Source organism: Lolium perenne, chromosome 1 (genome assembly GCF_019359855.2).
Source record: "Lolium perenne isolate Kyuss_39 chromosome 1, Kyuss_2.0, whole genome shotgun sequence".
Lineage (NCBI taxonomy): Eukaryota > Viridiplantae > Streptophyta > Magnoliopsida > Poales > Poaceae > Lolium > Lolium perenne.
In genome coordinates this window covers 119,666,372-119,724,211 of record NC_067244.2, presented here as the reverse complement: position 1 = coordinate 119,724,211, position 57,840 = coordinate 119,666,372, and the positions used below count along the sequence as shown (strand labels likewise).

At 47.4% G+C, this 57,840-nt stretch overlaps 2 protein-coding genes across 4 annotated transcripts; one reads left to right on the top strand and one right to left on the bottom strand.

Annotated features, from left to right (window-relative positions):
* Positions 1 to 10,892: 10,892 nt before the first annotated feature.
* Positions 10,893 to 13,848, bottom strand: LOC127300256 (uncharacterized). Of its 3 annotated transcripts, none has more exons than XM_051330358.1 (8): positions 13,634 to 13,848; positions 13,434 to 13,532; positions 13,231 to 13,317; positions 13,097 to 13,141; positions 12,940 to 13,017; positions 12,694 to 12,826; positions 11,590 to 12,302; positions 10,893 to 11,509 (listed from the first exon to the last, which is right to left on the bottom strand). In XM_051330358.1, exons 2-8 carry the CDS (start codon positions 13,510 to 13,512, stop codon positions 11,430 to 11,432), a joined length of 1,215 nt encoding a protein of 404 aa, XP_051186318.1. In that variant the 5' UTR covers positions 13,513 to 13,532; positions 13,634 to 13,848; the 3' UTR covers positions 10,893 to 11,429. The 3 variants fall into 3 exon arrangements, with proteins under 3 accessions (XP_051186318.1, XP_051186314.1, XP_051186326.1); XM_051330354.1 differs by having other exon boundaries at positions 13,642 to 13,848; XM_051330366.1 differs by lacking the exons at positions 12,940 to 13,017; positions 13,097 to 13,141 and having other exon boundaries at positions 13,642 to 13,848.
* Positions 13,849 to 18,993: 5,145 nt separating this feature from the next.
* LOC139832946 (uncharacterized) lies at positions 18,994 to 20,159 on the top strand. The gene is made up of 2 exons (XM_071822957.1): positions 18,994 to 19,880; positions 19,976 to 20,159. Exons 1-2 carry the CDS (start codon positions 18,994 to 18,996, stop codon positions 20,157 to 20,159), a joined length of 1,071 nt encoding a protein of 356 aa, XP_071679058.1.
* The last annotated feature ends 37,681 nt before the right edge of the window (positions 20,160 to 57,840 follow it).

Genomic DNA, 57,840 nt, shown 5'->3' with positions numbered 1-57,840 from the left:
CCATGAGCACATGGCTCTCGCCGCCAAGAAGTTTTGGGATGGAAACATGTCCCAAAACACAAGACCAAGAAGATCACGTGATTCTCCAAGAAGACCCTCCAAGAGCCCAAGAGAAAGGACAAGGGGAAGAACATGCTACAATTGCGGTGACAAGAATCATTTTGTCGCGGATTGTACGTTTGAGAGAAGAGAAGATCATGGTGGAAAGCTTATCCCAAAGGATAGGTACAAGCCACTCTCCAAGGGATTCTCCAAGTTCTCCCCAAGGTCCGATGACGACAAGGTCTCCTCCAACAAGAAGCCTAGAGCCTTCATCATCCGTGAAGAGTACACCTCCGATGAAGATGGGGAGCATGAGGACAAGCGCTCCAACAAGGAAGGTGAGGGAGTGGCCGCCATCGCCATTTCCACTCCCTCTACCTCCCTCTTCGACTCTCCAAATGAGAACCTCGTCACCAACAATGCACGGTGCCTCATGGCAAAGGTATCTACGGAGTCCATGTTGGGGCTCTCTTAGCCCAACTTGGTGCGGCACAAGATCTTATCGAGAAGAGGGAGAAGTTGGAAAGGGAAACGGCCTTTGAGCTTGCCAATCTCAAGGAGGAGCTTGATATGAAAGGAATCTTCGCATGTCTCTTGAAGCTAGTGTCATTGTGCTTGAAGACAAGAATGAAGCTATCGTTTCACGCCTCACAATGATCGAGACCATGCTCTTGAGTTGGCTGGTGACCTCAAGAAGAAGATGCTCTCGCTCGAGGAAGCCAACAAAGCAAAAGACGATGAAGACCCCGATTCTTCCCATGATGAGCTTGTGGATCAAGTTACTTCCTTGAGGAGGCATAATGCTCTCATCTTGGAAGTCAATGCTCTTCAAGAAGAAGCCTTGGATGAGTACTATCGCTTGTTCAAAGAGAAGACCTCATGTTGCAACCATGAAGAAGAAATTTCCGCTGTTGAGATCACCAAGGCCAAGCTATTGAGTTTGAGTAGCAAGCAATAAGAGTCGTTGGTGGAGTGTCTCCGCATGAGCAAGGAAAGGATACGTGTTGTGATCATGAGGAGCAAATTGCCGCCTTGAAGAGAAGGGAAGCCAAGCTCATGGAGATCAACTCCATGCAAGAAGAAACATTGAAGGAGTACTTTCCCTTGAGCAAGGACCATGCATGTTGCACTCATGAGAGCGACATTGCCAAGATGGAAAATGACAAGCGCTTGCTCATGAAGTTGAACGCTCTCCAAGAAGAAGCATTGATGGAACACTTCCGGGTGAACAAGGCAAAGGAGGTCCAAGTGTTTGATATTTGCCATCCACACCCGGAGCATGAAGATGAAGTAAATCGCTTGAAGGCCAAGGTGGAGAGACTCCAAGTTCAAGCCAAGTACTTGGAAGGAATCATTGAAGCCAAAGATGGAGCCAAAGAGGGCTCTTGCAATGAAGGAGGAGTGGCTACCAAGCCAAAGAGAAAGAGGAAGAGGAGGACCAAGAAGAAGATGGACAAGAAGAACATGGAGACCAACCGTGAAGGGAGCAATGCTAGCTCAAGAAGGGATGGAGTATCCAACTCCGCCTCGACGGGTTTCACCGGCTCTAACAACCCTTCTCATGTTCTTTTTGTCGATTACTATGGACATATTCGTGCTCGCTTTATTGGTCCTCCAAAGGACAATGTTGATTGGACTATTTGGGTTCCCAAACCCCTTGTTACTAACATGCTAGGACCCATTGAAAAATGGGTACCTAAATCCAAGACTTGATTCCTTGTAGGACTATGCTTCCGGTGGCGCTAAATGGGTGGTTGATAGTGGAGCCACAAGTCATATGACCGAAAGCAAGGATATTGTTGTCGACCTCGTGCCTTCTCTCTCTACCATTTCATATGGCGACAACACGTGCTCTAAGGTATTGGGTCTTGGCAAGGTGGTGGTAACACCCGACATCTCACTTGTGAATGTCCTTCTTGTCTAGACCCTTGGTTACAACTTACTCCCCGTTCATCAAATTGCTCGTATGGGACTATGCACATTCTTTGATGAACATATGGTGGTCCTCTTGTGGAGCAAGACACTCAATGTAGCTTTTGTTGGATATGTAGAGAACGGTTTGTATGTTGTCGACTTCTCCGGAAAGACAACATCTTCCGCTCTTTGCTTATTCGCCAAGGGTGACAAGGGTTGGTTATGGCACCGCCGACTAGCCCATGCCAACATGAGGACTTTGCAAAGTCTCCACAAGGGTGGCCACATTCTCGGACTAAAAGAAGATGTCTCTTTTTGCAAGGATCGTGTTTGTAGGGCTTGCGTACAAGGAAAAATGCATGGAGCTCCTCACAAGGCCAAGACCATCATCTCTACCACAAGATGCTTGGAGCTCCTACATGTTGATCTCTTTGGTCCACCTTCTCATGAAAGTCTTGGAGGAAAGAAGTATTGCCTCGTCATCGTTGATGACTATTCACGCTATTGTTGGGTATTCTTCTTCAAGTACAAGAGTGAGACTCAACGGACCATGATGGAGTTTGCCAACAAAGTTCAACGCAAGTACGACAACAAGATTCTCGCAATAAGGAGCGACAATGGAACGGAGTTCAAGAACTACACGTTGGATGACTTTCTCGGCGAGGAAGGAATCGAACACCAATATTCCACGCCATATACTCCCCAACAAAATGGGGTCGCCGAAAGGAAGAATCGAACCTTGATCGAAGCCGCTCGAACCATGATGATGGAATACAAGTCCAACTACAATTTTTGGGCGGAAGCTATCTCTACCGCTTGCCATGCTACTAATCGCCTCTACCTTCGCAAAGGTCTTGAGAAGACACCATATGAGATCCTCACCGGCAACAAGCCTAATGTGTCATACTTCAAGGTCTTCGGATGCAAATGCTACATACTTATCAAGGACACGCGCCTATCCAAGTTAGATTCAAGAGCTCAAGAAAGAATTTTCGTTGGCTATGCTACGGACTCTCACGCCTATAGAGTCTTCAACAAGTCAAGTGGACGTGTTGTAGAATCTTGTGATGTGATGTTCGATGAAGATGATAGATCTTTGGAGGAGCGAAGTGCTTCTTGTGAGAAAGGAGATGCAATTCCCCCGGATACCATAGGAAGGATGGGTGTAGGCATTCGCCTACCTCAAACGCTACCTTCTATGAGTACCGGGGAAGGACCAAGTTCCACCCAAGTGGAGCCATCTACACCACAAGGCCAAGCTTCTTCCGTTGATCTAACAAATGCAAGTCAACCTCTACAACAACCTCAAGTTCAACCTCAACCTCAAGATCAACCTCGACATCTACAACAACAATCAAGTCCAAGTTCACCTCAACAAGCTCAAGAACAACACACACCGCAAGCTCGTCTACCTCAAACCCAACATCAAGTGACCAAGGTCAAGCTTGAAGTTCTTCTCCGAGTGGTTCGGGGACAATCTTCATGGACAATGATATTCCATATACCCCCGAGCCGTCCGGATCTCATGACCATGTTTCCTCTTTCAACGACAATGGAGGTCAAGGCGAGGACCTAAACCGTGATGAAGGCCAAGAGGGCTCACAAGAACCATCTCCTCAAGCCGACACTCGCCGTGAAGATTCTACTCCAAGACACTTGCGTCTCAAGTCTCATTCCTTGCAAAACATCATTGGTGATCTAAAGAGAAATGTCACCACTCGGAGGCAACTTGCAAACTTTTGTGCGCACCATGCCTTTGTCTCTAGGGTGGAACCACTCAAAGTTGATGATGCTCTCAACGATCCCGATTGGTTGAATGCAATGCAAGAGGAACTCAACAACTTCAAGAGGAATGATGTATGTCTCTCATGAAGCGACCCGATCATTGCCGCAATGTTATCGGCACCAAGTGGATCTTCAAGAACAAGCAAGATGAAAGTGGCACGGTCATCCGCAACAAAGCAAGATTGGTGGCACAAGGCTATTCTCAAGTTGAAGGCGTGGACTTTGGTGAAACCTTTGCACCCGTTGCAAGGCTCGAGTCCATCCGTATCCTTTTGGCCTTTCCTCACATCATGGCTTTAAGTTGCAACAAATGGATGTTAAGAGTGCTTTTCTTAATGGTCCTCTACATGAGGAAGTATATGTGAAGCAACCCCCGGGTTTCGAGGACCCCCATTTTCCGGACCATGTCTTCAAGCTCAAAAAGGCCCTATATGGTCTCAAACAAGCTCCTAGAGCTTGGTATGAGCATCTCAAGGAGTTGCTTGAAGACCGTGGTTTCCAAGTGGGGAAAATCGATCCCACTCTTTTTACTAAGAAGGTCAATGGGGAGCTTTTCGTATGCCAACTCTATGTAGATGACATCATATTTGGCTCTACTAACACAAAATTCAATGATGAGTTTGCTATGTTGATGACAAATAGGTTTGAGATGTCAATGATGGGTGAACTCAAGTACTTTCTCGGGTTCGAGATCAAGCAAATGCGACAAGGCACCTTCATCAATCAAGCGAAGTACCTCCAAGACATGCTCAAGCGCTTTGATATGAAGGACGCCAAGGGGATCGGAACTCCGATGCAACTCAAGTGTCAACTCACTCTTGACGAGGGCGGCAAGGCGGTGGATACCAAGCTCTACCGTTCGATGATAGGTTCGCTTCTCTACCTTTGTGCCTCTCGCCCGGATATCATGTTGAGCGTTGGTATGTGTGCACGGTTTCAAGCAAGTCCGAAGGAAAGCCACCTTGTGGCGGTCAAGAGGATCTTTCGATATTTAGTTGATACCCCACACTTCGGACTATGGTACCCAAGGGACACGGACTTTGCTTTGGTTGATTTCACCGACTCCGATTGGGCGGGCTACAAGATTGATAGGAAGTCTACCTCCGGAGCATGTCACTTTCTTGGAAGATCTTTGGTGTGTTGGTCCTCGAAGAAGCAAAATTGTGTCTCCGTCTCCACCGCGGAAGCCGAGTATATTGCCGCGGCGAGTAGTTGTGCTCAAATCTTATGGATGAGGCAAACCTTGCGGTATTATGGACTCGAGTATAGCAAGGTGCCTCTTTTGTGCGACAATGAGAGCGCAATCAAGATCACCTACAATCCGGTTCTTCATGGCAAGACGAAGCACATTGAGATACGGAACCACTTCATCCGGGACCACATTGCTCGCGGAGATATTGTACTATCCTATATTGGCACCAAGGAGCAATTGGCGGACATCTTCACGAAGCCCTTGGATGAGAAGCGCTTTATTGAGCTGAGGCATGAGCTAAATATCATTGATCCGTCGAACTTTGCTTAACAGTCGTGCGCACATACCGATCTTACCGTCATATCTAGATGAAAGGCACGCATGGACATAGGGGGAGTGCGGTTTAAATCCATTGAGCTATCACTCCCCCATAATGCATAAAGAAATCCAAAACATTTGCTATTTGTCAATTAAGTGACTTATGAGCTTCATGCTGAGTTGTAGTCCGTGAGTCCTAGATACATCTACGCGACCTCACAACTACTATACTCTTACACGGTGGCTTCGGCCACCAACACCCCCTCTTTGCGGGTTTTTCGGTTCTTCATGACCTTGTTTTGTCTTTCTTCTTTGCTTTCTTCTTCTTCTTGTTTTTGAGAACCTCCTCCAAGCTTGTTTACTCATGATTTTTGCAAGCTTGGTTGTATGTTCTTTTTCTCCATCTCTCTAGTTTCGTTACCCTCCTTTTTGGTGTTCCGATGCCAAAGGGGGAGAAGTTCCTAGGTGGATGGAGACCTTTGTTGTTTGTAGCCGTTTGGTTCTAGTTGCTTATCTTGTCTCTCGGCTACATCAACAACCCCATGGAGGCATCCTATTGTGAGTTTGGGTATTCTCAAGGCTATGGTATGATAACTTCACCCAAATCTCCGTATATGATCTTATGTTGCCTCCATATTGTACATATGCCTCTTGAACATGTCATCTATCTATGTTGCATATGTGCTTGGTTTGTAAAAACTAGGGGGAGTGATGTCTCTATAACATGTGCATTTGTATTCAAATACATATTCATGATATGCACATGTGTAGGGGGAGCTCCGTCTAGTTTTTGCAAATCTAATGTTCTCATCATAATATCATATGTTGTTGTCAACTCTTGTGTTGTCATCAAACACCAAAAAGGGGGAGATTGTAAGAGCAAAATTCATACCCCAAGTTTTGTGTGTTTGATGACAACACTTGAGCAATATCACCGTGTGCCTTGAGTATCATTGTTAGATTTGCAAGTACACGGTGACCTCGCCGGACGCGTCAAGATCGGAAGACTGAAGCGTAGTTGATAGGTTTTCCGGTTTTGTGTGTGTTTAGCGAGGTAACAAAGTTGGAGAGAAAAAGGGAGGAAAACCAGATTTAGCCAGGCCGGTACTACCGGTACCTGTAGCGGTAGTACCGCTACCCCTATAGGTACCGCCCTCGGTACCGCTCTGAGTCTGCGCTGAATTCGTCCCCCAGAACAAGTTGCGGTACCCCTGCGGTGCACAGGGCGGTAGTACCGCTCACGAGCGGTAGTACCGCTCAAGGTACCGCTTGAGGTACCGTAACGCGTTACGGTCGTACCGCTCCGTACCGCCCTGGTACCGCTCTGGATCCAGTAAGGTCTGGACCCTATTGCGGTACCACGAGCGGTACCTCGGGCGGTAGTACCACTCTGTGTCCTTTGACCAGATCTGGATCGAATTTGAACCCAGAGCGGTAGTACCGCTTACCCCAAAGCGGTAGTACCGCTTAGGCCAAATCTGGACATAACGGTTGGATTTGGAGGAGCCTATTTAAGGGCCCCTTCTTCCCCACCCGATTTTATCTCTTCCCCTTCTCTCTCCTCCATTGTTGCTGAGCTTAATCCTTGAGGATCTCCTTCCCCCTCCAACCAATCTTGCCCTAATTTTGAGGATAGGTGGAGGAGATCCCGATCTATAGTTCTACCAAGAGAGATTTCACAAATACTAGCTATTCCTTAGTGGATCTTGGTGGTAGGGTTCCTTTGGTGGATCTTGGAGAAGAGTTCCTTTGGTGGAGCATTGGGGAGTTCCTTTGGTGGAGCCTTGGAGAGTTTCTTGGTGGAGCATTGGAAGAGTTCCTATGGTGGAGCATTGGTGATGGGTTCCTATGGTGGAGCATTGGAGATGTGCAGCTATGGAGTCTAGCTTGGTGATGTACTAGCTCCATAGGGTGTTGGGAGCATCATTGTGTGTGTGGAGCTCGCCCCAACCTTGTGATGGAATCACCGCCTCGACCGGTGCCTTAGTGGAAGAGGGAGAGCACCTCCGTGGAGCTCTCTCGAGGAAGAGGGTGAGGCCTTCCTTCGTGGTGTGGCCGCCTAGTCTCTTGTGTGAGACTAGCACCTCCTCAACGCAGACGTACTTCCTTTAGTGGAAGGAACTGCGGGAAACAAACCTCAACTCGCCTCGCGCCCCCCCGGTTGTCTCGCTCCTTACTTTTGTTATCTTGTTGATTCCTTTACTTGTTGCATATGCTCTAGCTTCATTGTAGGATCACCCCCATTGCTAAAAGTCACATCTTTACCTTCTGTTGCATAAAACTTGAAAAATACTAAAACTTGCCGTAGCGCCATTCACCCCCCTCTTGTTCGCTACGATCCGTTCAGCAGTGTGCCACCCCGAGATCGGGGCAACCTGCCGAGTCTTTTTCCTTTGTTAGCAGGAGGGAGGAGGTCTTGTTCTGTAGCCTCAATATATGAAAAATATAAACAAACAGAGGAGGCATGAAGCGTGTGGTCATCGTGCAACAAGAGCTAACTTAAATGAATGACTTTACAATACAACAGTCTAAGTGCAGTGAGCACCATGCACTACAACTTACCTTCAGTAAGTGAACGATTCTGACGACGTGATATGTTTGGCTCAGGGCTAGGTTTTGTTATACGACACTTCCATGAAGGCGTAGCTCTTCTAGGTGCTTCATCTAAATCATCAAGTGATTCCCGCAATAATCTATAGCTTGACCTGTTAGGTCTAGAAGTTCGGAGGTATGACAATGATTTTTTTGTGCCCGGGAAGTTTATGGCTCCATCCAGAGGCCCATGGTTAAGCCTCTTAGTTTTACCCTAGTAAAAAACGAAACATGGTCATTTAGTAAAGCATGTCGCGAGCAGCTCGCTAGCATTGCCTCCACGGGAAATGCATACAGTGCCAGCACTACCAGTAAACATGCTCACACTGTCTCATGAAAGATGTCACAAAATATGTCCAGATAAATACAAATTTTGACAAAATTAAAACATCATTTAAGGAACAAAGAGAATACAAAAATTAAGGTCCAAAACTAGAACAGTATATTCATAAAGTGAAAATCACGTGAGATGACTCGTCTGTATGATAAGATGCAACGACATGGAGGAACTAAGACCTTAGATGTCAACATATATGGTGAGGCCTGAAGCTTCTCGTCATATGAGTGATCCAGAACATCATCTTCATCATGGGGCACATATGCCGATATCCTTTTGTGGCCCAGCGAAATCTTGGTGCCACCTGTTGGTGTGCTTTCAAGCCTCGAACCCTTCAAAGAAACACACCAATGTATTGGTCAAATAAGTTAGCATTATAATAGTTAAATTGCAATCGGAATCAAACGAAATATTTTTAAGGCACGTCAATATGGACTTATGGAGTACTCCACATGTATGTTTCTTGGAAGGCATGTTGTAATGTTTGGTACCTTTGGGTTAAACTGATCGTTTCCGATCAGTTCTATCATCGAGAACCAACATGTGGTTGATGGTGAGGAGGGCAGTGGCACCCCAGCTCACTGAGTTTAAATTCCAGATTTGATACTTTGATGTCTCGTTAAAATGCGGAATATTTTTCAATGGGAGGCGACGTTCCTATCGACAGCGAGGCATCCGTGGTGACCTCGTCAAATTCGAGACCCGTCGGATCAGTTTCTTGGACCTAGTATCGTGTTCATATGGGTGAGTGTATGTACGTATGCGTGAGCGTCTACGTCTGTACTAAGTTTCGCAAAAAAATGATCAGTTATACCATCTTGTGTACTACCTAATGATGTCTGAACTTTATCAAAATATGCATGAATCTATACGTGTTTTATGGTGTAGATACAACAAATTTTAACATAGTTAAAACATATTTTTTTTTCGATAAAGAGCATATATTAATATCTCGAGATTACAAGACATATTCTTATGGACGGAGGGAGTAGTAACAATTTGTTTCTCTTATTTTAAAAATATGGTACGCGTTGTGCGTGCTCTGAAAAAAAAGAAATTATGTTTTCTGGTTTTAAGGTTCCCTATTACCGGGCACAAGGCATTGGTTCACTTTTTTTTTAGAGATGGAACACAGGATTCTGAAATACACTTTTGATCCCAGGTGTAGATGCTCCCTTTATTCAAAAATCAAATTTAAAAATGTTAGAAAAATTTGAAAACCAAATTTGGCTCATATATCTCCACATTCTATGTGCTCACTTGCAGTTTCATAATAAACCGACATTTTTCCTGGCCTGTGCAAAAAAGACAAACAAATGCCTCTCAAAATGCCTTATTTTAGCACCGAATTTTGTCTTTTTTGCACAAGCCACGTAACAATTCGGTTTTTCATGAAACAACTTTGTGAACACGTACGATGTAGAGATGTATGCTCAACATTTTCTTTTAAAATATTTTAACATTATTTAATATGTTTAAAATGCCTTTTGAATATAGGCAGCATATGCACCCAGGTGCAAAAACACCCTGTCCCACAGGATTCCATTAACCACTAGGCTCAGTAGAAGCATTGGTTCACTTTTGGTGAGCGGTGGATCAGTAAGCGTGTTCGGGCACGTGCCCCCGAGATAGCGTGCGGCCGATCCTGGAAATGTCGTGCACGTGTCTCCTCTTTTCCCCCTCTCTTTGTTCTTCGCTTTTCACCTCGTGCATAGCAGTTAATCTTCGTCCCCCATTCTATCCTTCAATCGCGCAGATCGCCGATGCCTCCATGTCACCGCGATGGCGTAGCGCGGCGAGCCACCGTCATACCTAAATCAGGCAGGCAATGCATCTACTACAGTACTACTCCAGCGGCATGGATCAATTTCTTGCAGTCTCCAGAGAGAAACGTCGAGGCAATGGCCGAACGACAGATCGAACTCACCAAGCAACCAAGCTACGCTTCGCGCGCGTGGCAAGGCGTGAACACGGCGCGGCAGCAAGCAAGTGCCAGTCGGAGGCGGCTGAGCGTGCGACTTCTCTGCTGGTGCCAGGCCAGGTGCTGGAATCGCATCCGCCTGAACCAAGCAGCACATTGGCAGTATGACCCTATGGCTGCATGGTGCATGCAATGCACTGAATTTATTTGTTTACTATGGTTTGTAATAATGTGGAATAATGACCACTAGATTTATTTGCTTCCTATGATTTGTAATATTGTCAAACGCATGATGAAGCCCAGATTGTTTGATTCCTATCGTTTGTAACACTACCAAATATGCAATCAACGTTTTGGCAGACATGAATTGAACTTGAGGAATTCAATTAGACTCGACTACATTACACTAACTTGAAGCTACAAGTAGCATGAAAGGACGAACAACATAGATAGGACTGCTGCCAAGTGACACTCTGTAGATTGTCATCCCGTCATCTTGCAGATAACTCAGATCACAGGTGCCAGAACACCACACTATTAAAACCGCAACCAATTTGAACTCACAATGCTGATCTGATTACGACTACATCGAACCTGAACAAACAAGACAAAAGTTCAGAACAAAGAAGAATTTCCACCCAAATTCCAAGTGCTTAGGTGGTCAGGTAATGTCACAGGATGAGGCAGGATAGCATTGCTAAATTTCTAATGCTGATCTCAGCTGAATATTGCTTTAATGTGTTTACCACTGTAATCTGCGATATATTGCTGGACAGAGGCAAGTGAGCATGAAGGAAACAGTCCTGAAAATTTTGAGTATACAGAATTGGTACCTTTGTGTTGCAGTTCAGATACTACCTAGCATCACAATGATACATATTAAATCTGTCAGAACATGTTTGTTTTTGCACATATTGGCATCATAATCGTTTTACAGGAAGCTCCAGCACCAACATATCAGCTAAGTACGAGTACCACAAGATGATAAAAGCAAGTACCACAGCGAAGGACAAGCGTCAGGGAATATCCAAGAATCCTAAACCCGATGATCCGCTAGAGAGTGCCATATCTCAAAGGATAAGCACCTGTTGATGCCAGTGCGGCATTCCTTCATGGCTGACACATGGCCGTCCTCGACGTCCATGGAGAACACCTGCACTCCGCACCTGAAAATTACTAGCCCACTCTCCGAATGCCCAATGATCTCACATGTATTCAGGTGTTGGGGGATATTGTCAGGAATCCGCCGCCTCCATCTTGGAACCCAATCTGAACCAGTGTGGACAAAAAAGATAGCAGAGCTACCATCCAAGAAAACCCAGGTTAACTCACCACGTCGTGCAAGCCAGGGTGTTGTTCTTGAGACTGATCGGGCTATTAATCTCATCCACAGGCAGAGAAATTTTATCTGCAGAAATTAAGTGCTGTGTAAACAGAAGTACCAAATTTGAATAATGTAAGCAACAGAAAGAAAGGATAATACTTTACCAAGGAGATCACTGTTGAAAATCAGTATTTTGTTGCTTGAGTGATCAAGCACATGGAAACTGCCTCCTGAATACACAGCAACTGCGCTTATTTTTTGACTTGGGGATAATGAGAAGGGGCAGATAAGCTCTTTTAGCTCCCAACTTTTAGTGGTGGAGTCGAATATTTTGATGACCATGCGCTTGTTCATCCCTCTGAAAAGCATCACCAGTCTGAATTCGTCATCTGAAACTGGCTCGATTCCAACACTCACCAAATCAGCTGCTTCAGCTTGACTTGCTGGTACTAACTGCTTGATGGTTATTCTGTCAAATGGCTTCATTATCTTCACCTCTGTTGCTCCATGGTCCCTAATAACCACAATTGCCCCGCCTCTACAGGCTACAGCTCTGACCCAGCCAGACTCGCAAGCTAAACACAGATATCTTTGCAGCATCAGCGCAGCAGATTCCAGCCATGGAGACCTCGCCTGGGCTGGCGCTGCTACCCTAAGATAGCCTCCTTTATTTGACTCTATCAGTGTAGCGACTAATGTTCCAATTCTTCTTGGCCCTATTTCTTCACAGCAGCATGTCGACAATGATGCTCTCAGAAAGACAAAGGCTGTGTCAATAGCTTTGCGGTAGGTCGTCTGGTCCAGATGCTCCAATATCACACGAACAAGATCCAGTGGCAGCTTCTGAGAAATGGATGCTGATCTCTTGCGCCGTTTGGCTGTCATTTCACACAATTACAGACAAAAAAAATCAAAATGTGAGGATAATGGATAATAAATACCCTTGTTGGTAAATTGCTATTGATGGTCACACCATGTGTGCTGGAAGTTCCGAAGTTCAGCAAATCAACACTAATAACTAAAATCTAGTTGACACTTGACAGAAACTGAAGCCAATCAATATTGAAACCCCAATCTAGGTAACAGGGATGGGTCACTGTTTGAACTAATTCACGACCCAAGATAACAACAGAACAGGGAAGGGCCATTGTATGAACTAAATCACGACCCAAGATAACAACATAACAGGGAAGCGTCATTGTATGAACTAAATCACGGTGCAATATGATAAACAGAACAGGCACTTCTGTTGTACACGTACCTGAGAGGCTGAGACATGGTGGAAGGCCTGGCTGGGGCCCGTCGAACAGAGGGAGCTCGCATCGCTCTGCTTTGAGAGCCATCTGTTGTCCCCTCCTGGCGGCATTTGCACGATCTGCGAGCTCCTGGGGCCGCTCTTGTCTGCAAGAATCCCAGGTTTCTTGAAACTAAATCTCATCGCATCCGGCGAAATTAATTGTATCAAGCGAACAACTCAAGAATTCTGAAGGGCTGAACAATTTCAGGAAAATCACCTGCAGGTGGCAGGAAGGTGTCCATGGTCAGGCCAGGTCGCATCTGCACTATCGCTGAACTACCTGGGCCGCCCTTGCCTGCAAGAACCAAAGAATGTTGAAATTAATCCCAATTGCAAGACAGGAACCATAACTCGAGCTTCTGTTGTCCACGGACCTGGTAACTCGATGCGCGGGTACTGCCCCTTGCCGTCCTCAAGGCCTGCAAGAACCCAGGAATGTCCAAACTTATCCCCATTGCATCACAATGCAAGACAGGATACATAACTAAAGAGTCTGCTGTACACGGACCTGGTAACTGGATGCGCAGGTCCTGCCCCTGGGACGACGTAGCCGCGGCAGGAATATCCTTACTCATGTTGTCGCCGTCCTCAAAGCCTGCAAGAACCCAAGAATGTCTCTAAACTAATCCCCATTGCATCATAATGCAAGACAAGAACCCAAGAATGTTGCATCATGATGCAAGACAAGAAACAGCCTTTGCTGACACGTACCTGGTAACTCGATGCGAGGGCTCTGTCCCTGGGACGACGTATCCCAGGTGCTCGCCGCGGAAAGCAGATCCTTGTCCATGTTGTCGCCGTCCTAACGGCCTGCAAGAAACCGAGCAGTAATCGTATCGCGCGAACCCAAGAACCCAACAGTTCAATTTCATCGGGAGACGGCGTCAAAAGAACTGCAAGATCATGCGCACTTGGTTACCTCCCTCGTGCAGGAGGATGTAGCCGGTCTGACAAGCGCTGGATTGGCCCGTCCTCGGGCGAACAGCACGCAGGGGGAACAGTTTTCGAGGACTCGAAGAAGAAATTGGGAGGTGAGACGGGAAGGAGAGGGAGCAATTTGGCCTAAAGGAGGAGACGGGCGGCTGGGAGGAAGATTATATAGAGCTCTAAGAGCTGCCGTTGTTCCTTTTTTTTTTTTTGACTACGTACGCCCGAAGGCATACGTTACTTGTATTCATACGAGTAGGAAAACATTACAAGGACGAGTACACATACAAGTAGTAACATACGGAAAGAATACTGACGATGTCGCTGTTGCCACCTTTTAGCACAAAGGACCCTTACTAAAAAGAGAATAACAACCAAGACCTTGGAGTCCATCGTCTTCCTCGTGACCACCAAGCGCCCGTAACCTCCGACTCTGCCACCACCGGAGGAGAAACCAGCGCCTGTGCGGTCGAGCCTTGGGGCAGGATGAGCCCCTAGCCAAAAGGCGTTAGTGAGCCGCAGTTGCCACCAACTCCATGGAATTGGATTTGAGAGCACATCTTGCATCGGCCGGGGGCTAAATCCCTCCTGGATTTGCTCCCCGAGCTCCATCCGCCCCGGATCTGGGCTCAACGGCACCCCACCTCGCATGAGGTGGCCAGATCCCTCACCTTCAAGCCGCCGTCGCCCACAGAGACAGCCAGCATCCTCACCGCGCAGCATGCCGACACCACCGCACAAGGCCGAAGCGTCGGACCACCACCGCGCCAAAAACTCCACAAACTCCTCGTCGGCGCTCCTCCGAGCACCTCCGCAGCGGGGATGGAGCAGGGAGACCTTATTCCTACGCCAGGACGCCGCCGCCGCCTCGCCATCCTGACCAAGAAACCCTAAACTACAGAAAGCAGACCTAATCCCCACCCACCGGCGATGATCCGTGGTCTGCACCTCCTCAGAGAGCCATGAGGGCCCTCCGATTCGGAGCTGACCGCCGGACTCGCCGGTGAGAGGGCACTCTCCCGCGGTCGCCTCCCTCTCGCCTCTGTGCACTGTAGCAGGGGAAAGGGCACGAGAAGGGGAGAAGATTTTTTAGCATAAGACGGGGATTAGCTAGGGTTCGCTGCCGTTGTTCCTGGTTTGAAGGGGAGAGCAGAGGGAGGGAAGAAGAGGAGGCACCGCTTTTTTGGGGGGTGGTAGAAATTTTGAGCAGGCCGGCCCATGGCGGCCTATTTGATTCAAGACTGGATATTGGATGATGGGAGCCTAGTGGCGGATCTGGCGATGGGCGAGGGGAATTTTGCTTTGCTGGAGCAGTGGCGGCGGGGCGTTCGAGTCTTTGAGAGAGAGGGGAGGGGAGGGGATTTTTTGAGTAGTGGCGGCGGGGCGTCAGCAGCAAAGCGGAGGGGATTTTGGGTGTCCTCCTCCTCTCCGATGCTGGCCAGTGGATTTTCGATTCCAGGACATGTTCCTTTCTGTGAGTTCTTACTTCCCTTCTAATGTTGGGGTGATTCTTCAATTCAAGTTCCTGTGACTGTGTTTCACACACGTTCTGGTGCCCTGCAACCTCGCGGCCTTCACGCCTGCGAGGTGTTCGACACTGGTGCTACCCATCGGCACCGGCACGCAGCTGTCTGTCGACATTCACCCAGAAAGAACGATGGTGACGCACGATGCCGAATCATTCTCCAATGTGGATGACAATGGGGTGTTGACTCATGTTGGTTTCTGGAAGTTGGTTTCACATCTGCAAGTGAGATGTTTGCTGAAAGGCCTAAACAGGACATGGCGTCGGATAAGGAACTTGATGACACTGCGCTCACTCGTGTTAGTGGCTGGTCTCTGTCCATAGAACATTATATGGCTACTCACAGACAGTTCCAAGGAAGTATTGGTATAGACAACAAGGACTTGGTGTGAGCAAGTTATTGCCATCCATAGGGTGCACACAAGGTGCAATGTCAGTTTGCAGCTCTAATCCAACGCAAGCTACTTCTTTCTTTCATGTGGAGCACCTGTTGGTGGAACAAGGCAATCAGGAGCGAGCGGTCCAAGTTACCCGCCGTGTCAGAAATCAGGGCGAGGTTTTTTCCGGAATGAGAATGGCCTCGAGGTGAGGACGCGAAAAAACCCCAATCCCGCCGCCGCCGTGCCGGCGACGGCGTCCACCCAACCCGCCCCCACGGCCATGGCCTCTCCCACACACTCCCCCAACCCCTCCCTGTCCCCCTCCCCCTCCCCGGCGGCAGGCCCACGCGGACGTGAGGACCGGTGGCGCGGCGGAAGGGGCTCGGACTCGGAGGACACCCCGGGCTCTACCGCGACGCGCTGGTCGGCGGGCGAGCGGCGGCGGGCCAACGAGCCGGAGTCCTCTCGCGCAAGGAGGGAGGTGAGGTCGGTAGTTTCCCGGGAGGTGGAACAGGAGGCTTTTGACAAGCTCGACGACCTGGAGGATCCGCTCGAAGACGACGACGGCGTGCCATGGGAGGAGCCCGCCCACGTCGTCCGCAAGCATGCCAGGGGCCGCGGCGGCGGCAAGAAGGTGGCGGCAAGGGCGGCGGCGCGACAAGGGCGTGAAGCTGGTGCCTTTGCGGAGGGGACGACGAGGGAGGCGCGACAAGGACGCGACACTGGCGCGTACGCGGAGTTCCAGCGACTGTGCCTGCTCTGCACCGCGCCTGGCCACCGCGCCGCCAACTGCACGGTTGGGCCGGTGTGCCTCAGGTGCGGGGAGGTTGGGCACCTGCCCCGTCCCCCGTGGCCACGGTCGCCCACAGGCGTTGATGACGGACCGGCGAGGAAGCGCGTGAACGACGACGGTCGAGGTCGACGCGTGGATGAAGGCGCCAACGACCACCGTGCGCTTGCGTCGGGGGAGCGCCGTCCGCCGGAGGCTCGCCAGGCTGTCAGAGGTGGCGATGGCGCTCGAGGACATCCATAGGCTGCCGTCGGGAAGCTTCTTAGTTCACTGCCATCGTGCCGAAGATTTCTTGTTCTTCTTTGCCACCAAGGAGGATCGGGACATGGTGCTGCGTGACGAGGTCATGGCGTCTCCATTCTTCCGGCTTCTGCTCAGGCCGTGGGCGCGCCGCACACATGCTGCATCCGGCGGCCTCTGCGTCCACGCTGAGATTGAGGTGGAGGGCATCCTAGCCAATGCGTGGAATCTAGCGATGGCGGACGCGATCTTGGCCCCGACGGCATGGGTCGAGCGGCTGCACCCTCTCACTCGCAGTCGCGCGGACATGGGGACTTTCCGGCTATCGGCGTGGTGCTTGGACCCGGTGCTGATCCCGCGCGAGATGGACCTCCACATCGTCAAGCCCGACGAGCCGCTGTCACTCGAAGACATGGCGGCGCCGGCGCAGGCGGTCATGCCACCGCACATCAACACGTTGGCCTATACCCTCCTCATCTACGTGACATCGACCGTCGACTTCCGCCGCAACACGCCACGCCATGGTGCTGGTGATCGCACGGTGGATGGTGACGGGAGAACGCCGGCGTGGCCGACGCGGCGGCATTACTCCTACACCAGGGGTGTCCCCGATGTCCTGCCAGGAAGCGCTGAGGGTGGTAGTGGTGGAGCGCCGTCTTCCTCCGCTGGCCAAGGTGTTGGAGGTCATGGTGGGAGCGTGTGGGTGCTGGCATCCGGGGCGATCGTCGGCGAGACGGTGGCTGATCCGCCGCAGCGTGCCAAGAGGAGGAAGCGTGGAGGGCGCAAGATAAGGGAGATGCGAGCTCGTGCCGCGGCCGAGGCCGCCGGCGGAGATGTTGGGGACGTGTTGGCTGTCGTTGGCGCCGAAGGTGAGCGGGAGGCTGCTACGAGCGCCACCGCCACGCCGATCCTTGCAATGGTGGACACGCCGGTCCATGCCGAGGTGGACTCGCTGACCCACGGGCCGGTGCATCGCTCGGTGGAGGCCGCCGGCGGGGACGCCGGGGAGGTCTTGGCTGCCGTGGGCGTCGGGGATGGTCGGGAGGCTGATGCGAGCACCACCGCCACGGGAGCAGCAGTCCATGCACCGGTCCATGCAGTGGTGGACCCGCTGGTCCACGGGCCGGTGCACCGCTCGGTGGACCGAGTCCAGGTCATTGAACGGCCGGTCGTAGGTGACGCCTGCGCCAGGGTGGGGTCCGCGGTGGGCCGGCCTGTTTTGGAACGTTCTGGTTCAAACATGGCGGCGGGAGGTGGGGACAGGGAACGAAGCTTCCGCGTTGGAGCGTTGGCGATCCCGTTTCCCGCCTTTGCGTGCGAATCGGTGGCAGTGGAGCCCCCTTCCCTCCAAACCCTAACGCTGGATGATGTGGCGGGCCCTTTTGTGCCCCGGCCGCTGTTGGGCCTGGAAGCCTTTGCCAGCCCAGCGCCCCCAGATGCTGCTCACGGTTGGGCCAGGCGAGGCTGACAGGCCGTTGGGCTAGGATGGTGACGGGCCGAACTCCCTGGCTGTGCTGCAGGGACAGGATTTCTTCCTCTCCACTCCTTCAACGCCATTGGGTGCTAGGGTTTAGGAGATGAGCGACGATGAGGTGATGGATGACGAGATCGTGGCAGACCCGCCCCCATCTCGGGATGGCAATGACAACGGCACAGTGGTGCCCCTAGTGTCGCCCCCCTGTCAGTATGCCATTTCGCCTCACCACCTCTGGTGTTTCAGAGAGCGCGACAAACACCGGTACCCAGGGCGCCGGTTTCTTTGGCGCGACCAAGGACGCTGGGGGAGTTCCTCGAAGCAGCAAAGTCGCGCTCGGATGCTCTCCTGCAAACTCCAGCTGTCAGAAGGAGGTTGGTGGAACTAAACTTCCAACCACGTCGTAGCTCGAGGGTCGTAAAGCAGCCGGGAGGGATGAACGCTGAGATGAAGGCGGTGCAGAATCTGATGTGCAAGCTTGGCCTGCTCTCCGGGGATGAGGCGCCGTCAGTGGCTGCCCTTGAAGCTTATCACAAGATGTACGAGCTTCCATTGACGGATGACATGATTGAGGCGATCGCGGAGTTCTACGGATGGACGCTCTCCTCGATCAGAGGCTGCTCCCCGCCGCTGCTGGGGATGTCGGGTGGTCGCGTCGTGGAGGCATGACCCTGACAAGTGTTGCTCGGGTGTTGTTTGATCGCTCTAATGTTATACGAACCTAAGGTGATGGTGGCCAACGTGCGAGGCCTTGATGAGCAGGGTGGTGCAGCTCGACAGCGCCCACATAGGTGCTAATAGTATCACTGCTAGGGTGGCACCCTTAGGAGGGGAACCATGGTGGTGGTTGACCTGTGTTTACGGGCCACAGGCGGAGGCTGACAAGATCGCCTTCCTGGATGAGCTTCGCGATATTCGCGAACCCACCAAGGCCCATGGGCGCTTTGTGGGGACTTCAACACCGGGTTGAGGACAAGAACAACGGTAATCTAGACCGTAGGATGGTGGGCAGATTTCGTCGCTTCTTAAACGACTGCGAGCTGAAGGAGATCTACCTGCATGGTCGACGTTACACATGGTCGAACGAACGTGAAACCCCTACTCTAGTTCGGCTTGACCGGGTGTTTGTCACGGTGGCTTGGGAGGAGCTCCACTGTAGCTGCAGCTTGCGCTGCTTGGCGACGGTTGTGGCAGATCATTGCCCCGTCCTCTTTGACTGTACCACACTGTCGGCGGGGTGGAAGAGGTTCCAGTTCGAACGTTTCTGGCTGCGGCTTGACGGGTTCGACGAGGTGGTCCAGAGCGCCTGGGATGTGGTCCACGGGGACACTGACCCCTTCCGGCGGCTCACTGCTAAGTTGAAACTCACAGCGTGCCGTCTCATGAGCTGGAGCGACAAAAAGGTTGGATGCATCAAACTGCAGCTTATGATAGCGCGGGAGGTGGTGCTGCGATTGGACATCGCCATGGAATCCCGACTGCTCACCCCCGATGAGCGTCGACTCCGGGCGCACCTCAAGCAAGCCTACCTAGGGCTGGCCTCACTCGAGCGGACGATGGCTCGCCAGCGGGCAAAAATCGCATGGCTAAGGGAGGGGCACGCCAACACGGCCTTCTTCCACCAGCATGCGGCCTACAGGCGCCAGAAGAATGTGATTCATAGCTTAAGGGCGGATAACGCAGTTGTCTCCGACCACGCGGCCATGGCTGAAGCTACCTTCGCGCACTTTGAGGGCCTGCTCGGCACTTCGGTGGCGAGGGCGCACTCGCTGGATTTGGACTTGACCTCTCCGAGCTCGAGATGGCATTCACAGAGGAGGAGGTTTGGGAAGTGATCAGACACTTGCCGCCAGGCAAGACTCCCGGCCCCGACGGGTTCACGGCTAAGTTCCTTCAGAAATGCTGGGGGGTGGTCAGGGCTGACTTCATGGCGGCCTTTGACAAGCTTTACACGATGTGTGGGCATGGATTCCAAGGCCTTAACCAGGCCCTGCTGGTCCTGCTGCCCAAGCGCCCGGACGCCATGGCGCTAGGTGATTACAGGCCGATAAGTCTAATTCATATCTTTGCCAAGTTGGTGGCGAAAAACTTTGGCTACTAGGCTGGCACCTCGGATGGAGTCGCTGGTGGATCGCTACCAATGCGCCTTCATTCGCAAAAGGTGCATCCACGACAACTTCATGTTGGTCCAGCAGACAGCTCGTTTCCTGCACAGAGGGAAGGAGCCGAGGGTGATGCTGAAGCTAGATATTGCTCGGGCTTTCGACTCGGTATCCTGGGGTTTCCTCATGGAGGTTCTCCAGAAGATAGGGTTTGGGCCGAGGTTCCGAGAGATTGTCTCTCTGTTGCTGGCCACGGCCAGTACTCGGGTGATGCTCAACGGCGAGCCAGGCCCCCTGATCTGGCATCGGAGGGGACTGAGACAGGGGCCCCCTGTCGCCATCGTTGTTTGTCCTAGTGATGAACTCGCTCAACAAGGTGCTCGCCAAGGCAGCCGAGTTGGGTATGCTGCGACGGTTGGCGCGGCGAGATCTGGTGACCTCTGTGTTGCTATATGCGGATGATGTGGTGATCTTCTGTCACCCGGACGAGGTAGAGTTGAGTGCGGTCCGCGGCATCCTGGAGCTTTTTGGACAGGCTTCTCCGCGGCATCCTGGAGCTTTTTGGACAGGCTTCTGGCCTACGCACCAACTTCGCTAAGTGCTCGGTGTCCCCTATTGCCTGTTCGGATGAGGAAGTTGTGGCTGCTGCGGAGCACATGGAGTGCCAGCTAGCGCCTTTTCCGGTGAAGTACCTGGGTATTCCCCTGTCTACTAGGTCGCTTTTGGACAGGCTAGCTGACAAACTGCCGACATGGCGGGAATCCATGATGCCGCAAGCCGGATGTTTGGCGCTGATCCGAGCTGTGCTCGCGGCGATCCCGCTGCACCAGCTAATGGTACTGGCCCTGAACAAAAAGACCCTCAAACAGATCAACAAGATCCTGGGAGGGTTCCTTTGGGTGGGCCGGGCAGAGGCCAATGGAGGTCACTGCCACGTGAACTGGGCAAGGGTATGCCGGCCGCTTAACCTAGGGGGGCTGCGGATCCCCGACCTTGCACGGATGGCCATAAGCCTTAGGGTGCGTTGGCTATGGAGGATGCGCACGGACCCCCTACGACCATGGCGCGGGCTGGACATGCAGTTCTCAAAGGCGGAGCTGGAGATCTTTGCGGCCTCCACCTCGATGATAGTGGGTAACGGAGAGTCCGCTCTCTTCTGTGAGGACCGATGGCTGGTCGGCATGTCCATCAAGGAGATGGCGCCAGAGGTGTTCGCGCTGGTTCCTAAACGGCGCAGGAAGGTGCGTACGGTGCGTCAGGCACTGGTAGACCGCACTTGGATTCCCGACATAGCTGGAGCACCGAGTCCCCTTGCACTATGGCAATATGTGCAACTATGGGGCAGACTGAGGGAAGTCCAGCTTTCGGAGGAACAGGACACGATGACCTGGTTGTGGACGACGGACGGCCAGTACACCTCCCATTCTTGCTATGAGGCCCTCTTCCGGGGGGATCACCTTAGCATCATGGGAGTTGAACTGGAGATCCTGGGCGCCTCCTAGGGTGAAATTCTTTATCTGGCTGGCCTGTCTGGACATGTGTTGGACGGGTGAGAGGCTGGCGCGTCGTGGTCAACCACATGCGCCTAGATGCCTATTGTGTGACCAATCCGAGGAGACTATGACGCATCTACTCAGTGGATGCTCATTCTCCGGGACGATCTGGTTCGAGGTCCTCTCGTGGATTCGATCCACCTCAGGGCCTCCGGATTCGGAGGGGGACTTCGTGAAGTGGTGGTCGCAGGCGGTGCGGACCGCTCCTCGCCAGTTGCGCAAAGGTACATCATCGATAATCATGCTCACGACGTGGTGGATCCGGAAGCACCGGAATGCTGCGATCTTTGACAACGCTCAGCCTTCGGTGCCTTCCCTGCTCAATGACATCAAGACCGAGGCGCAACAGTGGGCGAGCGCGGGAGCCCAGGGTGTCCGCCAGATCCTCCCCTAGACTAGGTCTCCTTTCTTGGGTCGAGTTGTAGTGCGGGGTGTTTGTCCCTTTGTGGACATGTACATATAACCTTTTCTATCTATCAATGCATCGAAACGCAAGTCTTTTGCGTTTTCGCGAAAAAATGTGGAGCACCTGTTGGTTATCTGGTTAAGACTTGGGATCCTAGAGGTTCAAGGTTCCCATGTGGGGTGCTGCAAACCAAAAATTCTGCTGCAAACATAAAACTGTTTCTTTTCTGAACCTGCTGATTCATCTACGTGTTTGGGAAGATGGCAAGTCAACAGCTCTTGAAATGGAGCTCTATGGTTAGTGGGACCCATGAATTATGAATTTATGGATGCAATTCCATGTGTTGGTAAACTGTCAGATACACAAGGTGCAGTTTCCTGTGTTGTTGGGGTGCCTTTCTGGAAGGCATGCTCAGTTCTTTTGGGTAAACTGTCAACCAAATGGGATGCTCTATGGTTCTGCTGAGGTTCTGCTTTTTGCACCAATAAGTATCCAGCTTGAGGTTTTGCTCCAATTGGAACCTGATGATCATGTACTTGTGGGTAGACCATTCAATAACGGTGGTGATTGTATGGGCCATAGTGTATTGATCTACTGGCCAGCTCACACTCAATATTTTGTTCCCAGTATGCTCCTATCCTGCTCATGCTTAACATCTACAGAAATGGGGCTCACTTTGTTGCAGCACCTTCTGGTAATACGCCTTGATATGTCCAGCATGGGTAAATTTCAGGTATTGTGAGGGCTCTTAGCATAGATGGGGTTCACTGCTATTTGGTACAACTGTGCAAATGCTTAAATTATGATCAATTGCTGCGACCAAGTCAGGTGTTGGATCAATCTACGAGAATATCCTTTTATCACTGTTCTACCAAGAAAGCAACGATGATATTCAAAGCCGGTGATGTTGCTTTTGCTGTTTAGGGAGTCGCTCGTGATGTCGAGCTCGTGAGCGAGCTGGTATTTTGTCTTGTAAAGCCGGTGATCCCTCAGACGGTGTATGCAAGTTTATTGACAAATTCCAGATTATTGACTCATTGCCCTACTGAGTAGTACATTCTATAATAGTGCGGACACATAAAAAAAATCTGTCCAGCTTTTTTATTTAGGTCACTGTTTTTCATTGCTCCCCTTGCATTATGTCTAGCACATTTGTTTGTTCTTAGGGAAGGCAAAGTAAAAGATGAGATCTATTTTCTGAGTTTTTTTTCAGTTGGAAGGCATTAGTTATGCCGACATGTCTGCCGTAGGAGAAACAAACATTCGCGTATTCAGTTACTGAATTCTGATAAGAGGATTATTGTTTTGCGCATTTGTCATTTACAGTGACATTGATGCAATGACTTATCAATTGATTGCAAAGAAGAGAGCGAAATACGTTTTACATAACCTGTTTTCGACATTATATGTAGATATCAAATCAATGACTACAATTTCTAAAATTCGATGGTCAATGTTCTAATCAGCTCATGATATTCAGTTTTGACTAGCTAATTGCATAATTATTATGATACAGTCTGGCGCTCAAACTTATCCTTCCCTATTGTCTGATTCCTGTTGCATTCAGAATGTTTCTTTTGATTGGTTCTCTTCTTTGAGAGAGGTTGGATTCAGCTAGGCAATATACCTGTAAAAGGACATCTCAGGTGCTGAGACAAATATATGAGTAAATCTCCCCCTCCTCGCCCTTCCTCCCCTTTGATTTGGATGCAAAACATGGGGTAGATTCTTCCATATGTGTACATTTTGAACCATGTAACCTCACTACTATATTGCTACATCAGACTAATTCTCCTATGCAAGAATCCTCTCATCTTACAGTTCAAAACTTGGTTGCAAATCATGATGTTCTAAGGTTTGAAGTTATATGGTGCATAGGAGATAAAATGATCTTGTACCTGGGTTTGGTGTGCATGTAGAGTATCTGAGGCGTGCAAAGGATTTACGAGCCAATGATTGCTACAGATCCTGTATATAGATGAGAATTGTGGCCTCTTATTGGAGGAAGAATCATGCATGAAGATTCGAGACTCCACTTCAAAGCGGTGCATTAAGCAGACCATTGACCAACTTGAAGCTTGTGCATCCAATGCCGACTTGGACAATGGTAATTTCCTAGGTCGAATTATCAGCTGCTGTGCAATTGCATACTGTTTTTCTTCATATCATTTTGACCATTAACTCATTCCTCTGTTCCCATTAACAGCAAGCTTCCTTGTGTTATGGATTGTGCGTTGATTTATTAGTTATGCACTTAATAGATAGCATCCTAACTCCTAAGACTACAGGTTTTCTTATGACTACTTGTGAGTTTCCTATAACTAACATAATTTTGCATACTATTCTGGAACATATTAAGGATACATCATAGTACATTACCACATTTACCCTCTTTGTGCGGTATATTCACTTAGCATGCTGGAGTATGGGCTTGCTTCTTCTCCACAGTACTTTTGATCCTTCAATTTAGCTATTAACTTCTGTCTCATGGCACTGGCACACCTTGAGCTAGTATTCTTAGTGAAGCTGGATACTTTGAGCTTCTTAGTTCGGACAATCAAAGGAGTTTAAACTTCTCCATGGAGTGCCTCTAGCTGAACCATTTTTCAGAAGATTTAGGAACTCTGCTGTACACATAACTATAAGTAACAAACTAACAATGCTTTTAGGATGGGATGCATCCTGGCATGTGGATCTCTCTCGGTAACCACAGGTCTCTCTGCCTACAGTTGATACCAAGCCCCAGCTCAGAACAACCGAGACCACATCTCTCTCTCTCTCTCTCTCTCTCTCACCAACAAGTTGACTCGCTTGGTTCCTGTTGCTGCAATGCATCCAATCCGTGATTGATAAGGCAAACAGTAGTGCTGGATATGTTTGACAACTATCTAGGTCAGTTTGAGCAGGAAATCCAGGAAATGGTTTCGTCTGCAATCACTCCTGGCTCCCCACTGCCACACCCAATTCTACTCTGTTAAGACCTACTCTCACAGGGTGTCCGTGCTTGTTGAGCTCTAGATCTTCCTGAGGCACCAATGCCGCTGTGCTCTAGTCACTCGTTGCCACCGCTCCCCGCAGGTGCTTTGATTCAACTTCACTTTCTGCTTCATTAACAGTAGCTGATCCTTCTTGGCTTGGCGTGTCCAGGTGCACATGGCATTTGTCGAATCGGTGTACGCATGAGGCAACAGGACGCGGATGCACAGAGCAGCGCATGACACCATGGACATATGTTAAACTGACTGGCAGTTAGTTTGCAGTGATCCCTTGAGCGTCCAACATCAGTGGAATTGACTTTTTTCCCATATGTAGCAGAAGCCGGAAGAGGAGAGTAGGAGGAGGAGCTATCTTGTCTAGTGAAAGACAAGTAAGATTGCAACGACCATTGTTCTTTAAACACCCTGTGTGAAGCAATTTCTAAGATTTAAACCTCTTCACATCTTTAAATCTATGCTCAAGCCTTGCACCATTGTCAATTTCTTTTTTGTTAGCAACACCTTGAGACCCTTTCTAACTTCACTAGTCAGTGTCTTGACGATTAGTATAGGCAATTAATCCACAATTAAATTTTATTTGCTTCCATACAACTGAACATCACTCAGTTTAGACAATCTTGACTCACATAATCATACTATATTTGGGATTTTGTGTGGTTTACACATTTTATGTTGTTATAACTGCCCTGCACCAAAAGGCTAACATGCTAGATGCCTGATCTATAGCCTTTGAGATCTTTGTTGTTTTAATTTTTTGTTGTGAATGAAATATTATTTTAATCGACTCCGATATAATGGGGCCTTTATTCTAGCCAAAGTTCAATATAATTGGACATTGGATGTTTGTTTCTTTTGTATTCATTATACCCTACACTATATAAAAGCCAAACAAGTTAGTGACCCCCATGGTGATTTTGAAACTGTAGATGTGCTATTTTCCTTCTATCGTGGAGTGACATCTGTCCCTTTTCCAGTTTGCTGGTGGCCTCTATCTTTTTCGACTGATTTATTTTGGGCATTTTTCTTCCGGTTACTACCTGTGTCCTCCATTTGCCCCGCTCGATTCTGATTTCTTTCTCTCTCTTTCATGTACCAGAAGTTCAAACCGTCAATATGTAGGTCCCACTTTCCACCGCTTTGTGCTACTTTCCTCCTTCCTTTTCTCATTGCCCGCCGCGTCCCTCCAGGCCTCCACAGCCCAAATTCCTATTCACCACCGAAGCTGAATCCACCGGTGCCGCCTTCATCGATCTCTATCTCCGGCAGGTCGTCCTCCTCCTCTTCGTTCCCCATCTCCACGGCCACCCTCCGGAGACACCTACTGGCACACCCCACCTCCCCAGACCTCCCAAGGCTGCCGCCCCCCGCCGGACCTGATGTGTATGACGTCCACCGCTTTGTCCTGATCGGATGCCACAGGAGGCTCAGCCCTGCTCGCCTTAGAGACGGAGAAGACTGCGGTGGCTCTCCACGACTGCGCTGGCGACCATGCGCTGTGACGATGGCGTGCTCCCCCCTCGCCTTCCCTGCTTCCGGACCACGTCCTCGACCCTCAGGTACTGCCCTGTATGCTCCTCATTGTCACATACGTCCTCTCCTTGTGGCTTTATTTTTCTGCTGCTCCTCATTGTCACATATGTACGAGGAGCCCCAATACCTACGGCAGCACCACGGACCGTTGTCAACTCCCAGCGTTGTCCGCACCTCCTCACTCTCCCGTCGTCAACTCCCAGTGTTGTCCGCACCTCCTCACTCTCCCGTCATCTCCCGCAGCAGTGATCTTGCACCCTCTCTACAGCTTCCAAGATACAAGATTGAGAGGATAAGAGTTTTGTGAAGCCTGCCAAAAGCGTACAACACGGACTCTAGGTTTGGTTGCCTCTCCCTTCTCATCATTACATCAGAGAGAGAGAGAGAGAGAGAGAGAGAGAGAGAGAGAGAGATGAGAGAGAGAGATGATTTTATTTTCAATCAGAATGCATAACTGGGAAGGGGAGCCTTGGCGCAGTGGTAAAAGCTGCTGCCTTGTGGAAAGTCGTGGAAACAGCCTCTTGCAAAAATTGCAAGGAAAGGCTGCGTACAATGACCCAATGTGGTCCGACCCCTCCCCGGACCCCGCGCAAAGCGGGAGCTTCATGCACCGGGCTGCCCTTTTTTTAATGCACAACTGGAACATGTGGATCTTCTTATGAAAACGTAATTAGGACACCCCAAGGTAATCTGAGGTTACATTTATTCGTTTCAAAACCTCTTTTTTTGGATCTATTGATCTTTCAAGTTGTGACTACTTCCAATTTTCCCACACCGTTTTTGTCGCTCTCTTTGAAAATACTCCCTCCATCCTTATTTAGTCTACATTCTAGAAAAAGTAAGACAAACTAGTGTTGCATTTATTAGTACTACTTAGATATGTGAACAACCAATCCAGGCTACATTGAAAATAACAACGTCCAATAAAGAGAGAAAAATCAATTCGTTTTCAGTGTTATTGTTGACTAAAAGCTAGAATGCAGACTATTTCAGAACAAATTTTGGGGCTAGAATGTAGAACGGAGGGAGTACTGCACTATTGCTATGTAGGAACAATGTTTGTCCGATTTGATGCAGGACTTCAGACCCTCAGCAGATCACCATGAAAGGTCTGAATCAGGTAAAGCAAATCCTCCATGTGTATTTAGGTGAGGGGTCAATCTTAGAAAGTAAAATGGAGATTATTTGTATTCAGCATACCTGCACATTTCTTTTTTGTTGCTGTGTCTAGTGTCATTGCTTGGCTAAGGAAGGGATCGGGTGGCGTTTATCTTTATGTAATTGTTGGTTCATTTGGCTTTGATAGTATTTTTCTTGATATTTATTCCTTCAGTTATGCCTTGCCCCTAGAGTCATTAAAAAATATTTGTATCTTTTAGTTTCTGCGTTTATGCTACATAAGCGCAGCAATGAGCAATACATGTTTGTTCTGCATTGATGGTTGATTATATTTTCAGTTAGCGGCCACAAAATTTTCTGCTTTGATATCTTCTAATTCCTCTTATAACCAGGTTGTGGGATATGATATTTTATATTGGCACCCAACATCATTTACTTGAGGTTCAGCAGCATTTTTGGGTGCATGGTGACTTTAGTAAGCATATTATTTTACATCTCGATCAGCTGCTTTAAAAGACAAAAAAATATCCACCTATATCGTCTTGCAAGTTCCGAACCAAAAGGTCATTTGTGTAGGTTTTCATTATGTTACCTGCAACACTGCAGATATGTTCCATTTTCAGTTGGTGGAAGCGTCATTTTTTCTGTTGTGATTTCAGTAGCACTTACAACGTCCAAGCAAGAAATGAAAGATTAATTGGCTGGATTCTTGTGCTTCCATTTTTTGCATGTATTCTGGGTCTCTGGGTCTTTTGTGCCCCGCAACGTGTGGACCTTATCACTTCCAGGCTTGGATTGACGGCGTGACTTAGCTCCTCCCCGTTTGTTGTCTCCTCACTCTTCTTCCCCCGTGTTAAAAAGCCCTGGGGCCTTCCCTTTCTATGAATGAAAAATGAGACCGCATTCAGGTCGATCACCCCCGTTTCTTTGTTTTCTGAGTATGCTTCATATGGCACTTCCGTATTGTTATGTGAGTATATGAAAAGCTATATTCCTTCTCCTTTCTGCTCTCAGCTTTTCGATCTGTCTAAAATGAAAACAGGGAAAATAAATCCTTTGTGTTGATTTTATCCTCTTAGCATTTTCTAAACTGGAAATTTATAGGAGGTTCTTTGTATCTATGAAGCGTAATTATCTCGCAACTCCTGTATGGTTAAGTCTATAGTTAGGAGGCTATTGTGGAGAGGTGACATTAGCATGGTTCATGCTTCTCCTTACCTCTTGATAGCTTCTTTTCTCTAGATGTGAATATTGTTAGACAAACAGCAAGTATTACCAGAGGGCCAAAGGCCACAAGACTGGCGTCAACGGAATCAATCTGGGCACTAGCAGCGCTCGATCTGGAGCATGCATATGGACAAGGCGGCGCTGACCACAATACGGAAAAGGATTGGTAACTAGAATCCTGAGCCTAAAATATTTCTAATTGCCCTACTGATTTTATCTTTTCAACGGTCTAAGTGTCATACTGACTTTATTTTCTCGATGGTTTTGAACTCTAGTGTATTAGGTTCTATGAGAAGGATAGCTTCTGTTTATTCATATCTTTTAGTTGTCCATAACCACCTATTCATGTGATCCTTAATCTTTGGTTGTTCTAAAGGATAGCTTCTGTTTATTCACAGCTTTTAGTTGCCCATAACCCCTATTCCTATGATCCTGAATCTTTGGTTGTCCTAAGTTTTTTTTAATCATACGTAGTTACATGAACAAGAGAATGTTTAGATTGGGTCCAATGGTTCTTTTCAGCAATCTTCATTATTGCTAACTCGGGTTTTGTTTGGATAACCTAACCCGCAACATCTGTCTTTCTCCAGTAATTGGCGCAATTTTGCAGGAGGTGGATTCGCACTGAAGTTTTGTGTGGGATAAGTAAGATTCTGATGGAGATGGATTCGTGTAGATCTGTCAGGTTCAGACATGTACCATTGTTTCTTGCTTTTCGTGCAGCATGTAATTAATGCCAAATCTTATATATTTGTCTAGTCATGGCTCATGGACAAGCAGTTTGATGGCAGCATATTTTCTGTTTTTATTTTCCTAACACTGAAGAAACTGATGGAAAAGAATATTAGTGTTATTAAGGTTTAGCCCTTCTCTCTCTGTATGAAAGGTTCTTTGCAACGACCCAAACTGTTAGTACACGTGTGCAAAGAAATATCTTTTGCCTCAGCCTCACGATTACCCTACGGGCGTGGCATGCCGCCGTGCAACCTGCCGCGTGCTTGCTGGTTTGTTCTTGTGCTCATGTTCCTCTTTTTATGTTTGGTACACCTTGCTCTGCGCTTGATTTGTGTTATTGTTGAGCTTGTGTGATTTGTTAATATAGTGCATGGCACTGTTTTTGATCCTTCTGTAAGCCGCTGGAGGAGCTCATTAAGAAGCCTTGTCACTCTAAAATAAGTATGTTTGTGCTTTGCCCTTTTCGGATCTTATCTTTTCATATTTGTGTCATTTGTTTCTTTGTTTTCCCGTTTTTCTTGTTATTTTCCGTTTTCCTTCTCTTTATCGACTGTTTTCATGTTATCAGCTGTTTGGCGTGGCCCGACCAGATTATGATGGAACTCATCATGTTTGTCCATGCTGCAAGGCCTGTTTCCGTATCGAGGAACGATGTTACCGCTAGATGTATCTGGGATTCTCGGCAAGAATTTTATTAGTTTAACGCCAAATTCCTCCTAACCAACCCATTGGCATGTGCTCTAGACTAAAGCTTTTTGTAATGAATGTAACTGTTTATAACCTTTGCTAATTTGCAGTTATTCTGCAACCAACCGGTTTTGGTTTTACTGTTTGATCTACGGTTTATTCTGCTATTTGTTTGGCAGACTATGCATCATGTGCTTCACAGGCAAGCTAATTCTTGGTTACTTAATGTTGAGACGCTGCTACACTCTGTTCTCGTATCTAATAATAAACCGTTACTTATTTCAGGCTCTCGGACTTCCCAGCGTGGCACTATGAGAGGAGACACTAGGAGGGGAACACCATTTTTTCTTTCAAGAATGTGTTTATCGTCTTGCATGGAGAACATCTGAGTTGGGCAGAGTGGGGCGATCTTCTAGCACCAGCCCTGATGGAGAGCGGAATTTATGGAGCACAAGTTGACAAATAGACGTACTACAACCTAAGATAGGCATGTTTGTGTGGATGTTAGCTCATGTCAGGTTGGCCACCTGGAGGCTGGAGGAGCAAGTGTAGAATGAGTATTGAAACAGCCAGCGATTGCCCTGTGTGTGGTCCGCATGCTGAAGATGGACACCATACTACTGTCGACTGCACAGAGGCAAGAGCATTGAGATCTGCTTTGAGAGAAGTGTGGGATTTTCCATCGGAATAAATACCTAGGAAAGCAGGCCTGGATTGGCTACCCGTGCTCTTTGATGCCATTCCCAAAGTAACAGAGAGCGCAAGTTTTGTCAACTCTTTGGCTATCATGGCATCTCCAAAATGATAAGGTGCAAGGCAAGGGAAAGCAACAATTGCAGATTCAATCGGGTTTTTGGTCAGTTATGGCGAAAAACTTGCCCTCTCTGGCGTACAAATTAGTGATGATACAGGAACAAGTCTGATGTTTGAAGATCAGCTAGCTTTGGGTGAAGAAATTGTGCCGGACAGAAAGAATGTTCAGTCCAAGTGGGAGCACCACCGGAAGACTGGGCACAACTGAATATTGATGCGGCCTTTAGAGCATCTCCAACAGGCGCACTAAAAATCGGCTGCGAGCGCGCTGTAAACGTTTACCGCGCGCTGCTCTAATTTTTTTCCCGCTGAACGCGTGCTCTGGCGCGTAAAACGTTCCTCCACCGGACGCTGTGTTATGCAACGCGCAGCGCGGCGCAAACAACTATTTCGATCGTTTTTGGTACGAAATAGATCAAACAAAACACGAAAATTAATTGATAATATGAAATATATTAAGAAAGTTCAACGGTACAACGACATTTATTTGAACCACCCTAATCTACTCCGAGTCCCAGTCGAAGTCTGACGAGTGGGGGGTGTCGGACACCGAGTGGATGTCCACTCGAAGTAGGAGGACAGGACGATCGTCGACGGCTCGGCGCCGTTTTTCTTCTCCTCCGCCTTCCTCGCGGCCTTCTCCGCTCTCTCCGCCTTCCTCGTCGCCGACGCCGCCCGGCGCTGGTCGCGGTTCGCCTTCTTCTTCGCCGACGCCGCCTTCTCCTCCTCCTTCTGCGTGTAGAACGCCTCCATCGCGGCGACGTCCTCCGGGAACTGCCGCGCCCACTCGAGGCGGAGGCGCTTGTCGCGCTCCGCAATGACGAGCCGCTGCTCGAGCTCGCGCTGGCGCAGCTACTGCTCGCGCGTGACGGCTCCCGTGTCCACACATCGTGGAAATTCATTGTGCGGCGGGAGCGGCCGAGGCGCTAGGCGACGGTGTCGTAGGCGCGCGCCGCCTCGTGCGCCGTCTCGAACGTGCCGAGGCGGATGCGCTCCTCGAACGCCGCGGTAGCCGGAGGAGGAGCCACGGCGGGAGGCATCGTGTCGGCGGAGCGGCGGCGCGGGCGCGACGTGGAAGGCAGAGCGGCGAGACAGTAGAGCGACACGCGGGCGGTGATGTTTCCGGGGCGGTTGGCGTGCGCGCGGCAGCCGAAGTGGCAAGTTTCCCGCGCGAGATAGCGTAAAAGCGCAGACGCGGCAATTTTTTTAGCGCGCCCTGCGTTTTCGGCGCCCAGAGGTTCGCGGGGGCTCCCGCACACGCCAAACTGGCGGTTTTTTAGCGCCCGGGAGATGTTCTTAGAGCAAGCACGGGCGAGGCAAGTTGCAAGAATAATCAGAGGGCTGGTGCTGCTAATTTCTCATAGAGAGATCCCTGCATTCTCGGATGCCGTTGAAGCTGAGGCACTGGCTTGCTTGGAAGGTATCAAAGCAGCCGTGCAATGGGTGCACATGCGGATCATTTTAGAAACAGACACATCAGAAAAGCCAGTCGCACTCTTCCTGGGCTAGTGTTGTTTCAGAGTCTTCAGAATGTACAAGCGCACAAAGTTACTAGAGAGTTGAATAGGGTAGCTCATGTTTTAGCTCAGATGGGAATGACCTCAAGGACTTGCGTGGAGTGGCGTTTGCATGCCCTCCCGATATCCACAGCTTATTACACCAAGAACAAGAATATAATCAGTATTTTGCAAATCAATAAAGCTCTTTTATGTCTTAACGTCAAAAGGAAATTAACTGCAACTGGCCATTTGCTTCGTAATCCACTGCCCACAGCTAGGCACGTAATGGATTGGCAAATGAATTGTCTTCCATACCCGTAATTGCAGGAGATAAAAATAAGTGTTCTGCACATTTGATTCTGGCGGCGTCCTAACTACAAGGTATATACAAAACTGCCAGCATCAGGGTCACACCCTAACTTCCTAGTAAGTAGCAATGGTGGTTATGAACAAAGGCCCACAGGACTAATCGGATCCCTTTCATCTACATTGGTAGCGCGGTAGCTCGCATAGTGCTAGGTAGAGTGTGAGGTATAAGAAATATAATTTTTTCGTGCACAATCAAACAACGGGGTTCAAAAAGTTTTGGTCAGCACGAACCTCAAAGAAAATTAAAAAGCCTTCGGACTCGGCTCCACGCCTAGTGCCGAATCGGCCGGATTCGCCGGAACCTGACTCGTTTGGGGCGAAAACGCCTGAAGATTTCACTTGTTTTCATCTCCTAACAGTTTCTACCTTAAACTATTAATTTGGCAACACGGATTTTGTGATGAGTTGATAAACCATGCTTTGTCCGAGGTATATAAGAGTCACATGCTGACATGCTACGCCTTCCTCGATGCATCAAGTAATTTCAGTCGTCAAGATCTTTTGGCTTGTAGACCCTAACCGGTGCTGGGTTTCTTAAAGCATCTCCATCGATGAGCCTAATAGCGTTTCAATAGCTATTTTGAGGGTTTACTAGACTCACACCCGACGCGTCTAATAAAGCGTCGACGCTGTTTCGAGAATAAAATCGTCGGCAACCCCGTGCCGGCAGGCTTGTCCACATAGAAAAATGCCCATGGGGCCCTTCTGCTAGCCAAACGCGTGTGTTCCCCACCTCCTATCTCCGCCCAGTCCGCCTCCCACCCTTCTGGATCGCCATCGTCACCATCGCCTCCCCCGTGCTGGCCTTTCACCCCGCATGTCCAGAAGCCACCGGCCATCGAAATCGTCGATGCCTAATCTCAGCGTCTGGCCGACTCGCCGACAATAGGAGACTGCCACCACGATCGTCCGTCCCACCCGCAAGGTGTTCGGCGCATTTCCGCGATGGACAACGACGACAAGATGTTGACGTAGTTGTTATATGGAGGAAGAGAACACTGCCACCGTTCGGCGGCACTAGCAGCAGCTGATGCTGGCGAGCCTCCTCCGCCTCCGCCTCGGCCAACCCATTGTGCCTTGGCCGTGCCTCGGAGAAACGAGGCTGTAGACATGCAAATGTGTGAGCCTCGTGATATAATCGCCACCATCCCTGCCATCGTTGGCAGCTGCCGCAGCACGTACAAATGATTTCCAAGGGGAGTGGCTAATTAGGATAAGCGTGGTGGCAAGTAAACCAAATCTAAATGATCTATCGAACGGTAGCTATCAGGGTTATTGCCACCGGGTGGCAACACCATATTTTGCAATATGAGTTATATAACATAAAAATTATATCATTAGAAAGTTAGAACATATAATTTTTCTAATGATATAGATTGTGTACTGCATACCTTGTATTAAGTTAGTCAAATTTATGACCTAAAAATACGTGCAAGACCTATAAACTAGGATGAAGGGAGTAATTATATCCTCAATCCCAATTAATAAAGCATATCAATTTAGTCACAAGTCAACACACTCAAGTATGGCAATGCTATAGAAAAAACTACGAAAAGATACACATTTGCAATACCAAATCAATATTAGTAGACTCGCCATACAATATATTTTATAATATATTTGTTTCATGGTGTGGATAGATGTTTATATTTCCTTCTTGATATTTGATCAACTTAGTACGTAGTCGTGGGCAGGCTCGCTCATCCAGTAGAGTTTCCCATCGACATGTGCTGGTGGCATATCGGTCACCGGCCTCGGTGGTTTGCCGATGCAGCTCCAATGCTTTTCGCTGCTCGTCTTGATCATGCATGCCAGAGCCCCACAGATGTAGCCTATCTCGACCGCGACGTGATCTCCAGTCGACTTGTCGAAGCCGAACCCAATGGTTCTGCCAACCGAGAAGGCGTGCCGACGATGGTGACGATGTATAGGAGGTGGTGGTGTAAAATGTGATTTGCCAAGCCTTCCAAGACACTGGATGGCGCCAGTGGATGGGTTGCACAGGAAGTCATCGTTGATGGTGCTAATCAGGTTGAGCCCCTGGCATGGCTTGGAGCAGATGAGCATGTTGTTCACAAGAGTGCCGGCAAGAGCGGGAGACTGAAGCCAGTCCTCCACCTGGGCAAAGTGGAAGAAAGCATGCCGAGCGCGGCCGTTATTGGCCATCAAGATTTTCTTTGGCCTCTCCGGTGACGACATGTGTGATTTAACAAAGCTCTCACTCTCGATGAGTGAGCACCACTGCCTGCATACCAGCATGGACTGAGTGATTGACTTGACAGGAAGCCGCACTAGGATCTCAGTCACCGCCGATAAAACCTCCTTGTCCTGGTGGCTTTCGCAACCTATCTGGACTAGACTGTCCTCATAGAGACCAAGCCAAAGCGCGGCGGGCGTCTCCTTTCTGCCAATCCAGGTATCAGTCTGATGAGCAGAGAGAACTAGCTGGACATCCCCTTTGTCGGGGTCGTAAGTATACGCCTGGTGTTGTGAGGTAGCAACCAGTATCTTCTTCTTCTTGTTGTCCTGCATATTTGCCGCCGTGATGCCACCGCCGCTGCAGCAGCCGAGGACAGTGATGAAGCGGGGGCTAACTTGTACATCCCGTGTCAGGAGAGGTGCCACATGGATGCGATAATCCAGTGACCACTCACTGGAAGCATGGTCCTTGAGCATCCATACATCCAGCCAACAGCTGCTGCCCTGCCCTCGACGGCGGAGATCATGGACCAGGCAGAGGGAGCCTTCCAACTCCGCTAGGTGCATCGGGACTGCCGGCAAGTCCTCGTCCAACTCTCTGTACTCTGCAGCCACATGCACGCTTGCAGGTGCGTTGAGCCGTGTGAAGGTCTCCGTGGTGACGGAGAAACAAAGAATGGCGTCCAGGCCTGGATCCTTGTCCAAGCTGTCCGGGTAGGCCAGCCAATGCAAACATCCTTTTGCAAATACCGGCGGTACCTTGGTCACCAGGTCTTCAGTCGCGAGGACGAGTTTCAGTATGGCCGCACCTAGAAGCTGTACGTCCTGCTTGGCCGGCCTCCACTGCCGGCTTGGGTCGCGCAGCGTGTAAACCTCACACCCGCCGAAATACCTCTTGTCCTTGAAGAGATGGACCACCTTGTGTTGTTTGGTCCGGTCGTCGTAGGCTAGGCCGGCGCTTGATTCCTTCAGGCCGCGGTGCTGCTTCGGCAGGGGGATGCACTCCCCAGTGCTGGGGTTACACACCCAATAGGTACCGGAGCGGGTGTCCGAGAATAGCATGGCGCCATGGCACGGCTTGCCCGACAAGCACAGGAAGTCGGCGCGCACGTGGTCGACGGTGAAGAGGGGCTCGGCGGCGACGGCGCCTCGACCGCAGGTGTAGGCGACCACGGAGCAGCAGTCTGGTGACGGCGCGAAGAAGACGAACCTGTCCGCGCGGCGAGCACGGGCGTTGGCCTTGGCGGCGTAGGCGTCCGTGAATCCGGCGGAGGAGAGCAGGGCGGCCCACGAGCGGCAGACGACGCGAAACCGGAGGATGGATCTAGCCGGTAGCAGCAGCAAGATCTCGGACATGATCTCCTCTGGCAGATTCGACGCGGTGCATGCCGCCAAATTCCTTCTCTTCGACATGTCTACCAGGCCACGCCCTCGACTATCTGCTATAGATATCCCCTAAACCTAACTCTGAGCCCTGAGTCGAACGAGCAAACAAGTAGGGACTTTTTGTGTTCATATAAATAGGCCGACGTAGGTGCTCTGCTAGCGACCTCTACTCCCTCTCCGGTTCGATTTACGTACTGGGCTCAGCAGGGGACCTAGTCACCTAGACAACAATCCAAGTTCAGGCCTTGTTTACTTCTCTCGTGTTTTTCTTTCCAATGGGTATAGAGATGGGAGGGGATTTGGTGTTCACCCAATCCCCTCAAATACCCTTCCTCAAAAATATACTAGTATGATGGAGAGTTTTTGATTTAGACAAAAAAATGTGGGGTTGAAAGGGGATGGGAGGGGATATCTCGGATTATTTGGTTCAAAACCGGAGAAGTAAACGGACTAGTGGAGATTTTCCGGGATACGAAATAATCTCCTCCCATCCCCATAAATACCCTAGAAGTAAACAAGGCCTCATGGATACGGGATACAGCTGAGCGCAGCTCACTTCCCAATAAACAAGCGTAAAAACTGCACCTAAATCCACGCCAACCCTGTCCATATAATCCATCCATGGTGCTGTCATCTCTCCCATCTCTCATGTGTTCTTCAAGGTTTCCGCTTGTTCAAACCCGTCAACACCAAAACTGTTGGACATATCTTAAACCACGAAAATAATTTGCTAAACCATGTGAATATATTTTGAAATCGGTGAACATTTTTTTGACTCCATGAATATACTTTTTTGAGCCTCGTATTTTTTCTTCTTTTTCAACCCCGTCAACATTTTTGTATCTCCGAACATATTTTCTTTAAAACACATGAACAATTTTCTAAACTCCGTTAATATATTTGAAAACATGTGAATATTTTTCAAACATGCCTAGGAACAGTTTCAGCTATTCCAGTTGTTTCAAAATCCAAACAAATAGAAAATCTGAACAATTGGAAAATTTGAACAAAAATAAAAATATATTAATTTCAAACTCTGAACAAATTAAAAAATATAAACAAATTCAAAATCCAAACAAAAATTTAAAACCTGAACAATCCAAAATTTCAACATTTTTTAAACATGTACTTATATGTGAACTTTTTTGGGATGGTGTGGCTATTTTAAATTATTTTTTGAACCTCCTGAACATTTATTCAAACAACATGAAAAAATATTAAATATAAAAGAAGCATTTTTTGAACACCGTGAACAAATTTTCAAACAACCATGACCAATTTTTGAATAACATAAACACTTTTTCTAAACATCGTGAACATTGTTTTGAATTAGTGAACATATTTAATACCCTTAACACATTTTGAACTCATGTACATATTTTGGACATTCTGAACATTATCCCAAATAGATATGAATATTTTTTGAAATCTTGTGAACATTTTTTGAACCACCATAAATAATTTATCTAACCAATGCAAAAAATTGAAACGCTTTAACATTGCGCCTCATGAACAGTTTTTCATATCCATGAATGTATATTTTTCTTAAATTTGTGAACATTTTTTACAAATCCTCGAACATATATTTCTTTAAATCCATGAACAAATCAAAAGGAAGAAAAATAAACAAAAACACTCCATCCGTTTCTTTTTATAGTGCCTATAAATTTTTGGCATTTGTTTCAGAATATAAGGGTGTAGCTTAGCTTTTTTCAATTACCCCCTCCCCGTTCAGCTTCCAAATTTGTTATGGTAAGTTAGGAAGATATGGATTTCCTAAATTTTACGTTGATCTCAAATCGTTCAGCTAGAAGTCTTGTGTATAAAATACTCTTGCGCTAATTTCCGTGCTAAAAAACTATAGGCACTATAGAATGGACAGGGGGAGTAAATAAGAAGAAACCAAACAATGAAAAAGATAAAAAGAAAGAAAAAATGGGAAGAAACGATAAAACAAAGCATAAAAGATAAACCGGGAGGAAAACCAACTACATGTCCACATGATCAAGAAAACCAGATACACAAGGCGATAACAAAACCAGCGATGACGTGTACCTGAGGAGATTGGATCCGTAAAAAGCCCGGCTACAAGCTCGTACTACCTGTTAACTAAACCTTGTAATCTCGTCACTTTCGTCAGTTACAGTTTGTTAGCTGAATTTCGTTTTTCAGTAGATAGGCACGAGCGGAGCCGCGCCTGTGCGTGCTAGTGCAGCCACGATGTGCACGATCGCATCGTGGATCCTTTTCCGTTTTCGTAGCATCGTGACCCAGCACGATTGGCCTCGTGGGATGGCGCGAGTCAACTGCATTGAGCACCTAGATAGGGTCACCGTTTCCTTTCTCTTATGAATAAGAGGAATACAACGAGAGAAAAGCCGTAAGGTTTTACGCGGCACAAATCCTGTGTTGATCTTCTTCCTCTAGCCATTCTCTGCAGCTTTGGTTCCCAGGCGAGAAAGCTGACAAGTGGTATCAGAGCCTCGTTCGCGAGGTTCCTTGATCGCCATGACCGGGAGCAGCAATGACGGGGATGAAGCCGGGAAGAAGAAGGGAGTGAGCAGGTCGCCCGCACGAGCAACCTCACGCCCGCCCGCAGACGCTTCAGCATCGCGGGAACGGGGACGTAGCATCGCCAGGCGTGGCGGCAACGACATCGTCGTCCACGAGCGGGTGATCCAGCCCGTTGGCGGTGGTGGCGGCGTCGTCTACCCCATGCTGACGGCGACCAACTACATCGAGTGGGCCCTGGTGATGAAAATCAACCTACGGGCCCAAGGTCTCTGGGAGGCCATATCCGGCATGGGCGAGCCGGGTGAGCGCGAGGACATGGCGGCGCTGGCCGCGCTCATCCGAGCGGCGCCTCCGGAGATGGTGCCGGTCCTTGCTGTCAAGGAATCGGCAAACGAGGCATGGGAGGCGATCAAGATGATGCGCATGGGCGTCGATCGCGTGCGCGAGGCGACGACGCAGCGCCTGCGGAAGGAGTTTGAACAGATCTCCTTCAAGAACGGCGAGTCCCTTGACACATTCGGCATGCACATCACGGGCATCGTCAACAACCTCCGCACCCTCAGTGACAACGTGGACGAGGTACGTGTCGTGCAGAAAATTCTGCGGGAGGTGCCGGGCGACTACGCGCAGATCGTCTGCTCGATCGAGACGATGCTCGACATCACCAAGATGTCCGTCGAGGAGCTCATCGGGCGGCTGCGGTCGGCAACGGAGCGATGCGGCATCGAAACCACGCACGCCGCCGGTGGTCAAGTGCTTCTCACGGAGGAGGAGTGGATCGCCCGATCCAAGCGGCGTGAGCACGGACAGGGCTCTGGCTCCAACGGCGGCGGAAAGGGCAAGAACCGCGGCAAGCAGAGCGGGAAGGGCGGTGGCGAGCGTGACATGTCGCACGTTAAGTGCTACAACTGCAACAAGTACGCCGACCATTTCTCCAGGGACTGCAAGGAGCCTCTCCGCGAGCGCAAGGGGCGCGTTAATCTTGCGCAAGGTGAGGAGAAGGAGGAGGAGGCGTTGCTAATGGCACGTCTTGGTGAAATCACGTTGGTTCACCAGGAAGCCACGCACGTGGAGCACGTCCTCCTCAACGAGAAGCGGTCGCAGGCCACGGCCACGACGCAGGCCGGCCGCTGCGACACCGCGTGGTTCCTGGACTCCGGCGCCAGTAACCACATGTGCGGGAGACGTGAAGTCTTCTCCGAGCTCGACACAAGCGTGCATGGATTCGTCAAGCTCGGCGACGACAGCTCGGTGCAGATCGAAGGGCGAGGGACGATCCTCTTCACCTGCAAGAACGGTGAGCACCTTACCCTGTCCGAGGTGTATTACACCCCAAGACTCTGCAGCAGCATCGTCTCACTGGGACAACTGGACGAGGTGGGATACGACACCCACATCCGGCATGGATGGCTTTGATGGGATTCGTAGCATAGAAAACAAAAATTTTCCTACCGCGAGAACGCAATCCAAGCCAAGATGCAATCTAGAAGATGGGAGCAACGAGGAGATGAACGAGACTAACCATTGAAGAATTCCAAAGCCTACAAGAGGAGGCTCTCGTTGCTGCGGTAGACGATCACTTGCCGCTTTCAAAAGCGCGTAGAAGATCTTGACGGTGCCACAATCGGGCAGCACCTCCGTACTCGGTCACACGTTCAGTGTTGATGACGACGTCCTTCTCCCCGTTCCAGCGGGCAGCGGAAGTAGTAGATCCTCCTCGGAATCCCGGCAGCACGACGGCGTGGTGGCGGTGTCGATGGAGAACTCCGGCAGGGCTTCGCCTAAGCGTATGCGGGAGTTGTAGTGGAGGAGGGGTGCTAGGGTTTGGGGAGAGGGGTGCCTTGGGCGCCGGCCATGAAGGGGGCAGCCAAGGTTGGAGGCAAGAGTGGCCGACCACCCTCCCCTTGTCCCTCATTATATAGGTGGAAGCCCCAAGAGTTGTAGTCCAAGTCTTCGAATAAGACCCCAACACCAAAACTTCCCAAAGGTGGGAAACCTACTCAAGGGGGGAGTCCTACCCAAGGTGGGACTCCCACCTTTTCCTTAGGTGGGGTGGCCGGCCACCTCAGGTGGAGCCCACCTGGGACTCCTCCCTTAGGGTTTGGCTGGCCAAGCTTGTGGAGTCCCTCCGGGACTCCACCTTCCATAGTGCCTTTCTTCCGGACTTTTCTAGAACCTTCTAGAACCTGCCATAAATGCACCGGATCATTTCCAAACTTGGAATTTGACTTCCTATATATGAATCTTATTCTCCGGACCATTCCGGAACTCCTCGTGATGTCCTGGATCCCATCCGAGACTCCGAACAAAACTTCGAACTCCATTCCATATATCCATATCTACTTAAACGACATCAAACCTTAAGTGTGTCACCCTACGGTTCACGAACTATGTAGACATGGTTGAGACCTCTCTCCGACCAATAACCAATAGCGGGATCTGGAGATCCATAATGGCTCCCACATATTCAACGATGACTTTAGTGATCGACTGAACCATTTACATACGATACTGATTCCCTTTGTCACGCGATATTTTACTTGTCCGAGGTTTGATCATCGGTATCTCTATACCTTGTTCAACCTCGTCTCCTGACAAGTACTCTTTACTCGTACCGTGGTATGTGGTCTCTTATGAACCATTCATATGCTTGCAAGCTAATTAGGCGACATTCCACCGAGAGGGCCCAGAGTATATCTATCCGTCATCGGGATGGACAAATCTCACTGTTGATCCATATGCCTCAACTCATACTTTCCAGATACTTAATCCCACCTTTATAACCACCCATTTACGCAGTGGCGTTTGATGTAATCAAAGTACCCTTCCGTATAAGTGATTTACATGATCTCATGATCGAAGGACTAGGTAACTATGTATCGAAAGCTTATAGAAAATAACTTAATGACGTGATCTTATGCTACACTTAATTGGGTGTGTCCATTACATCATTCATATAATGACATAACCTTGTTATTAATAACATCCAATGTTCATGATCACGAAACCATGATCATTTATTAATCAACAAGCTAGTTTATACAAGAGGCTTACTAGGGACTCTTTGTTGTTCACATAACACACATGTATCAATGTTTCGGTTTAATACAATCATAGCATGGTATGTAAACATTATCATAAACACAAAGATATATTATAATAACCATTTTATTATTGCCTCTTGGGCATATCTCCAATAGTCTCCCACTTGCACTAGAGTCAATAATCTAGTTTGCATTTGTAAAGAGATAACACCTTGGCCTTTCGGTGCTTTATCATGTTTAGCTCACGGGAGAAATTTTAGTCACCGGATCTGACATGCTCAGAAACGTATGTATTTTGTACTTCATTTGCGTCTCAACGCATCACTCATTTTCAAAATGAGTCGGCATTAAATATGTTTGGTCTTCTGGTGGGACCTTAATTCCGCGGTCTGAAATATGTCACTAATATTGTCATACACAATATAGCTTCAAAGTTCTGACACTATCGAAACTACACCAAGTTCTCAAAGAACCTCTTGGCTTAACATCCTCAGTCATTTTCAAAACAATGACATACTTTGCCTTCATTTGTAGAATCCGTCACAATATTTAGAACTCATCTAAATCTAGTATAGACAACTTCTATCTCATTGTGCTACCTTTTAAACAACACTTAGCCTAATTGAGATTTGAATTTCATTTTTATATGTGACCAAACTAATATCGGTGCAACAACTTACAGCGATTTGTTTGTCATTTCTCCATACAAAAAAAAATATATATCCTTGGTTCTTCTAAAGTACTCAAGGATATTCTTACTGTCGTCCAATGATCATCACATGAATCATTCTGGTATATGCTCATATCATTTTAGAGCACAGGACATCTGATTGTGTACATATTATTCGTGATCACTCATGTGTTTTTACTCATTGAGTGTCAGATGCACTCAAGTCTTGTTAAAACTTCACATGACAAGAATATTTTCTAAATAATTCTATTTTAAACTACTTCAATATCCATTCTATGTACTTTGACTTAAACTTATTATGTATTTCAATCTATCTTCATAGATCTTGACACTAAATATGTTTCAGTCCATATCCTTTCATTAAGTTAATTCTCAATGAAATCTTTTTAATCAAGTATATAATTACATCATTTATAACCAACTATATGTCATCTATATAAGTATTATAAATATGTCTCAGCGCTCCCACTTAATTTCTTGCAAATGCAAGTCTCTTCATCGATTTTGATGAAATCAAAATCTCTTTGACTATTTCATCCGGTGAAGATTCCAACTCCGCGATACTCACTTCATCCAATTGAAGTTTGTATACCTATCTAGTATTCCACGGACCAGCAAAACTCTTGGTTGTATCTTGTATACACCTTTAATACACACTTCTGATAAGTAATGTATTTTGCCATCCTACTAGCATATCTCATAAAAAAATATGTAGTGATTACTAGAATAATCCACATAGACTATAAGCATTTCTACGGAAGATCTAATCTTATCGTAGTCAACTCTTTGAACTTTGTCGTAAACAACTTTTTGACAAGTCAAGCTTCATCAATTTTATAGATCCATTTACTTTCAAAAAGTATTCATCTATCTTGGATTTCATGGCGTATAGCCATTTTAACGGAGTCAGGGCCCATCATAACTTCTTTGTTTGTAGTTGGTTTATCATTGTTCAAAATCAATCCTTTGTCCACAAATCATTTATTTTATCACAAAGTAAACCATACCTACAAGATTCAATATGTACTTCGATCTCCATGGCTAAAACACTTTGTAGTCATGGGAGCCATGATCGTCGTGGCCGCTTCCGGAATCAATTTCCGATGCTGCGCTACTCTGATCATTATGCTCAGGTTCATACACCTTATCAAGTTCTATTGTCCTCCCACTCAAATACTTCGCTAGAAACAATTTCTTGGAAATAAGAAACATTGACAAACACTTTTGTCTTTGTCTCGTGGGAAGAATTCCCAATCAAATCTCTGGGATAACCAACAAAGACATTCATTCGATTTTGGTTGTAAACTCTTAGACCAAAATTTAAAGAAAATACTATTAGGGTTTATACCCATGCCATAACTTGTATGGTGTCATTTCAACGGACCATGATGATGCTCTATTTAGTGTAAAAGCGGTAGTCTCTAAAGCATATTCCACAAAAATATAATGGTGTTAATATTTTATCTCATCATTGACCCAACATGGTTTGGATACATCTCTCGGATAATATATCATCACTATGATACCCCAAGAAATGTGAGTTGTAGAACAATTTCATAACTCTCTTAGATGTTCGCTAAAACTCGTAATTCAAATGTTTTTCCAATGATCCAATCATAGATATTTGACTTTTCTATTACGATGATTTCCACTTCATGCTGAAATTTATTTGAATCCATTCAAATGTTTCAAACTTCTTCCTTATCGAATATATCCACATATATATACTCAATTCATTGTTGGAAGTTTTCATGAAGTAGAAGAATCTCCCGCACACAACTATGTCCAGTGAACCACATATATCATCATGTATGTTTTTACTAAGTTAGTTGCCCGTTCAACTCTTGGCCTATGAACGGTATTTTAGTCATTCTCTTTAGAAAAGATTTGCAAGCGCCAAACGATTCAAAAAATCAAATGACTCCAAAAATCCATTTGCATGGAGTTCCTTCATGCGTTCCTTTCTAACATGACCTAAATGGCGGTTTCACAAATAAGTGGAATTCAAATCATTTGCCTTATGGCATTTTAGCATCAGTATTATGTGTGTGTGTGTTTCACCATTAAAATTTATAATAACTTGTCCATCGTATATGGAGTAATGTCATAATTTGAACAACTCATTGTTTTCATTTGACCAGAGCAAAATAACAATTAGCAAGTTCTTTATTATAAATTCTAAGGGCTAGATAGAATGCCAACGATGAACATAATAACACTTTATTTTTGTTCCAGACGTGCATTCCTATCATATTCCTTGTTAGTCACTTAGGCCATTGTATTCTTGTATTGCGTTGTTTTGTATGACACTTCATACCAACCATTATGGTACAAATACCCAAGAATTTTATTGTGTGACCAAACGAGGAATACATCCATAACATGTATATCATTTATATACACCTGAGCTAGACTTTCTAGTCTTTTCTTTCTTTCTGCCAATAATCTTTTGTAGTTTCTCTTTTAGCTTTCCTCATTATTCAGAAAAACACTTCAACATCAATAACTTCTAGGTTTGTTGGTCAAATACCAATAACCTTGAGGTTCTTACTTTGAAGTTGATCATCATATGACAAGTGTTCCGGATTTCACTATTTAGTATCTTTGTAATATGATGAACAATTTCACTCATAATTTTATCCATCATATTATGACAACTTTCTGAGACCATGTCTGTACATGCTAGGCTCGTAAAGTTTAACCTCAGTATTTGCATGTGCAAATCTGGCTTGCACCCGTTGTAAGCACACGTAAAATCTATAACACCCGATCATCACGTGATGCTTCGAAACGATGAGTCTTAGCAACGGTGCATACTAAGGACAATCACTTCATGGATATGCAAATATCGTTAGTGCCCCAATAGTTGGAGGATTGGGACGCCTTGCGTCTTCAACCTTCATACATTCTCATAAAACTTATGAGTTTATGTAGTCTCACCAAATTATATTCTATCACCTTGCAACAAAGTCTTAGATATCACATATATCTCATACCTCGCTTATTTCTGAAAACAAACTTTTCAACTCCTTACTTTTGAAACGAATTTAAACTTCAAGTTTCGTGGAGACAAGATGACTTTAGGTACTAATTGAAACCATAGCTCTTTGAATCAACAATGTGAGGTTTACTAAAAGTTTGCAATAGGACTTAATCATTTCTTGATTCTTTAACAATACGGTACCAGTCCGTAAAGTTTCTTGTCAGACTTAACATTATTTCTATCTCAATTACAAGACTAGCGCATGGTAGAAAACGGATGCCAATACTACAAAATTAATTCAAAATACTACTCAGACTATGTTTATGATAATTAGTTCATGTTTTAATCTAATTACTAATGAACTCCCACTTAATACAACATCCCTCATAGTTGTTAAGTGGTACATGATCCAAATCCACTACACCAAAACCGATCATCACGTGAGATGATGTAGCTTCAATGGTGAACATCAACATGTTGATCATATCATCCATATGACTCGTGTTCAACTCGGTTTCTATTGTCCCGAGGCCATGTCTGTACATGCTAGGCTCGTCAAGCAAACCCAAGTATTCCGCGTGTGCAATATGGCTTACACCCGTTGTATGTTGAGTTTATCACACCCAATCATCACGAGATGCTTCAAAACGACAAACAATGCAACGGTGCATACGAGGGGAGAACACTTTATTATCTTGATATTAATGTGAGGGATCATCTTATAATGCTACCGTCGCGTTGTAAGCAAAATAAGATGCATAAAGGATTAACATCACATGCAATTCATATGTGTTATGATATGGCCCTTTAGTCTTTGCACCTTTGATCTTCATCTCCAAAGCACGGACATGATCTCCATCATCAACGGGCATGATCTCCATCATCGTCGGCTTAGCGTCAAGGTTCATGGCGCCGTCTTCATGGTTGTTCACCTCACGTAGCAACTATTACAACTACTTTGAAATACTACTCAACATGAAATTTAAAGACAACCATAAGGCTCCTGCCGGTTGCCACAATACAATAATGATCATCTCATACATATTCATCATCACATCATGGCCATATCACATCACCAAACCCTGCAAAAACAAGTTAGACGTCTCTAATTTGGTTTGCATATTTTACGTGGTTTAGGGTTTTCGAGTAAGATCCAATCTACCTACGAACATGAACCACAACGGTGATACTAATGTTGTCAATAGAAAGAGTAAATTGAATCTTCACTATGGTGGGAGAGACAGACACCCGCAAAGCCACTTATGCAATACAAGTTGCATGTCGAACGTGGAGCAAGTCTCTTGAACGCGGTCATGTAAAGTTAGCCCGAGCCACTTCATCCCACCATGCCACAAAGATGCAAAGTACTCGAACTAAAGACAACATAAGCATCAACGCCCTCAAAACAATTGTGTTCTACTCGTGCAACCATCTATGCATAGACACGGCTCTGATACCACTGATGGGATTCGTAGCATAGAAAACAAAAAAATTCCTACCGCGAGAACGCAATCCAAGCCAAGATGCAATCTAGAAGATGGGAGCAACGAGGGGATGAACGAGACTAACCCTTGAAGAATTCCAAAGCCTACAAGAGGAGGCTCTCGTTGCTGCTGTAGACGATCACTTGCCGCTTTCAAAAGCGCGTAGAAGATCTTGACGATGCCACAATCGGGCAGCACCTGCGTACTCGGTCACACGTTCGGTGTTGATGATGACGTCCTTCTCCCCGTTCCAGCGGGCAGCGGAAGTAGTAGATCCTCCTCGGAATCCCGGCAGCACGACGACGTGGTGGCGGTGTCGATGGAGAACTCCGGCAGGGCTTCGCCTAAGCGTATGCGGGAGTTATAGTGGAGGAGGGGTGCTAGGGTTTGGGGAGAGGGGTGCCTTGGGCGCCGGCCATGAAGCGGGCAGCCAAGGTTGGAGGCAAGAGTGGCCGACCACCCTCCCCTTGTCCCTCATTATATAGGTGGAATCCCCAAGAGTTGTAGTCCAAGTCTTCGAATAAGACCCCAACACCAAAACTTCCCAAAGGAGGGAAACCTACTCAAGGGGGGAGTCCTACCCAAGGTGGGACTCCCACCTTTTCCTTAGGTAGGGGTGGAATCGAGCCGAGCCGAGCTGTGGCACCCCCGGGATCATGGTTAGACAAATACCAGATCTTCGTCTGACATAAGCCTAACCTAGAGCTCGAGAGACTACAGTGAGAGAATCGGTAACACAACAGTGACTCTACGACTCAAAAAGTAATACAAACTCATAACTGAGCGAAGAACCAAAGCATTACAAGCAGAGGTCACTGACCTGACATACATCAATCAACGGAAGCAAAGTTATGCTATTAGACATAGCAAGATAGCAAAAGGCCTAAGAGGCCAGGAGCATAACGGCGACGTCCCAGCCCATAGATTCCAGGCTGCCACCTGGGAACCCCAAGCTACTCGTCGATGTCGACTAGAAACCACCATCTGTTGGAGCAACTTCGTCTGAAACAAAAGCATGCAAAGCTGAGTACAGGGACTCAGCAAGACTTAGTACAACCTTTTAGCAAAGCGGGTATGCGGGCTTTCTGTGGAGATTCTTTTGCATAAAGCCAGTTTTCCTTTGTTAAACAAGAGGGAGAAGAAGCTCGACTACTTAGAACCTTTAAAAAGGGATAAGAGAGCGAAATCTCTAGCTCTATTGATCATCATATCATATCCACCAATCTTCATCATCTTGAACCACTATCCTCGGATGACCCCCTCAACACCCGGAGAAGGTATCCGTAACACACATTGCTTGCCAAGTTTTACGATTAGGTTCAAGTTCTCTATGATCTCCACGTCCGTTCCCAAGTCGTCCGTAACCGTGGACACGGCTTTTCGAAAAGATTTAACCCTGCAGGGGTGCACAACTTTACCCACACGTACCAACTGACTCTTAATGCCAGAATCATTAGCTCTCTTCCTTGGAAAGCCGGCAGAGGGTGGTTGACCACGACCTTTACCTTGCTGTCGCCGAGACCATGAGTCACGCACTAAGGATTGTTCCGCCGTAATGGGTCAAGTCCCGAAGTCGGTCCTTAACGATGTGAGCCGAGGTGGGTTTCCCCAGAGGCCGCAACCCCCAGCCACCGCGACCACGCTTACCTGCCTGTTATGTACCTTTTTCCCCAAGCAAAAATGCAATGCATATGTCCAGGTAACGCGCAAACTATGTGACTCATGGAATCTACTAGGCAAGTTAGTGAGTCGAGAGGGTACCATAATAGGGCCTCGTGTGGTTGTACGCTCGGTCTTGGTTCAAGAGGCGAGAACTCGGTTCCTAGGGTCGGCAGAAACGAAACAACCCACCACATCCCAATGTGGCCTCTCGTCTGAGCCTTTAATCATGTTTAACATCATCTCTATACTTACCACGTCAACCTGTCATGCTAGATTCATTTCATTGTATGGCTCCAGTCCGAAGACCGGAGTAGTAGCGTAACAAACTAAGCATGGCTAAGCATAAAGAGATAAAGGCTATAGCGATGCACACATGCCAAACCTAGTTATGCTAGGAGCAGTGGATCAGGTATTTGAGGCTACAAGGGTGGAACATGCAATGGATAGGATAACTCTACCTATCGATAAAAGACAGTTGAATCGTATGCAATATGTAGGAACCAGAAGTAAAAGCATTTCAAAATCATATATGAACCAGGCTAGGGCTTGCCTTTGTCCCTGACAAACCAATATGGATCTTCGGAGATCCCATGCTTGACTTGTTCGTCGGTGGATAGGAATTGATCATCAGTGTCGTTGATCTTCGTCATCTCAGACTCGTGCGCTATCGATCGTGAAGAAGCAAATGCTATAAAGAGAGAAATAACAATCAACACATGCCATCGATGCAATGCGCATACAAAGATGATGATATGACATGTTAAAGTTATTGGATTAATCCTAAGACATGATCATCAGATTAACTGGGGTTTGACGGAACTAGGGTTAGCAGTTCCGGAGACCTCAGAGGGGTACATTAGTTCTTCTAAAACAAATAGGATTTGAAGTTGTTTATCAATGCATGCTTTTGATACTAAAGTGTAGATCTCATTTTTCTGAAGATTTTGATATATTATACACATTTTTCTGAATTAAAATGAAATAGTTATGAATTAAACAAGTTTTATCCATTTTATTGAATTTCTGGAAAAATAAGAAAATGAGTTACTGCGTCACGCTGACGTCATGGTGACGTCAGCGCGAGCATCTGCGGCCATGTCGGGCACGGCCTCGACGATGCCGGCCTCGAGGGGTCTCGCGCGTGGTTGCGTTGGACGGGCACGATCGAGGGGAACCCAACGGTGGTGGCGCCGCCACTTATTGGACACCGGAGCGTGGCCGGCGGCGAGCATCTGCGGCGGCGCGGCCCGGTTGTATGTGGAGGCGGCGATACATGGGGAAAGAGGAGGGGATGCGGGCACGAGGAGAACGAGGACCTCACCCTGAGCGCGTTGCGGTGGTCGCCGGCGCTTGGGGTGGCCGGAGACGGCGTGAATCGACGGCGGCGACCGGCAGCACCGTCGGGTAGGGTTAGGGTTAGCTCGCGGGAGGCGCAGGGGAGGGGGAAACTGTGGGGGTCTAGGGTTTGGAGGGGCGGCGGAGCGATTTATGTAGTCGCCGGCGGGCGGCGGCGACGATCCTGGCCACCGGCGCCATCGGGCGGCCGCAGCGCTGCCAGGCAGCTGCTTGGAGCCGCGGGGAAGACGACGATTTTGCGGAAAACCCCCTGGGGTTTCTACTGGGCTGGTTTGTTGCTGCTGGGCCAAGGTGGGCTGCTGTTTGGGCTGCGCATGAGAGGTAAGAGAGGGAAGGAGATGGGCTGTTGGCCCAGGGAAGAGAGAGAGGGTTTCTCCCTCTATTTATTTTTCTGGATTTAAATTCCTGTTTTCCATTTCAAATTTCAAACCCTGGTTTTGAATAGAATTTGACAAACTCTTTTTCAGAGAATTTCAAAGCACCCATGTCTCTTCAACATAGCATAAATGCCATGTGAGTTTATCTTGATTCATTGAAAGATTTTGAGGGCATTTCAAAAGAGAGAGAAATGGCACACCTTAGGGTTTCCATTTTAATTTATTTGCAAATTTTTCCTAATGCATTTTATATGATGCTCATGATGCACAAACAACTCCTAACTAGGGTTTTCTAAAACAGGGATGTTACAACTCTACCCCCCTTACAAGAATCTCGTCCCCGAGATTCCTAAGGTAGGAAAAGAGAAGGTAAGAAAAACTACACCAGTCTTCAACGAGCTTGTCGATACCACGATGATCTTTTTTTGTTGTTGAGGAAGTTGATCCATGACACCATGAATAAGTTGATCCACAACACCATGAATGAAGCGCTTCATTTCCTTCCTTTGAAGTTGTTGCTCAACTGCACCTAAAGGAAAGAGGAAATAACACTGGACGGTGGATCTTTACAAAGATCGAGTATCTCATGGTCAACTCATGGAAGGAGTGTTTAAAAACAACTCTTGAGCTAACAACCATGAAACACATCAAGGTAACGGAGGGGACGAAAGAAGTTTCAAATTTTGGTAGACAATTTGCTCCACGCTTGAGAAGAATACAAAGGGACAAGATAGCGAAGACTTAAATTGCCTTTGATACCATGACGTGGCACTTTTAGAAAGGGTGACTCGTAGAAACATAGAAGATTACCAACCAGAGCTACTTGGAATATAAGAATCAAAGTCACTCTTTTGGTATGGGTGCATGAAACGATTGAAGTGTATTTCAAAAGGCTGGGGACCATAGATGGCTGACGAATTCACACAACGTGTGAATTGATTGGAATTTCAGGTATAAGCCAAATGAAGGGGAAAAGCATTGTCGATCGACATAACAAGGATCACCGGGGAGTGAAATTTGTCCGAGCGAAGTTGTTGTCATCGGATAAATGATTTCAAGGGATTGACCTAGAGACATTTAGCAGCTCTTCTTATAAGGTTCTTCTTGATGTTCTAGACACCAATGTTAGGCTATTGAATAGCCTTCAATAGGTCATCAAGCGGAGGTCAAGACTTCAAGATTTGACAAGCATCATAAGGGCAACTCCTAGAATAAGTCACACAAGATCCTTATGGAGAGTGGTTATTCTTGATAATGCAAGAGATTATGGCATTAGGCCTTCCGACTAATTGTGTTAACCACGACATCAATCTTGCCGGATTTACAAAGAGACCTATGTCAAAAATCCTTGAGAAACACTAACCATTATTGCCGCTTGAGATTCGGCTTAGGTTAGGTGTAAAGATATTTCAGACTTATCGTCCAAATGAAAATTGGCAACAGTTACCACAAAGGTAAAGTTGCTAGACTCTCAAGTTATAGACTACAATGTCAAGCTCCAAAAGATTGAGCTAGATTGCGTATCCATATGGTTGCGACTGCCAAAGGCAATTGCATGCACATGAACTTGCAATGTAACACAAGTGAGTTCTTGTGGGGACATCAAAGAAGATTTTGAAGTTCTTAAGCTTCTTCTCTTTCTTGCACAAACCAGTCAGTGGCTTAGGGTGCATAAAGGAACGTTTCAGGGAATGGAGGTAACAACCTTCCATCTTAAGAATACTTCGCACATGCATGAATGACTTGCGATGATTCCCGAGGAAAACAAAAGGGAACTCGACTCAGATCCACGGCGACATCTTTCAGCAAATGCACGTGAACCAGAGAATGTCACTTCCAACATCCAGAACACATACTTCATGATGACACAAAGATGGTTCTCAAAAGTTTCCAATATTAGTGCCACATGTTCAATGTGAGCCTCTTTAAACATGGAGAAAATAAGGATGTCATCGATGGGCTCAACAACAAACTTATCAAGATAATCCAAGGAGGGACTCATATTCTATATGGACTCGACAGAAATATTGGTCAGACCAAATGACATGTAGGTATACTCAGACGAGGCACCATGATTATAAACATGATCAAGATAGTCCTTGGTACTGAGTTTGATTTGATGATAGCCCAAACTCAAATCAAATATGGGGAAGATAGCATATCGATAAAGGAGATATTTTCTAACTTCAACACAGATAACACTAGACATCCCTTTTATGAAGGAACAAGTCGGATAAACCTTTTGTCTTTCAACTCTCCAAGTTGTTGATTAAGCTCAACCAACTAGTCCAGGGTTATCCAGTACGGTTTTTGGAGATCCTTCGTTCTAGAGTTATTCCCTCTTTTCCTTAGAGTGAAGAAAGCAAGATGAAGAGTTCTTCATGGTGTTGTGGATCAAAGGAGTAGTTCAACGAACCAATGTACTCATGAACTCGACAACACGGTCATGTAACAACATGGTGATACTTCTAGAAGACAACTAGAATATCACGAACCACTGGTATATCATGGCATTCAAGAGGGAAACTTGCTTTACAAAGAAATCGATGTGGTCTTGAGAGCTTCGGTATCAACCTAACTCTTTGACCGAATATGTGCGCCTGAACAAATGGACTTGGCAACACACCATCAAACTTTGCTTAATAATTGGCGAACCAATTATGGTAAGAATGACATCAATGTCCTTGGATTTCGAAGCAATAAAAATTGCTAGGAATCTCGGATGGCCACATCAATATGCACACCCCAACATTCCCAAGCACAGACAGCTCAGAGGAAGGGCGAGTAAAGATAGGTAAGAGCATCACTTCATCAATAAGGCCATGATACAAAGCACAACCTCATGATATAGAAGAGGGTGATACTCTAAGGTAGAACAGAACACAAGCTAATGAAGCCTTTTAATCTGCGGATTACAACACTTTGACCAAGTCTTAGAAATGGACAAGGTACTGGAGTTTGTTTCTCCTGAGATACTAAGTGGAATGTCTTGATGAACCACAAGAGTAATATGCACTGGAGACATCAATGCACATTTGCAACTTGACTACTAACTAGAAGATAAAGGTCGGAAAGCAACTAAAGAGGAAGAACACGACCATGATAAGAATTCCTGAGAGGTAGATGCAGAAGATAACACTTTTGTGAAACTCATGCTGAAAAGGGAGGTCTGGCAGAGTCACAGACATAGATGCGAGACTCACAAAGAGCACTCGTGTCGTGATCCATTTGGTTCAGTGAAAGAACCTTTGCGATAGCTAGTGGAAGGGAAAGATCTTTATTTGTCGCAATTCAATATGACAATAACCACAAGCTTGAAGGCTAGCTTGATTTGAATTTAGCCATCCCGATGTAATGTTTGAACATTAACACCAGTGTTCAATGGCATGGATCTTGGGTGAAAGGCCAGCTTCATGTACTAAGATTCATTAGAATCCAGCACAATCGGGGACCTTCGGTTCAAGTCCAAGGGTTAAAAACCGAGAAAGGAGTAACTACTAAATGAGTGACACAAAGGACACTACGAGGTAGTAATCACATACGGGTTAGCATCTAGAAGCAATGCATAGCTTCCGAAGTACCAAGCAAATAGAAAGGAGGCATTCAAGGCGAAAGGAAACCTCGAAGCCTAGAACAGAATGATGTGGAACCCACAAAATAGAGAGATCATGATGGAAAGAAATCTCTCTGTTAAAACAAAACAAAACAAAGAGGAAGCACCGAACACACACGACTTTGGAGAACTATGCACTAGGTCAACTGGTTTAGAAACGACATGCCTTTGGGCACCTAAGTTTGAAAGACTAGAAGAGATAGGAAAACTTTCAAATCAACACAAGGTAAGGCACCTTAGAATTAGAGCGATACAAGATAAGGAGCAAAAAGAAGCCTAATCAGATTTTCGCAAATACTTTTAGCTTCAAATAGTTTTCTCAAACACTAGACTCAACATCGACCAGTAGAAAGGGTTTTCCTACAGGCAGTCCTGCTCTGATACCAAAACCTGTGGCACCCCCGGGATCATGGTTAGACAAATACCAGATCTTCGTCTGACATAAGCCTAACCTAGAGCTCGAGAGACTACAATGAGAGAATCGGTAACACAACAGTGACTCTACGACTCAAAAAGTAATACAAACTCATAACTGAGCGAAGAACCAAAGCATTACAAGCAGAGGTCACTGACCTGACATACATCAATCAACGGAAGTAAAGTTATGCTATTAGACATAGAAAGATAGCAAAAGGCCTAAGAGGCCAGGAGCATAACGGCGACGTCCCAGCCCATAGATTCCAGGCTGCCACCTGGGAACCCCAAGCTACTCGTCGATGTCGACTAGAAACCACCATCTGTTGGAGCAACTTCGTCTGAAACAAAAGCATGCAAAGCTGAGTACAGGGACTCAGCAAGACTTAGTACAACCTTTTAGCAAAGCGGGTATGCGGGCTTTCTGTGGAGCTTCTTTTGCGTAAAGCCAGTTTTCCTTTGTTAAACAAGAGGGAGAAGAAGCTCGACTACTTAGAACCTTTAAAAAGGGATAAGAGAGCGAAATCTCTAGCTCTATTGATCATCATATCATATCCACCAATCTTCATCATCTTGAACCACTATCCTCGGATGACCCCCTCAACACCCGGAGAAGGTATCCGTAACACACATTGCTTGCCAAGTTTTACGATTAGGTTCAAGTTCTCTATGATCTCCACGTCCGTTCCCAAGTCGTCCGTAACCGTGGACACGACTTTTCGAAAAGATTTAACCCTGCAGGGGTGCACAACTTTACCCACACGTACCAACCGACTCTTAATGCCAGAATCATTAGCTCTCTTCCTTGGAAAGCCGGCAGAGGGTGGTTGACCACGACCTTTACCTTGTTGTCGCCGAGACCATGAGTCACGCGCTAAGGATTGTTCCGCCGTAATGGGCCAAGTCCCGAAGTCGGTCCTTAACGATGTGAGCCGAGGTGGGTTTCCCCAGAGGCCGCAACCCCCAGCCACCACGACCACGCTTACCTGCCTGTTATGTACCTTTTTCCCCAAGCAAAAATGCAATGCATATGTCCAGGTAACGCACAAACTATGTGACTCATGGAATCTACTAGGCAAGTTAGTGAGTCGAGAGGGTACCATAATAGGGCCTCGTGTGGTTGTACGCTCGGTCTTGGTTCAAGAGGCGAGAACTCGGTTCCTAGGGTCGGCAGAAACGAAACAACCCACCACATCCCAATGTGGCCTCTCGTCTGAGCCTTTAATCATGTTTAACATCATCTCTATACTTACCACGTCAACCTGTCATGCTAGATTCATTTCATTGTATGGCTCCAGTCCGAAGACCCGAGTAGTAGCGTAACAAACTAAGCATGGCTAAGCATAAAGAGATAAAGGCTATAGTGATGCACACATGCCAAACCTAGTTATGCTAGGAGCAGTGGATCAGGTATTTGAGGCTACAAGGGTGGAACATGCAATGGATAGGATAACTCTACCTATCGATAAAAGACAGTTGAATCGTATGCAATATGTAGGAACCAGAAGTAAAAGCATTTCAAAATCATATATGAACCAGGCTAGGGCTTGCCTTTGTCCCTGACAAACCAATATGGATCTTCGGAGATCCCATGCTTGACTTGTTCGTCGGTGGATAGGAATTGATCATCAGTGTCGTTGATCTTCGTCATCTCAGACTCGTGCGCTATCGATCGTGAAGAAGCAAATGCTATAAAGAGAGAAATAACAATCAACACATGCCATCGATGCAATGCGCATACAAAGATGATGATATGACATGTTAAAGTTATTGGATTAATCCTAAGACATGATCATCAGATTAACTGGGGTTTGACGGAACTAGGGTTAGCAGTTCCGGAGACCTCAGAGGGGTACAATTAGTTCTTCTAAAACAAATAGGATTTGAAGTTGTTTATCAATGCATGCTTTTGATACTAAAGTGTAGATCTCATTTTTCTGAAGATTTTGATATATTATGCACATTTTTCTGAATTAAAATGAAATAGTTATGAATTAAACAAGTTTTATCCATTTTATTGAATTTCTGGAAAAATAAGAAAATGAGTTACTGCGTCACGCTGACGTCATGGTGACGTCAGCGCGAGCATCTGCGGCCATGTCGGGCACGGCCTCGACGATGCCGGCCTCGAGGGGTCTCGCGCGTGGGTGCGTTGGACGCGCACGACTGAGGGGAACCCAACGGTGGTGGCGCCGCCACTTATTGGACACCGGAGCGTGGCCGGCGGCGAGCATCTGCGGCGGCGCGGCCCGGTTGTATGTGGAGGCGGCGATACATGGGGAAAGAGGAGGGGATGCGGGCACGAGGAGAACGAGGACCTCACCCTGAGCGCGTTGCGGTGGTCGCCGGCGCTTGGGGTGGCCGGAGACGGCGTGAATCGACGGCGGCGACCGGCAGCACCGTCGGGTAGGGTTAGGGTTAGCTCGCGGGAGGCGCAGGGGAGGGGGAAACTGTGGGGGTCTAGGGTTTGGAGGGGCGGCGGAGCGATTTATGTAGTCGCCGGCGGGCGGCGGCGACGATCCTGGCCGCCGGCGCCATCGGGCGGCCGCAGCGCTGCCAGGCAGCTGCTTGGAGCCGCGGGGAAGACGGCGATTTTGCGGAAAACCCCCTGGGGTTTCTACTGGGCTGGTTTGTTGCTGCTGGGCCAAGGTGGGCTGCTGTTTGGGCTGCGCATGAGAGGTAAGAGAGGGAAGGAGATGGGCTGTTGGCCCAGGGAAGAGAGAGAGAGGGTTTCTCCCTCTATTTATTTTTCTGGATTTAAATTCCTGTTTTCCATTTCAAATTTCAAACCCTGGTTTTGAATAGAATTTGACAAACTCTTTTTCAGAGAATTTCAAAGCACCCATGTCTCTTCAACATAGCATAAATGCCATGTGAGTTTATCTTGATTCATTGAAAGATTTTGAGGGCATTTCAAAAGAGAGAGAAATGGCACACCTTAGGGTTTCCATTTTAATTTATTTGCAAATTTTTCCTAATGCATTTTATATGATGCTCATGATGCACAAACAACTCCTAACTAG

What these genes read in the sequence shown, in the direction of transcription:
- LOC127300256 (XM_051330358.1), bottom strand. Translation starts at nt 13,512, where the DNA reads ATGGACAAGGATCTGCTTTCCGCGGCGAGCACCTGGGATACGTCGTCC. An exon ending in CCCGCGCATCGAGTTACCAG is followed by an intron (nt 13,018 to 13,096) that starts GTCCGTGGACAA and finishes TGGTTCTTGCAG; the next exon opens with GCAAGGGCGGCCCAGGTAGT. An exon ending in TTTCAACAGTGATCTCCTTG is followed by an intron (nt 11,510 to 11,589) that starts GTAAAGTATTAT and finishes TAATTTCTGCAG; the next exon opens with ATAAAATTTCTCTGCCTGTG.
- LOC139832946 (XM_071822957.1), top strand. Translation starts at nt 18,994, where the DNA reads ATGGGCGCTTTGTGGGGACTTCAACACCGGGTTGAGGACAAGAACAAC. An exon ending in TGGCATTCACAGAGGAGGAG is followed by an intron (nt 19,881 to 19,975) that starts GTTTGGGAAGTG and finishes GGGGGTGGTCAG; the next exon opens with GGCTGACTTCATGGCGGCCT.